This window comes from Myripristis murdjan, chromosome 16 (genome assembly GCF_902150065.1).
Source record: "Myripristis murdjan chromosome 16, fMyrMur1.1, whole genome shotgun sequence".
Taxonomy (NCBI): domain Eukaryota; kingdom Metazoa; phylum Chordata; class Actinopteri; order Holocentriformes; family Holocentridae; genus Myripristis; species Myripristis murdjan.
This window is the reverse complement of record NC_043995.1, coordinates 27,927,983-27,999,552: the sequence shown is the minus strand read 5'-3', so window position 1 is coordinate 27,999,552 and position 71,570 is coordinate 27,927,983. Positions and strand designations below refer to the sequence as shown.

At 43.0% G+C, this 71,570-nt stretch overlaps 3 protein-coding genes across 4 annotated transcripts; all 3 read right to left on the bottom strand.

The window, feature by feature from the left end:
• Positions 1–13,906: 13,906 nt before the first annotated feature.
• Positions 13,907–22,262, bottom strand: nr1d2a (nuclear receptor subfamily 1, group D, member 2a). The gene is made up of 8 exons (XM_030072198.1): positions 21,847–22,262; positions 18,877–19,104; positions 18,654–18,742; positions 18,390–18,534; positions 17,362–18,089; positions 16,882–17,067; positions 15,729–15,939; positions 13,907–15,336 (listed from the first exon to the last, which is right to left on the bottom strand). The coding sequence occupies exons 1-8, from the start codon at positions 21,875–21,877 to the stop codon at positions 15,137–15,139; spliced, it is 1,818 nt and encodes a 605-aa protein (XP_029928058.1). The 5' UTR covers positions 21,878–22,262; the 3' UTR covers positions 13,907–15,136.
• Positions 22,263–26,647: 4,385 nt separating this feature from the next.
• On the bottom strand, positions 26,648–41,233 carry LOC115373600 (ubiquitin-conjugating enzyme E2 E1-like). Of its 2 annotated transcripts, XM_030072090.1 has the most exons (7): positions 41,036–41,233; positions 40,138–40,168; positions 39,668–39,848; positions 38,337–38,387; positions 33,047–33,179; positions 29,018–29,165; positions 26,648–26,932 (listed from the first exon to the last, which is right to left on the bottom strand). In XM_030072090.1, exons 3-7 carry the CDS (start codon positions 39,817–39,819, stop codon positions 26,835–26,837), a joined length of 582 nt encoding a protein of 193 aa, XP_029927950.1. In that variant the 5' UTR covers positions 39,820–39,848; positions 40,138–40,168; positions 41,036–41,233; the 3' UTR covers positions 26,648–26,834. The 2 variants fall into 2 exon arrangements, with proteins under 2 accessions (XP_029927950.1, XP_029927949.1); XM_030072089.1 differs by lacking the exon at positions 40,138–40,168 and having other exon boundaries at positions 41,036–41,230.
• Positions 41,234–44,765: 3,532 nt separating this feature from the next.
• On the bottom strand, positions 44,766–70,893 carry ube2e2 (ubiquitin-conjugating enzyme E2E 2). The gene is made up of 6 exons (XM_030072088.1): positions 70,738–70,893; positions 68,968–69,151; positions 67,852–67,902; positions 53,127–53,259; positions 47,503–47,650; positions 44,766–45,605 (listed from the first exon to the last, which is right to left on the bottom strand). Exons 2-6 carry the CDS (start codon positions 69,141–69,143, stop codon positions 45,508–45,510), a joined length of 606 nt encoding a protein of 201 aa, XP_029927948.1. The 5' UTR covers positions 69,144–69,151; positions 70,738–70,893; the 3' UTR covers positions 44,766–45,507.
• Between the last annotated feature and the right edge of the window lie 677 nt (positions 70,894–71,570).

Below are 71,570 nucleotides of genomic sequence, written 5' to 3'. Positions count from 1 at the left end.
CACACACACACACACACACACATACGCACACATAAACATCAACATACGCACACATAAACATCAATATACACACGTGCTGCAGGAGTTGGGTCTGCATGGCTGGATCCTCCAAGTTCACAGCAGACTGAATTTTCAGCCTCACCAGCAGGGCCATGTGGTCACCTTTGGAGGGGCAGGTGTATTTAAAGTTACAAAGGGGGGCACATGGATCAGGATCTCCAAACACCAGCTACAGCACGACATATTGGGCTATAGCAACTGACTGAGGAAAGGCTCAGCGGGGGTACCTGTCGACTGCTGTCCGTTGCTGTTCTCCTGTGGACTGTTCTCCCCTGATGTAGCTGCTGGACCTGCTGGACCTCCTGGACCTGCTGTAGCTTCTGAACCTGCTGTAGCTCCTGAACCTGCTGGATCTCCTGAACCCGCTGTAGCTCCTGAACCTGCTGTAGCTCCTGAACCTGCAGTAGCTGCTGTAGCTGCAAGCAGATGAGAGCACACACCATCAAACACTGCAGTTCCCAGAGCAGCCCGAGGTTTATGCCTCCACAACAAGCAGCGCTGCAGAACACATTCACGTTTAAACACTTTATTGCAATGTGCTTTGTTATGTTTTCATGTCTCCTCTGTCCACATTTGATGGATACTGACAAATTTCCACTGTTGCCAAGTTGTTTTGAAGCTTTTCCCTAACTGAGACTGGGAAGATTAATAATAGCAGCCGATTTTAATAGATAAAAAAAAAAAAGGAAATTGTATTAAAATGAACAGTCTGATGTGTTTTCGCAGCATCAATTTGACAACAGTGCTGTTTCTCCTTTTCTTTGTGCTATAGAACAGATAATATTTTCCGGCAGCTGTTGAAAAGCAAACAACAGCTGACATAAGAAAATAAATTTGTAATGTTTGGCAAGCCTTGTGCCGACTCGTGTTAGCCAACAAAAGGTGGCCCAAAGGAGAACACCTGGATTCAGTTTCAAATGTAAGATTCAGGTGAAGGATTTAGTGGAAAAATCTTTTTTCTTTTTTATCCGGGAGGAACACCAGGCCAGGGCCGCAGTCCTGTGGGGTGAACTGATGACAGCCGATGACAGTGTTTTGTTGATAATGTAATAATTATTTGGGCAAACTCTAAGGGCAGACTACACAGTTTGAAACAGAAGGGCACCTCACTTTGTTTCGTCATATTAAGGATGAGGCTGAGGAAGGAAAAAAACCCTCAGGTTAATGCCAAGACTAATAATCCATGGAATTAGTGCTCTTACATTTTGGGTTATGATGGGATGAAAGAGTTGTCCTGAACTCCTCAGGCATTTCTAAGTTATATTGTTTGGAGAACTGAATGAAACAGGGGCACAGTAGGAGTCCATTTCTCTCTCTCATGGTACAATCTACACAAATTGACATCCTCAGGCTGATTATTTGACCTCAGGGTAATTATGTGAACCTTTTTCAGAGCCAAAAAGGCGCATAAATGTCCCCAAGCAATAAAAGGTACATATATGCACCGTTTCCTCTAAATGTTTAGGTGCAATATCAGCAGACAGCATTTGTCAGGCCTAATCCAGTGAACTAATACACAAATAAATAATTAAATATCTTAATAAATACCTACATAAATAAATAAATCAAAATAAATAAATCAAAATTTCATGCAGCAGACACCTTGCCTCACCACATTTGCCTCTTACCACAACCTGTGACAATATTACAAGCTTCCAAAATGAGAAGCTGCATGATGCCACAGGTACATCACTCACGGTGAGACCTGAACTTCACGTTCAACAGAGACAAGTTCTTGGAAGGTGGTGATTTCTGCTCCAGCTGAGCTCACCTCCTCCCCCTGCCGTCATGCTTCCTCCTTGTGAGTGGACCGTCTCTGTTGAGCTTGGAGTCACAGACTTCATATCTGATGAATAAGAAAAATATTTAAGAATCTATCCTCTTAGTATCTGTGATCCTACAAATGCTACTACTACTACTACTGCTACTATCAGTAATACTGTCATCATCATCACAATGAATTTCCCTCAGGGGACAATAAAGTACAACTTATCTTATCTTATCTTATCTTATCTTATCTTATCTTATTGTATTCTAGACCATAAATGTATGATACAACTGAGCTGCATTCTCAATCATGTTTTGGAGGAAACATTTTCTTTGTCACAGATTATGTTTGTTTCTGAAATATCACAAATATATCTCTAATCAACATATCTCGTATACAATGTTTTAGCCAGTTTCATCACTTCAGCCATCAAATCTCCTTGGTTAAGGTTAGGAAGGGGTCATGGATTAGGTTATTCATGTTAGTTGTGGTTATGCTGTGTTGACTGACCCATCCACTACCCCACCCAGATAAATATATATATATATACTTTTTTCAGTCATTGCCAATGAATATATTTATCCTGCCTATAAAATGAAAAGGTCCTTCTGTGAAGCAGGCAAGAAAACTGAAACATCTGAACTACCAGCGAGACCTCTGGCTCTCTCTCTCTGGGTGACGCTGGTTGGAAATCCAAAGGTGACATCGCCGATTTGGACCCATTTTGGATTTACACCAAATGAAAACAGAGAAGCAATCAAGTGTCAATCTGCTACAAGGTACCAGCAAAACAGCTGAGCACAACAAATCTGAGAAACCACGCCAACCAGGAGTCTTCACCCAGCAGCCTGCGCTTAACAGGACAGATGGAAAAGTTTGGAGAGAATCTTTCTGAGGGATATTATTCCCTCAGAAACACTAACCAGTAACTATCACCCCCACCACCCCAGTCCATAAGCGCTGATTAGAATGACTGACATAAGAATATCAGGATTGCCACAGTGTTAATTTGTCTATTTATATCAATTTTGCATTTGATTTGGATTGCATTATTCATTAAATCGTCTGCAGTTCTTGCAGCCCAAGACTCCTGGAGACCCCTAGTGGTCGGAGGCCCCTGGTCACCAGCTCCTTTGACGGATTATTGATTATTGATGGTCTTTGGGCTTAGCATTCAGCTGGATTAATGCACCTTCTATTCTGATGAGTGTGAAAGAATAGTCTTGCCAAAGTCATTTCTCACTTCTGCTTATGTTTTTGACTAAAACTCACACTTCTTGTTGACTGTTACCTTCTTGGCAGAAAAAAGGGTACTTCAGGGTGCAGTCCTCATCGACCCAGTCTCCCTGTCGCACGAGCACAGCGGCACATGACTCTTTTCCAGACTTGTTGTCAGGTTGCCCACTTCTCCATTTTCTGAAACTGTATGATTTCCCACTCGTCCAGTACCACGCGTTTTGTCTGTAGAGGGCGATCCATGCTTCAGTTCCTGGTGGCAGAGCGTTTCTGATTCTAGAGTTTTCACCGTCATTTCTAGACTTGGCCAGATATGACATGTGGTGGTCACAGTATTGTTTGGCATCTGCCCACTTCAGCAGCAAAGTTTTGTAGATAAACTTATAAGCTGATCCTATTGAAGAAGGGTGGGGAAAAATGAGGTGCAGGAAAAGGAGAAATAGTTATATGAATATTTTATTTTATTATGTTTCTTCTTTAATTTATCTTTAATCATCTTAAGACATAGTGTCCCTTTTACAAGTGGCAATAAACAGAAATGAAATGGAAATGAAAAATGACATTATTTCCTTTTTTGCTCATTCATAGCATACACCTATCAAAAATCTTAAGCGATGATCATCATCATGTGCCAGGTGGCATAAATAAAAACTCCACCCAGTAAAACATCACACATTTTTGAACAGTCCTGCCCTCCAATCACTTTCTCTCCTAAACTGATTGTTGTTTACAGTTTCCCTGTCTTCAGTAGATCCAGAATTTTACAGGAAAAAAGTAAAGTTATGGAAGCGAGAAGCCATTTTACATTTTATAAACAGCATATAAAGTTAATTACATGAGGAGATAAAATGCAGACAACCAGCAACCAGTATACAATCTAAAAACATGAATCAAATTGTAAAAAAAAAAAAAAAAAAAAAAAAAAAAAAAGCGATTATTTCTGAGCATTTGCATTCCTTATGAGATTTTTTTTTATGTCAGGTGTTAGTGTGCACACTCACCATCATAGCAAACGAAATGTTTCTTCTCCAAGCAGTTGGCGTCGCTCCAGGTGCCGTCAGTGCCGTTCATAGTCACACAAAACTCGCTGGCGTTTTTGTTGTCTGGCTCTCCGTCTTTCCACTTGAACCAGACTGCCTTGCCGCTCCTAACCCAGTACCAGCTGTCAGTCCTGTCGTACAGGCCGATCCAGGCCTTGTTTCTGTAGTTGTAAGTATGAGCCTTGCTCAATGCCATGCTGTTTTCCATGTTTTCTACATGGGCCAGTTGTGTATACCTCCTAGTGCAGTAACTTAAAGCTTCATCCCAGTCCATCGCCTTATCGACAAAACGATACGCGTACGAGGCAGAATAGGAGGGGATGCAGAGACCTGAGGGGGGAATGGATTTGCTGAGATATGGGGTTAGATCAGAGCCTATAGAGAGAGACACCTCTCACTGCAGTGACACAACCAAAAACATTACATTTCATAATTCTGGGGCTCAGTGGACAGTTTAAGCACTGATTAAAGGCAGAATGAGTGGGATGTGTTGGTTGTGGTTTGCAAACACAACATTCAAAGTTGGCCCCTCCTCCTTGGCTAAACTAACAGAATGAAGTGACCACCCAAAATGTAAAACATACTGTCACCTTCACAGCAACACACACACACACACACACACACACACACACACACACACACACACACACACACACACACACACACTGCTAATGGTTCAGAGGTGATGACTGAGAGGAATTATTTTTGTATGAGTCTATACATTGTTTTTCAGGAAAATCCAACTCATTCTGCCTTTAATAGTGCCGATAATAAAATCTTTATTTTAATAGCAGTTTTCAAAACATCATGAAATTTTAATGAGGACATTTCAAATGGAGAGACAATATCGGCCACTGGTGACTGCTGCACTTATATTTCAATATTGTTGTTGTTTGCCATTTGAGGGTGCACCAAAAAACTGCAAAATGTCGACTGAAGTGAAAACCCTCAGAAGCTGACAAAAACCATGGAGTAAGCCCATAATTCGATGGTTCATTTGGCATGTAATATATCACACACTTAATCCATATATTTTCCAATCTAAATGGTCCTCACTTCAACCGACTGTTGGCAGTTTTAGTGTTTTAGTGTAGTGTTGCTTTTTATTTCTTATTCTAATAAAGAAATTTATGGTCATTTATTTGTTGAATGAGATTCCTGATCTTCAGGTGTTTGTAACATGTTTCAGAAAAAAGGAAACCCTTCTGTTTGAAGGTAAAAAAAGAAGAAAGAAATGGCTGACTGAGAATTGATTCATCTCATGATCACGTCTTACCTGAGAGGAGGAGGATCACAAACACAGACTCATCCATTCCTGCGTAGCTTAACTGTGGAGGAGACAGACAAGGAGCAGAAAAGAGTATTTATAGTGAGATTCTTCACATAAGTTAATATCAAAAACTTTTGCAGTGACTGAAATACAGTGCATTTAGTCATACTGGTTTTTATAGTGTGAGCAGTTGATTGTCTCTAAATGTTTGACTCAATAAAACAGAATGTTCATTTCTATACAGATGCAGAGAAAACTCTTACCAAACTCTCAAGAAGTCGTCAGTATCCGGCTCGTGTATACCGTTCCCTCTTCTGTGGTGTTTGGCTGCTTCTTGATAATTCCAAGGTGTCTTAACAGAGGCGACATGCAAAGCGATATGATTTGCAATTGTCTAATTTTCCTTTTAGACAGTCACGGTCTCGGAAATGCCCGAGGAAGGAGGAAGGAATGAATAAATTGTGACTCTCCCTTGCTGGCTAAAACACAACCACCAGTGAATCTGCTGCAGAGAGTTCAGTGAAGTGAAATATTAATCAGTGACTGTCACAGACATTTGCCCAGTTCAGTGGACTGCACAGACGATTTACACTCAATTTGAACAAAAAACAGACAGTACGCTGGAAAAAAAAAATCATCTTAACAGCTACGTCAGTTTCATTTTCAGTGTTGAAATCATTTTTTTTTCTCTAGATAAGTGAAACAAGTAAACATACTGTCCCCCATCAATGGTGCTAACCCCCCCACCTTTAAATTTGAGGATCTACTTTTTGGCAGAGCATTAAAAACCGTAATCACAACTTTGTTTCTGCATTTTATTTGAGATTAATAAAACATGTTGTTGCTACAGAACATAAGGAAGAGCTATTGTATTTTTTTTTAATATTCTATTCTAACAACACAAATTGTATCTGCGTAGGCCAAAGCCTTTTTTGAAGTGAGTTTTGCTCAGAAAACCTTTCAAAATAAAAGCCTACCCCTAGGTGGGTTTCAGAAGTGGGACACACACAAACGGATGGGTGAACAGGTGTTATTAATGCTGCTGTCTGGATGGCAGAGAAGCAGGTTAACACAACAGGGTCACCAGAGTGAATGAATATGGGACTGTAATGGGACTGCCAAAGTGCTCTTGAGCAAGGCACTGAACCCCCACACACTTCATGTGTGTCTCAAAGTGAGTGTGAAGCGGTGTGTTGCTGAAAAAGAGCACAAATGCTGTCAGTCTGTTCAGAGCAAATGAAGTTTAACACAGCGCCAAATGCGTAGAGTGAGTAAAAATCAACTTGACATGTAATTCTACTTCTAATTAGCACATTTACAACTCAACGCGCCACTAGTTCCTTTCACCGTGCCTTTTCCCCGCCGTGACTTTGTTATATCATCACATTTACAGCACGATGTCAGAGCCGGAGGTTGACTTTGTGGTTTCACTTGGATTTGATTGTCAGATAAATTTGAATAGCTTTGAATATGACTGAGCTGAGTTGTCTTGTTTGAGGTTGGCAGCTGATGTTTTTGTCCTTCAGTGTTCAAGTTCAAGACTTTATGATTATCCCTGGTGCGAAAACTGACATGGAGCAAACACACACATACATAATCAGAGGTTGTTATGTTTATGACATGTGGGGAAAATGATATACTCTGTCTGATTCACTCTGTGTGCTTTTTTTTATTAATCAGAGAAAACCCTAAACCTGTCATCTTGTTGAAACAGTAGAGAAGTTTAAATATTTAGGAAACTTTATTTGATGGCACTCTGAATTTTACAGCCAACACAGAATACTTAGAGTACCAAGAAAAAGAATAGACGATAATAATCACAATGCACAAATAATGTAAAACCAACCCTAAAGTTAATAACACAAAGACCTCATGATAAACAATACACATACAAATTAAATAACTAAATAGGGAACATGAGCCCAACAACAATGAACTGGGCTAAGTGAGTGTCCGAAAACCCAAAATATTTTTGTAGTGACTGTTTACTGGCTGCTGTAGTCTGAAGAGCAGTTTACTACTTTTCATCTGCAATAAACACTGGAATTAAATCAGTTATCATTTATTTTTCATCAAAAACATCAAAAGAAACATTTAATGAAGGAAGAAATAAGATGCAACTACTAACTGACTTGAATTTATTTAAGTTCAAGTTTATTTCTTGGCAATATTAAGTGTCAAATGGCTTAGGGTTAGGCTGGAGGAGGTTTGCCAGTTGGAGAAAGTGAACTGGCTGGTGGAGGTTTGCCGGCTGGAGGAGACAGGCCGGGTGGAGGAGGTTTGCCGGCTGGTGAAGATTTGCTGGCTGGAGGAGGTAGGCTGGGTGGAGCAAGTGTGCCGGCTGGTGGAAATTTCCTGGTTGGAGGAGGTTTACTGGTTGGAGAAACTTTGTCGGCTGGTGGAGGTCTGCCAGCTGGAGGAGATTCAGATTCAGATATTTTAATGTAATTCAAACATGTAAAAAAAAAAAAAAAACATGGAGAACTAAAAGTGTCTCCCAGGACCAGTGAATAATAGATAGAGGTATACCAGCTAGAGATTTGTTGGCTGGTGGAGGTTTGCCGGTTGGAGGAGATTTGTTGGCTGGTGGAGTTTTGCCGGTTGGTGGAGGTTTGCAGGCTGGAGGTTTGCCGGCTGGTGGAGTTTTGCCGGCTGGTGGAGTTTTGCTGGCTGGTGGAGATTCAGATTCAGATTCAGAATTTTTAATGTCATGCAAACATGTTAAAAAAGACATGGAAGAACTAAAAGTGTCTCCCAGGGCCAGTGAATAATAGATAGAGGAATACCAGCTCGAGATTTTGTTGGCTGGTGGAGGTTTGCTGGCTGGTGGAGCTGTGCTGACTAGAGGTTTGTCGGCTGTGAAGTTTTGCCGGCTGGTGGAGGTTTGTTTGCCGGCTGGTGGAGGTTTGCTGGCTAGAGGTCTGCCGGCTGGTGGAGATTCAGATTCAGATTCAGATATTTTAATGTCATTCAAACATGTTAAAAAAACACGGAAGAACTAAAAATGTCTCCCAGGACCAGTGAATAATAGATAAAGGTATACCAGCTAGAGCTTTGTCGGCTGGTGGAGTTTTACCGGCTGGTGGAGGTTTGTTTGCTGGCTGGTGGTGGTTTGCAGGCTGGAGGTTTGTCGGCTGGTGGAGTTTTGCCGGCTGGTGGAGGTTTGCCGGCTGGTGGAGGTTTGCTGGCTAGAGGTTTGCCGGCTGGTGGAGGTCTGCCGGCTGGTGGAGATTCAGATTCAGATTCCGATATTTTAATGTCATTCAAACATGTTAAAAAAAACATGGAAGAACTAAAAGTGTCTCCCAAGACCAGTGAATAGTAATAGATAAAGAGAACTACTAGAGGTTAGTTGGCTGGTGGAGGTTTGCTGGTTGGAGGAGTTTTTGCCGGCTGGTGGAGGTTTGCCAGCTGGTGGAGGTTTGCTGGCTATAGGTTTGTCGGCTGGTGGTGGTTTGCAGGCTGGAGGTTTGTTGGCTGGTGGAGGTTTGCCGGTTGGAGGACATTTGCCGGCTGGTGGAGGTTTGCCGGGTGGTGGAGTTTTGCCGGCTGGTGGAGGTTTGCCAGCTGGTGGAGGTTTGCCAGCTGATGGAGGTTTGCTGGCTAGAGGTTTGTCGGCTGGTAAAGGTTTGCTGGTTGGAGGAGATTTGCCAGCTGGTGGAGATTCAGATTCAGATATTTTAATGTCATTCAAACATGTTAAAAAAACGTGGAAGAACTAAAAGTGTCTCCCAGGACCAGTGAACAATAATTGTAGGAGGTTTACCATTTGGAGGAGGTTTCTCGGCTGGTGGAGTTTGGCCGGCTGGTGGAGGTTTGTCGGCTGGTGGAGGTTTGCTGGCTCGAGGTCTGCCGGCTGGTGGAGATTCAGATTCAGATTCAGATATTTTAATGTCATTCAAACATGTTAAAAAAAACGTGGAAGAACTAAAAGTGTCTCCCAGGGCCAGTGAATTATAGACAGAGGTATACCAGCTAGAGGTTTGTCGGCTGGTGGAGGTTTGCCGGGTGGAGCAGTTTTTGCCGGCTGGGGGAGGTTGGTCGGCTGGTGGAGGTTTGCCGGTTGGAGGACATTTGCCGGCTGGTGGAGTTTTGCCGGTTGGTGGAGTTTTGCTGGCTGGTGGAGTTTTGCCGACTGGTAGAGGTTTGCCGGTTGGAGGAGATTTGCCGGCTGATGGAGGTTTCCTGGCCAGAGGTTTGTTGGCTGGTGGAGATCTGCCGGCTGGTGGAGGTCTGCCAGCTGGTGGAGATTCAGATTCAGATTTTTTAATGTCATTCAAATCATTTGAAGAACTCAAAGCGTCTCCCAGGACCAGTGAACATTAATTGTAGGAGGTTTACCATTTGGAGGAGGTTTCTCGGCTGGTGGAGTTTTGCCAGCTGGTGGAGTTTGGCCGGCTGGTGGAGGTTTGTCGGCTGGTGGAGGTTTGCTGGCTCGAGGTCTGCCGGCTGGTGGAGATTCAGATTCAGATTCAGATATTTTAATGTCATTCAAACATGTTAAAAAAAAACATGGAAGAACTAAAAGTGTCTCCCAGGACCAGTGAATAATAGATAGAGGTATACCTACTAGACGTTTGCCGGCTGGTGGAGGTTTGCAGGCTGGAGGTTTGTCGGCTGGTGGAGGTTTGCCGTTTGAAGGAGATTTGTCGGCTGGTGGAGTTTTGCCGGCTGATGGAGATTTGCAGGCTGGTGGAGGTTTGCAGGCTGGAGGTTTGTCGGCTGGTGGAGGTTTGCCGTTTGGAGGAGATTTGTCGGCTGGTGGAGTTTTGCCGGTTGGAGGAGATTTGCTGGCTGGTGGAGTTTTGCCGGCTGGTGGAGTTTTGCCAGCTGGTGGAGGTTTGCTGGCTAGAGGTTTGTCGGCTGGTGGAGTTTTGCCGTTTGGAGGAGATTTGTCGGCTGGTGGAGTTTTGTCGGCTGGTGGTGGTTTGCCGTTTGGAGGAGATTTGTCGGCTGGTGGAGTTTTGTCGGCTGGTGGTGGTTTGCCGTTTGGAGGAGATTTGTCGGCTGGTGGAGTTTTGCCGGCTGGTGGAGTTTTGTCGGCTGGTGGAGGTTTGCCAGTTGGAGGAGGTTGGATGGTTAGAGGAGGTTGGCTGCAATAGGTTGGCTGGCTAGAGGAAGTGTGTTGGTTGGAGAAGGTGTGCAGGTTGGAGGATGTTTTCTGATTGGATGATTGGAGGATGTTTTCTGATTGGATGATTGGAGGATGTTTGCTGATTGGATGATTGGAGGATGTTTGCTGATTGCAGGATGTTTTCTGATTGGATGATTGGAAGATGTTTGCTGATTGGATGATTGGAGGATGTTTGCTGATTGGATGATTGGAGGATGTTTGCTGATTGGATGATCGGACGATGTTTGCTGATTGGATAATTGGAGGATGTTTGCTGATTGGATGATTGGAGGATGTTTGCTGATTGGAGGATGTTTTTTGATTGGAGGATGTTTGCTGATTGGAGGATATTTTCTGGTTGGAGGAAGCATGCAGGTTGGAGGATGTTTGCTGATTGGAGGATGTTTTCTGGTTGGAAGATGTTTGCTGATTGGAGGATGTTTTCTGGTTGGAAGATGTTTATTGGCTGCTGGCAGTGATGTCTTTCCTTCCAAAGCAGCCGGGCCCTGCACACTTAATTATCCTCACTCAGCTCCTTCTCAGCACTCCTCTTCTTCTTCCTCCTGAAAATATTGAGGCTGAAGACACGTCTCCATCCTTTGCGCTTCTGACACAGAAAGAGAGAAATTCATTTAGTATGAAACTCTGCAGCACTTTGTTTTTACAAACCAGAAAAATAAATACAGTAAAAAATAAATGTGCATATGGTACCTTGCTGACTGCAGCGTGGTCTTCTGTCTGGCTGCATGGGTCAGCCTCTGCGCTCTCAGCTGCTATCTGCTGCTCAGCCTCTGTCTCACTGGAAGCTGCTGCCAGGCTTTGGGAGGACAGAGTGGCGATGGTGGCGGCCATCTCTGCCCTCTCCTTTGCGGCAGACTCTGCGTTCTGACAGAGGGAGCTGATCTCTGCCAGTTGAGCAGTGCAGGTTTCCTCAGTCTGTTTCAGCTTTTCCTGCAGCTTCTCCCTCTCTTCCTTCCAGGACTCATGCTCCTCTGCAATCTGAGCCTCCAGCTGCAGCTTCTGCTCGGCCCAGTTCTTTTGCTGATCCCTGAGACAGTCGATGGATTCAGAGAGTTGGCTGAGGACCTTCTTGTTGTCCTCACACGTCTCAATTGCCCTGTCCTCTGCCTGCTTCAGCATCCTCTGGAACTCCTCCTGCTGAGAGGCAGACTGGGCCTGCAGAGCTGCAATGCTGGAGGACATCTTTTCAATCTCTGTGTTCAGAGACTCAATAGTGTTTTTGTTGTCATTAAGCTCTTTTTTGAGCTCTTCTTTTTCCTGCAGGGCCTGTTTTGTTCTCTGGCGCTCCTCCTCAATGCTCTGGTGAAGCTGGTTGACTTCCTTGGTCTTGTCATTGAAGATGGTGGATCCCCAGTCAACTGCCTTCTTCATTTGCTCCTCCAGGTCTTCCCTCTCTCTCTTCCATCTCTCCTCGTCCATTCTGGAGGCCTTTTGTATGCTCTCCATCTCGCTGAGAGTTTTGCGGAGGACCTGCAGCTTTCTGTCCTTCTCCTTGACCTGTGAGGACCACCAGGCCTCATCTCTCCTTTTCCTCTCCTCTGCATCTCTGAGTCTATATCGCAGAGAGAAAATCTCCTGCTCTTTGGCCCGGAGCAGAGCCTGCATCCTGGCTGAGGAGATCGTATTCCACGAGGAAAGTAACAAACAAGAAATATCAAACAAAGTAGTTTAACAAAGTTGCTTGCAATTGTCACAGAAAGCTTCAAGTTGCTGCTCACTGCTCAAACGTGCACACAAAATGAGACATCTAGAGACCTGCAGCATAATACACGGAGAGACAGTCTTTGTGACGTCACAAGCACATTCCGCTGTGAGAGTTCTGTGAAACCTGTTGCTTTGTGTGATTCTGTCTCTGACTGACTTCCCAATGGCTAACTCCTTCACTCATTCAATATTCACTATTTTTGTTTTGTGTTTTGTTTGTCATGGAGTTAAACGCTGTATATAGACAACAACAGAACAGAGTTTCAGACACTACCTGAAAACCAGAAAATGTGGCAGATATTTGTGTGACACACTCAGGCATCTCAAAAATGAAGCACTCTTGTTGACAGCTTGTTGACATGTACTTATTGATTTAGTGAAATAAATTACCTATGAATTAGTGAAAACATGATTGTGTGCAAGTGTGGTTTTGTCACATAAGTATTCATCATGTGAATCAATCAGTCAGCTAATAGAACGAATGAGGCTGCTGGTTGTAACCTTCCTTCTTTCCTTCTTTCACGAAAACTCACTGTGGGCAGCTGACATGTTACTGAAATAAAGCCCTGCCTGGGAAAAAGACAAAATTTATTAAGTAATTACTAAATTTATTTACTTAAAAACAAACAACCATTTAACTGTGCAACAACTTATTCCTGTAGGACTTGACAACAATGCACCGGGACTATGCACCGTCCGGCTGGTTGTTTTTTTCATGTGCTGCAAACATCAGAGTTCAAACTGATGGAGCTAATTTCCACTCACTTAGATTTATGCAATATTCACATTAATTGTCAAGCTTTCAGTGTAGCAGACTTTTCAAACCAGAAGCTTAACGAATAATGAGAATATTGTATAGATGAACTAGATGCGCAGAATTTGCTCTAAGTTGCCATCAAAGTTAAACTTTAGTAAACTCAAGATGTTCCCACAGTGTGGCTGGACCTGTGTAGAAGGAGTTAAATGTTTCATTTTTGGAGTCACACTCTGCAGAAGTAGTGTTGTCGCTGCAGATTTGCTTTGCAGGAGGAGCCCTTTGGCTTTATTGCACTTTAAACTCTGAAACACTTGTCTTTTATTAAGGACCTCTTCTACAGAAGACTTTCACACAGCAGCATATGGCTTTTTTTGCAAAAATAGGAAGAAAAGGATGATAAATGACATTTGATCTACCATTTGTGTGGAAATTAAGACCATAAAATCAAATTTAAGACTATTTAATATCTTATAAGGCCTAATACTTATCAAATGGAACTGAAGACCTATGAAGACTTTTAAGGACCTACTGACAACCTGTATATAATTTTCCACAATGCAGCCCTCAAGCTGGATTACGCTCAAGATGACTCAACAACTCAGTAAAATAATAAAATGAGATACTGGTGCAGCCCAGAGCCTCAAGCAGACTTTTATGAGAATAAAGCTTGTGTGATGTTGAAATGAAGTGCAAAGTGCTTTGGAGGAACAAAATTAATTTGTAATGCATTCTGCAATAAGAGAGGCATTCTGCAGCTTGTCATGAAATTTAATGAAGACTGTATCCAAGATATTGAACAGTGAGCCCCACCTTGTGGAGAGACACAGTCACTGCAACTGTGAAGACTCATTTTGCCAGAGGATCTAAATGCTTCAAGGAAGAAAAAAAAAAAAAAAAAAACACACTCATGGCAATAAAAACACAAAAACAACACAGATAATATTTCACTTGTATTTATTCATACTATAACATATTTATATTTCTATGTTCATGAGAGATATACATAGTTATTTACATATTGCATGTTGCCAGTAGAATAAACAGATTTCAAAAAAAAAAAAAAAAAACAGGGTGAGAAACAGAAGCTGTGGATTCAGTGCTGTGCTGAAAGCCCAGGAAGTTGGATTAAAACAAAAAAAACAAACAAAAAGTTGTGTCATAAAATCTGTAAAGTGGGAGCGTGGGGGAGAAAAACACATAATTGTGATTGCATTTACATGTAGCCTATACATGATGTGTCACAGTTTGCATGGCTTTTGAGAGTTACTAGGTTGGCGGCAGCTCCGGAGGAAACGCGTGCAAATGTAGTGTTGCTGTGTGAGGTGTTTACCGGCCTGGTGGGACCCCGAGGCAGCGCATAGGCAGTTGACAGGGACTTGCACACATTTAGGGAAAAAAAAAAAAGACAAAAACAGAACACTATACACACAAACGACAGTCGAAACAACATTAAACCAACACTTTCCCGAGGCAGAGGGGAGAGGATCCAGGTACACTTGTTCGCTTAAGGATAGCCATGCATTAGCAGCAGTCGTCACACATTCCTCTCGATACATTTTCTAATAGCTTGCCTGTCTCGCTGACACGCATCAGTCAGAACACCGGACCAAATAAACATGCGGTATATATGGTATACATATACGGTTTGTCACATTCACCCCGCTCACGAGCGAATACACTTTGGAATTAAATGGCTTTTGGAAGAAAAAAAAGCTAAACATCGTGTGACTAATTGGTTTCTGCTCTATGTCATCTCATAATGCCGGACAGGTACTCGTCTTGCTCTCGAACATAGGAAGGTTCCTCTAAACTCTGCAAAAACTAAAAACCTCTGACACACGCTGCTGCGCCGGCGTGCGTCTGTGTGCAACAAGCTTAAGCTGTCTATCTCTTCTATAAATACAGTACATATTTCTCATAGTCGTCATATTCTTCTCTCTTCAGACCCTCTTTTGGTCTATTTAACAAAAATAGAATAAAAAATAACTTTTAGTACATTCTAGAAAGAAAAACACGCAACTGGGTTGGTCGAATGCAGAGGGTGAGGGGAGTCAGAGGCAGGTCCTGTGATGGAGGAAGGGGGGGAGTGATGTTCATGTCAAAGTCAAAGAGGGAGGAGGGGGTTTTGGGGGGGTGTCCAGGGCAGACGTGTACCCTCGGGAAGCTTTTAAGGGTGCACTTTGAAGGAGAGCAGCTCCTCCGAGTGCAGGTTGTTGAGCGAACGCAGCTCTGGAAGCTTGAGCAGCAGCTTGGTGAAGGTGGTGGCTGCCTCGTCGCCGTGGTTCTGCATCACCAGGTTGCGCAGCGCCCGGATCAGATTGTCCTGCAGGGCCTCCACGGAGTTCAGGTCCTGGATCCCCGAGCGATCTGAGTCCAGAACAGAGGAACGTAATGGGCGTTCATTATTGAAAAACGTCGCCAACACTGTTTTGCTTTGACTGGCTCATGTTTAGAGAGCATATACGGTGGCCAGCAAGGACAAAATCTGAGAATAGGGCATAAGATTTTCTTATCAAATAAATTTTCTGGCCTTTAGCACTTGGCAGGTGTTAATTCTCAATCCTGTACTAATAATATTAATAAATTTCCCCACCGTCGTGAAATTTCCCCACCGTGGGACTAATAAAGGAATATCTTATCTCTTAACAGCAGTAATACTAGTAGGAGCAGAGGTAATAAGAGTAATCGTAGGGCTATATTTCAATGACACTGTTCTTTCCAAAGTGCTGAGACGTATGAAGACGTCTTTCTGTCCTTACCGGCTGAGACGAGCACCACGGCGGTGAAGAGGCTCATCTCGTCCTGGTCGAGCCGCAGCGCCGCCAGCTTCTCGCTGAACTCGCACATGGAGGTGAGCAGCTCGCCGGCGCCGAGCGACCGCAGCGTCTCCAGGCTGTAGCGCTTGCCGCTCAGGAAGGTCACCGTCCGCTCGGCCATGTTGAACAGAGAGGCGAACCGGACCATCAGCACCTGGGAGCGAGGAGGGGAAATGATTAGCTTCATGGTTTGATGCAAAGCTAAGAACATAAGATCAGCATCAAGTGGGATATGAACTCTAGTCACGAAAAGCCAAAACAACAACATGAGGTCACTAAAACAAACTAAAACAACCAAGACTACCATTAAAATCAACATGGAAGGAGCTTTTATCGCCTGTCACGCCTTATTACTCCAACTTAGATGCTCATAATTATTTTTCTAAAGGGATCAATAAAGAGCTGGCAGCACAAAGGATGTCAAGAAAATGTCAGGCACCAAATACAACCAGGATTTACACCAAGATTCTGAGGATATTGTAGCAATCTCTCATGTCCCCTGCTCACTAGTGACGTTATTAATAGTAATGGCACACCAAAGAATATGCATTTATATATAATCTGTCACAAGGACACAATTCAGATTTGTCTCTGCTGCTTTCTGAATGTGACAGGTGGTATCAATTCTGAGAAGCTTCAATCTTAATTATCTAGGACAAATTGATATCAAAGTGGACGGTACATACAGGCGGTGACTCAGCAGACAGACATGTGTTGCCCAATTCCAACAGTACAAAGAAATCAAGGTCTTGAATTTGCGCAAGCAGAAGCACGCCCAAAATTTTAGTGCGTCGTAAACTGAATAGTCCAATTTGAAAAGGAGCAGCTCCAACGTGTGTGTCTCCATCCGCGTAAGACTCACGTAATTTTGCACAGTCTGAATTGGGCCCATGGAGAATTTGCCTCTTTGATTTCCATTCAAACTGTTATCAGAGCAAATATTAGCCGGTACACACAGCCGAGCGTTCAGCTCGACTGGGGCAGCCACAGAGGCTGCTGTGTTCAGTTCGTTTATCTGAAAAGGACGCCTTGTTTGACTTCAAAGTCAGCACAAAATAACAAGGTATGTTTAGCTTTTGCCTGTTTGCCTTTTTACCTCGAAAGTTCCAGCTTTCAGCAGGCTGACTTGGTCGTGCTCGGAGAGGCTGCGGAAGCCCGGGATCCTCTTGGCGAAGTCGACCACCTCCCGCACGGCGGGGGTGAAGCTCATGGAGAACTCCTCCCAGATCTCCTGGCTGGGCTTGTGGGGGTCCACGTACGGGGAGGCGTTCATGGGACACACCTGGACAAACAAAGACACAGCAGGGCCGTCAGGGACAGTGAGAGAGCCTCCTCAGTGGAGTGAGACAATATGACTACAGCTGAAACAATGAGCTGATGAATTCATTAGTCCATCGACAGAATGAATAGATAATTTGATAACTGAGTAAAAGTTTAGTTATTTATCCAATAAAAATAAACACTTGCTGTTCATTTCAAAGATGGAAAACATACCAGTTTAAGAAATTAAATGTCCTCGTCTTTAGTAACATATTGGTTTGTAATAGTTACATGTACCTGTTCAGTGAACACTCACCAGGTGTGCTCTGTTGTCCATGCAGTTGGTTGGTCCACTGTAACCACTAGAGGCAGGTTGTGTGCTGTATTCATGCTGCCTTTGTGGCAGGCTGTGGTTGTCTTCTGATGGTTCACAGCTAGGGGCGCTGTTCAGCTGCTGCTGAGGCTGCTGGTACGCTTCCCTCTCCACCCTGTAGGCGGCGTTGGTGACGAGTTGGCTGCTGCTGCAGGAGCCGTGCTGGAAGCCCCCCACCACCACGTTGTTGTTCCAGCAGTTCCAGCTCTCCTGCTGATCCTCCATGCGGCTTTCGCTCCCCGTCTCCAGGGCGACGGGGACCGGCGAGGGCGAACCCTGGCCCTGTCTCGGCGACCTCTGCTGGCCGTACGTGAAGGCGTCTCGGTGCTGCCTGCTCACTGCGACGACAGCCTCGTCCTCGCCGCTGTCTGACGCGCAGGAAGAAGCAGGGCTGGAGTTTGTGTCCATTGAAACCACAGACTCGGAGTCCTGCGGGCACTGTGGCGAGGAAGGGCTGGAGGAGGACGGCGACGCGGAGGCAGAGGAGGAGGAAGACGAGGGTGAGGGGCTGCCGTCGTTGGGCAGGGCCTCCATCGGGAGCGGTGGGCTCTGGTGGCCGTGCAGCATGCTGTGCAGCTGGCTGTTGTTGCTCATCATGTTGTTCATGGCGTTCTGCATCTCCAGCAGCATCCTCTGCTTTTCCCTCTTTGGGATGCGGCCAAATCTTACAGCTGAAAGCAAGTGGACACAATGTTAAAATCAATCAACAGTAAAAACTGCTTAAATATTTCTCCCTATGATGTTCATAGATGATAGAGAAGAGCAAGGTGACTTTATAAGTTTAATTATACCCATCCCATCCATCATAGTGACATTTTGGAGAAACGTCTGCAGAAAATGGTCAAATCTTTTAACAAAAGTGGCCATAAATCTCCAGAAGAAATTGTTTGCTTATTCCTGCTCAGCTGTAGACTTTTCCTGACTATTTTCCTGTATATCTGTGTGCTAATTTACTATTTGTGTCCACTCACCATCTCTGGACATGCCGACGGCCAGACACTTCCTGAAGCGGCACTGCTGGCAGCGGTTCCTGTTGATCCTCATGATGGTGCAGTTCTCCATCTTCAGACACTTCTTGTATTGGATGTTCTGCTGGATGCTTCTCCTGAAGAAGCCCTGAAGAAGCACATCAGAAACAGCATGAGCGGCAGCCAGATGATGAAGTGATGCAGGGTTAGGACGTGAATGAAATGAGCTGAGAGGTGACGTGGCATTTCAGGGTGGACTGAGCTCACCTTGCAGCCCTCGCAGGCGTGGACGCCGTAGTGAAACCCTGAGGCCACGTCGCCGCACACCTTGCACAACAGCACCATGCCGTTGATTTCTGTAAAAACAAGGTCAACCGCTGAGTCATGCTGCCAAGATTGCGGTTACATATGAGAAGTTATTAGCATATCCATCGGCGTCATCTGCATATTCTGATGACACCGATAGGAGTTCACAGGTAGTTCTGCTTACTGGTGATGCTGCTCTTGGCAGATGAGGAGGAGCGCCCGCTCTTCTCCATGCCGTGGCTTCGCGGCTTGGCCGGCGGTGCGATGTCCACCACCATTCCTACGGCCCGGCTGGGCAAAGAGGGGCGAGGCAGAGTCGGGGAAGTGGACATGTAGCTGCTGCCGGGGCTGCTGCTCATACAGGACTCCGGGCTGGAGGCAGAGCCAGAGGAGATGTAGGCTATGACTCCTCCTGCAGAAAGGGAGACACAGAGATAGGCTTCTGTCACTTTGATTCAATTCACTTCAATGTCAAGCTTTCATGGCACAGCACAGAGAATTCACCACACTGTCAGCAGAAATTTTAACCGTATCCAGAACATAGTAATTAACTATATAAAATGGTTTTCATTCAGTGACTGTGCTTGCTTCATTACTGGTTGCTTATCATGTTGGCAATCTGGGGAATTTCAGTTTATTATACTATCACAACTTTGGATATGAATGGTCCTTTAAATACCTAAAATGCAGCTGATTAAACAGTGAAGCTGGGCGAAAGCGCAATTCGGCATTTTTCTCAGCACAAACAACGCCTAGTTTTAAAAGACAGTAAAACACAAATAACCGACCCCCACTGTTTTATCATTGAATGACTGATTATAGTAATGACTCATTTAACCCTACTCTACATCAGGCTGGCCAAAATTAGTGCATGCCAGTGATGGAAACAGAACAACAGTTAAAGTTTAAACCAGTATAAAAATAAAAAAGTAACTTCATATGCCAGAAAAAAAAAAGAAAAAAAAAGAAAAACATTTGGCAGCACATTGAGGAACGTGTGTCCTTGACACGCCTTTACAGCAAAGGAGCACTATCTGTGTGTGTTGTTGTGCTTCCCTGGTTGGTTTATTCATTGCTGTGATTGACCTGCTTTATCACCTCTAGTGCTTGCTGGTTGGATAACACTGTTACATAACATCCCCGGGTTTCTATGCTTAGGGAGTGTGCTCTGCAGACTGACTGTACAGCCAAACACAGTCCCAGACGGGGTCATTTCAAGCACTACAGCAGCGTAAAGTTGTAGAGAGAGAGAGAGAAAAAAAAAACATCCAGCATTTGATTATGTAATGTTGTGTTTTCCATGTTTTACTAACAGGAATTCAGTTAAAACCCTTGCTGATCCTGGACCGGAGGTGTAAGATACAACAACAACAACATTGTGCAAATGAGGCATAACTGTTTGAAAAAAAAAAAAAAAAGTATATATCAGAATAAGATACAACATGCACAGTGATAAAACATGTCTGAGGACTGTCATATTATCAGAGTGCTGTTATGCACCATCTCGCCTGCTGAGCAACAAGCTGTTGAATAACTCTTGCCAGCAGATCTCGCCTAATTAAATATATATATATGCTCATTAATATTGATGTGATTTCGCTACCAGTCAGCTAAAAGTCCTGAGACACCGGGGACTGTGAGGACATAAAATTACGGCAAAAATGACACTTAGCCTCGCCTTTATTGTGAAACACAACAGCAGGAGAGAAGAAGATGCAGAGAATAATTTAAAGTTCGACGAGGTCTTTAATAGACACCCAAGAGCTCAAATGGACCGAGAGTAGATTAGAGATTAGAGTAGCAGCCTTGTGGCCTAAAGGTCGTCGGTTTGAGCCTCTGGGAAACCGGATGAGTAACCCGTCCTGCCTAAATGGTCAAAGGTGCCCTTGGGCAAGGCAGACTGCCCTCCGCTGCTCCAGTGACTCTCAGGTGTGAGTGCACAGGGCTGAATGAATGTGGAGCAGGGCGGTGATGGAAAAAAAAAATGCCAGGCATACTTGATGAAAAGAGGTTAGAAACCAGACATGGTGTAAGTCCCTATAGGAATATTAACACTGTTTGATATACATATTAGTGTTTTTCCCTACATTTACTGTAACGCTGCTAAATTTAGCTTTCATTTATAAGCATAGCAGATGATTACCTAACCCAAACCATGACTGTTCTCTTTCACGATCCACCCACACGTGGACCTGTCATGTATTTCTGTGAAAGGGAAGAAGAGGGGAGGGGAAAGAAATCTAGGTCACCCGCTACTGTCTCTCCTCGTCTCACGTGGACCTTGCAGTCTAGCCTCGCGTTGGGAGTTCTCCGCAAAAGATTATGCAACACGGGTTGCGTCACGGGTTCGCCTCGGCCAATCGCAGCGCAGTCCCATGAAAGCGTGTACGCACGGCAGGAGCGGCCTCGGCCAATCAGAGGAGAGTTCCCTCGAAACCTGTACACAGAGGCACATGGCTAGGCTACGCTGTCCATGTGAGCACGGTCGGGGAAGTGGAACACTGTTGTTGTGTCAAGTGGAAATGTAGCGCCGCGCTGACACTCCTAACCCCGTTTAACAAGAAGGCCACCAGCCTATAATTAACATTTTCTCTTTAACTGTGCTGTAAACGCCGTGCAAGTGTGCGTTTAAACACATTCTCAAAAATAAAGCTTTGCAAACTTTATCATTTGCAGGCGCTTGAACTGATAAGGCGTTACTCACAGCATCATCATCATAAAAAAAAAAAAAAAAATCATCTTCTCATTACAGCTTTCATTCATGCGCTTAGGAAATCTTTTATTATCACTATCATTTGCACGAGTAAATTATTTACCATGATATGTGTGAAATCATGGAATGCAGATTAGCGTCATCCCCATAAAGGTGGCTTAACTCCATAAGACAAACTAATTTGTAGCTTTACCCTCCATTGGCTGCCTGTTTAAGCACAATTAGAAGGAATACACATTAAAAACTTGCACTCCATGTTCGAGTTGTGAATGAATGAGACATTGGTAGAGGGCACAGGCGTCCCCCCCATCGGTTATGAAATGTGAAACTATCACTGCAACAAAGTTACCGAGGCGCTGCACGGTGCACGAAGCGAAACACTGTAACAATGTCCTTATCGCTTTTCCTCTCTTTGCAACATGTAGCAAAATCATGTCTTACCAGGCTTGGCTGTTCCGACGTCTTCAGGCATCTCGGATCCGGAAATCTTCACCAGAGCTCAAAAAGCAACTTGTGCTGGACTTGAGATGGGGCTGGCTGTCACGACTCCGCCAGCTTCACGGCGACAACGATCGGCGTCTCAACTTGGGCGATTCGGTCTGTTGCAAGAAGCGCTGACGCTCACACTGGCATTTTCTGTCACGGAGTAAATTCACAAGTCCAAGCTCGGAGGGTCATCAGAGAGCAAATCCAGCGTTTAGGTGAAATGCCGGTGGAGGAGTTTTTTTTTTCTTGTGGTAGCGAAGCTGCAAGTGTGGAAAAACAGAGATCACCAAATCTTTTCAGCACAAGTATGCACGACTGAGGTGGAGTAACTCCCCCTTGTTGTGTGTGACTCCGGGTTAGTCAAGAGAACTAAATGTTCTCAATAGTGGGCTGCCCATGTGACCCATTTGTCGGCCCCGCCCCTCGGCCCGGCCGCTCGAGCCACTTTAACCCAGTGACACACTTTCAGGACACCGGGGGGCGGAGCCAAACGCGGTGTGAACGTAACCCGGGTACACAAGTCACGTTGCAGCAGCGCACAGCGGCGGGCCAATAGGAGCACGCCTGGCTACATAACCAGGGGTTCCCAAAGCCTTTTCAAACATGAAACAGCAGCTGAGATGCAGGCGAGGTACAAGTCCTGCCCCATGCAAGAACATCTGAGGGTTTTTTTTTCCTCCCTTTTTTTTTTGTTGCTAGGATCTGCCTTTTGTTGTTGTTGTGGTGCAGAATTATACAACTGTTTTGCACAGAGGAGTCATTGTCCTCAGTGTAAGTGTCCCCATGCATTCTCTGAAATAAACCTAAAATTAAACTGCTCTTCCTCCTGCAAGTCCCTTAAGGACTTTTTTGTTTGTTTGTTTGAGTCAGATGCGATCAGAACTGCGTTATTGTTTGTGCTGAAACTGGGGTGATTGTTCTTCCTGTGTCGACTCCTGCAGAGAGAAGCTATCTGTCATTCTGTCAGCGACACACTTTAAAGCCTAAAGGACCCCAGGAAGTCCTCAAACCCCATTTGTAGCACCAATGAACTGCATTATATATATATCAAAAAGGTTATTTGGAAGTGCTGCGTTGTGGCATTACTATGTTTAGTGTCTTCAGCAGCTAATAACAGAGCTGGTTAGGGCAGGAGACCCTGACCTTTGCACTCATTCGTTTCAGCTGTTTGCAGTTAACTCAGGAGGCGAAGCCAAGCGGCTCACACCACTCAGCTGAATGCCAAAACATTTAAAAGGCTGCTGTAAATGTAAGTGATAAACGGCAAATGATTAGGCAGGGTTTATACCTGCTGACAGCCCATAGATGATGTTTTAACATGTGATTCATTGCATGTGTATTGTCACTTGTGTTGCAACATCAGGTAGCATTTATTTTGTTTTCCACAGTGGATATAATGGGGTTTTGGAAAGGAAAGGCTCGATCAGGTTGCAGAGAGCTTGTCTATTTTACACTTGGGCATAGAAACTGTGTCATTATAGGATTTAATATTTGGCTGGCCCCGTTCAGATTTCTGTGAAATAGGTTTAGTCACTGCAGGAAATGTGATGATCAACAGATGTGACTCAATTTTGACAAACTGTCACTGCAGAAACAGAACTGAAACTCCTCAGATTTTTTTTTTTAAACGAGTCTACACCCCATTTGTTGCAGCAAGGCAAAAATAAGTTTACACCCTGCAAATGCAACACCTTCACGTTTGGTTGCTGAGATTATTTAACTACTTAGACCTATTTAATGTGTGGATAGTTTGAATAATTTCCATCTGTTATGCGGAAAAGCTGTTTTCTTTTCCCCAAGTCTTCTAAAATGATGTGAGAAACCCCAATGTAGTAAAAATGAAAATTTTAATGTAATTCCTCTTAGGTTTATGAATATTAAAATCTTGCTGGTTAATATATTGAGTATCAATTTGTGAGATTTTTTTTTTTTTTAAATCTTGCAGTGTGCATGTATTTTTTAGTTAAACACACAATTCTATTTGAAAAATTATTCAAAGGGAGAATGTAATTAATTACATTTTTGCACATAACGGTCGACTACAAAGTACTATTTTTTCAGCTCCACTTTAAGTGACATGAACTGGCCCATTGTAAATTGTTGAGCCATTGTTGAGCAGATGAAGAGTAATCTGGCTTTATTTTGTTTGTGCACCTTCCAAATCTCTGAGTTTTCTGATCAAAAGAGAATCTAATTTAAAATAATCTAATTTGAGCTCTGCTTCAGAGAAACCGAACTGAAATGCCTGAGATTTTTGCAGAGTCTACACCCGACTTGTGGCAGCAAGGCAAAAATAAGTTTACACCCTGCAAATGTAACATCTTTATGTTTGATTGCTGAGATTATTTAGCTACTTAGACCCATTTCATGGCATAAATATTTTCCAGATTTAAGGTGAGGGAGTGGACATGGACGTTTTTTTTTCCCCTTTCCTTTTTTTTAAACTTTAAACTTGACTGAGCATGCTTTCATACACTGCCAAACAGATTGGGTTACGCACACAGCAGGGAGGCTCACAGTACAACCACAGTCTGTAACTGAGCTGCTTTTACCGGAACAACCAAGTTATAACGCCTTGCTCAAGGGCAGCTCCACCTGAGCGGCTGAGAGGATTCGGCTTCATCTTCCAGGGTCACATTTCCTAATATCTGGTCTGAGATTCGTACCGCCAACCTTCCAGTCACAAGCTTGCTACTCTAACCTCTGCATTGTGAGGTGCTTTGACTGAAATTACTGTGAAATCAACATATCAATAATATGTATAATTTGCACCAAAACAGTCATCCTTACTAATTTAGCCTCAGGCTTTCACTGAGAGGTATTTTACTTTGCTTTCATCTAGGAAAGTTGTTTTTTTTTTCCCTGTTTAACCCACGTTTGTTAAGCAGTTATAATCACTTTACACCCACTTTTTCTGTATTGTCTTTTTTTCCTGTCCCATGCAAAATGCAGTGCAGTTTGCAAAATGTGCTGTGCAAATACAATTTGACACGTCCCTGCAGGCCCGGATGATTTTATCACCTCTAAACACTTGAGCACTGATAGCATTATTCTGTATTTTTAAGTGTATTTGCGAACATGCAGGATCTGACGTCGGCCAACTGTGCCTTGTCTTATTTGAAGTGAAGCCCTGTGAGGAACGCGAGCTCGAGCACTGGAGGAAGAGTGTGAGAAATGTTAATTTCCAAGTGGGCGCCTCCCACCTCTCTGATGTACATATTTAACCTCACTTGACACATTTCTGGAGAATGTCTGGCACAACAGCTGTAGTATTTATTTTGTAACCAACGTTCACCATTTTCCAAAAGTGTCTCTGCTTCGTTCAGTTAAAACTCAGCAGTAAACACCCCGACCGGCGAGCTGACACAGGAAACAATAGCGGGTTCTTGTTTTTTTATGCTCCAGTGAGGAGCGAGTGGACTCGATTATAGAGTGTTTTTCCACAACAGAAAGCCAAGGCGCTGTTGTGTTCCCGGATTTAAAAAAAGATTTTATGGCATTGGCTGCCTTACATTTCGGCACGGCTGTAACTACTTCCCGGAGAATAGCGCTCTCAATGAGACACGTTTGGCTTTGGAAAGGAAAAAAAAAAATAAAAAATTCCAGCACCTTCATTCAAGAGCTTGTACTCACTATCTGACTGGGAGTGATTCAGCAAACACAGTGACCCAGTTGATCACAAGTAATAGTGCCAATTTGTTAGTACTGGAATCGGTAGTGATGCTGTGACATGGTTTACTTATCACTTCTGAAATGTTTCTCTATCAGTCGTGTTTGTTCAGGAGGCTGAAGAAAGGCAAGAGAGGAGGGATTTTGCAACCAGCGCAACTAACATTTGTTTGGCATGTATCTCGTGCCAAATGGTTGGCTGGCTCTAATATTCCTCTGACGCAAAGTGCACTTAGAGATTGCTTGAACAAGGCAAGTATCAGAAGAGGTGGCATTTGCAGCTAGAGTTTGACAATCAGGATATTCAGTGGGGGAACAGGAAAATAAAAACTGGAAAAACTGATTATGTCCCCCCCTTGGTCTTCTAAAATTCTGTGAGAAGCCAAAATGCAGTCAACATGGGATTTTTAATATAATTCTTCTTGGTTTTCTGATACTAAAAATGCTGCTAGTTGGTACATTGAGTCATCAATTTCTTCAAAAAAGTCTGGTAGTGTTTGTGAACATTTAAGATCAAAGAACAACTTTATTTGAAGAATTAAGCAAGAGAGCAAATAATCAATTATTTACTCGCATCACTGTAACAGCTCTCATCTCATTAATCTCACCCAATAACAAAGTACTAATTTTACAGTTTTCTATTAAGTGACTGAAACTGGCCCATTGTAAATTGCTGAGCCATTCACAGTGAACGGGTGAGTCAGCAGATGAAGAGCAATCTGCCTTTACTTTGTATTTCTGAGTTTTCCAATTAAAATAATCTAATTTGAACATTGCTCTTGTTCTAAAGTTACAGTTCATGGAAAAGATCACATGTAACACTCATTTACAACCCAATGTCCCCTCATGGATCACTAAATTATTTCTGATTGTAATTCTGTTTTGAAACACAACAGTGACTGTTAGTGACTGCATTTTGAATTACAAACTTCTTTGCTTCTACTTAAGTACATTTTTGCACCAGAACTTTTACTCGAGTTAAAAAACAACAGAATAACAATACCGCTGCTCTTGTTGGGCACTGCCCCGTCTTTCCACTGCTGAAATTGAGCACTCGTTTCCTTAAAAAGAAGAAAGCCAACACCACTTCCTTTTCATTGTTTTTCTTTATTACCATATTTGCGGAGATAACTTAATCAGGAAGCAAAAAATATACCAGACAATAAAGTACTAAAAATCTGAGATAGAAATAACCCCCAAACACAAACCACCCGGACCCCTCCCCCCAGCCTCGTCCCGCCCCCCCGACACACACACTGGCCTCCTGTGCGGGCTTATGTGGCGTATCGCTTCGTCCACTGTTTGGCTGTTCGGTCATGTTCCGCTCTGTTAGTCGTGTACTGGGTGGCGATGCTTCCAACAAGGGGATCGGCTGAGCAGAAACAGAGGTTGAGATTTAGTTTATCTGCACGTTAAAATGATGAAACACTGACAAAACACAGTGAAAAACACGTTCTGTGCCGGAGAGGAAGAATTCACAAATGGACCTACAAGCATGTGTCACTGCCAAAAGTGTTCAAAAATGAGCATACGACTGACAATATTATACTTTATTCACCAGGTGTGTTCATTTTGCTTTACTTTTATTAAGATTTGGCTCAAGAGACTGAAATGACTATCAACTTACCTCATAATCTGTCTAGTAAGGATTTTATTAAGTCATATTTTCACACAATAGTAAATGCTCTTTGCCTTTCCATCAGATTATTTTCCTCTGAGTTCACCCAAAAAATATTCAACTAGTAGAAAATCTGAGATCATATTGAGACTGCAATCCAATTTCAAAAGCTTATGTCTTTTGATAAATCTACGAAAGATATTCATCACTTTAAAAAAAAAAAAAATTTCACTTCATCAGGGGCGGAAAATGATTTTTTAGAAATGTGTATGCACCACAGTTGCTGGTGACCTCCAGCCTGTTTCACTCATATCAGACCATCGTATTGACAGAACGGAAACGAGCCTCCAGAGTTACCTGTCAAGGTGCAGGCAGGATCGACAACTTTTTACTAAACACAAGTAAAATTTACCAGCATGCCTCTGGCACTCATGTCCTGCAGCAATATTCAGTACAAGTTGGAAATTTGCTCTAAATCTAAATAGCCGTGTTTCCATCAAGGTATTTTTATGCACATTTGGAAGTATCACATTAGAAAAGGCTGATGAAACAGCAAAACTCAATTCAGTTCGAATTCGCAAAAAAAGTTTTTACACTCGCTTGGGCTGGTTTTGCCTTTTTTTTTTTTTTTTTTTTTTTTTGAAAACAAGTTAATGCACTGGAAACACTTAATTTGCATGAAGATGATGTACTGGGAAGTGACTCCTCTGTCAGAAAACGAACAGGACAGCGGAGGAGACATGACGCTGCTCTGTGAAACGCTGAACTGTGAACTGGTGAGCGTTGTGGATCACCTGACAGAGAAAATCTCCCCTCCAGCAGTCATCACTAACCTAGCAATTTACCACAGTACTACCAAAGAAACACAACAATTGAAATGGTAATATGGACCACCGATTTGTAACACCAACATCATTTAACTGTGCGCCCTGCAGCAGTGAGGCAGGGATTTGGGGCGTCTAAATAAACCTGAACCTGAACTTGGACGCGTTCTGTGACAGGAGGACAGCAGGACACAGCGTTCCCATGTGGTTGATGGCGGCTGATCATAACAACATGAAGCACAGCTTCTCCTGTGTCTTTTTGGCTGCACATGATCAGTCATGTTTCCTGAAGGTTATAATAACTACTCTTTCCATAGTGAGCAGGTCATCCAACCAATCCAGTTCTCGAAACGTGCCTAAAATATGAAAAACATTTTGGCTTCAAACCAATCGAGTATAAAAGTCTCCCATGGAATCTGATCTTCTGAGGTCAGATTGAAATCGCATTCATAGGACGCGTGAAATGTGATTACACTCACGTGTGTCTGAAAAATGCAGCTCAGCCTGACCTCTGAGATAGTGATTTCTAGTGTTTTTTTCCTTCATGTATTTTCTGCCACAAACTGAGACAACAGCACAGAAAAACAAACAGCCAGCAGAGAGTAGCGGTGTGTGGACACATGAAGATGTTTCACGTCTTCTCAACAACACGACCCCTACAGGCCTCCTCTGTCACTGACACCGGTGTTTAGTGCTATAAATGCTTTCTCTGCTGTGGCATATTAGATTACAGCTTGCTGCTGCAGCCAGCCATGGACAGAAAACACGCCTTTAGTCAGCATAAGCACGTCTGGAGTGTTACTATAACAACGAGAGTCATGTCAAACTTATTATTCTCTACAGCTCAAATCCGCGCTGCTCGCTTGTAAATTATGAAACAGACAGTCGGCCTTGCACATCAGATTTGAAGAATGAATTGAATCTGTTTGCTGTCTGAACATCGATTTCATTCAGTGAAGGTGTTTGGCCTTCCCGGACTTCATCGACACGCCGGTGCGAGCGCTGTGGGTCTCACCTGGGTTACAGTCTGTGAGCAGGGAGCAGATGGACAGCAGCACCTTGGAGATGGTGAGGGCGGGGCTCCAGTTGTCCTTCAGGATGTCCAGACAGATCACACCCTGACTGTTGATGTTGCAGTGGTAGATCCTCGTACGAAACGTGACCTGAAGACACAAAGGCACCGCAGCTCAGCATCAGCGTCATCAAAAACCAAAGCATTTTCTGCCATCCCTGCATTTATGCTATTGTTACTGTCAGTCTTGTTGTAATAATTCATTCATAAATCGATCATTTATGATCCTGGGAAAAGTACTCATATCCCTCACTTAAATAACAGCAGAAATACCATAATGTAAAAACTCCATTAAACGCTGAAGTCATGAATTAAATATGTTCCAGGGGTAAAAGTTTTTTTTAGTATGACCAGTAAAAATGTACTTTAGTTATGAAATGTAGAAGTACTAATTATGAAGACTGATCTTTTTCAGAGTGTGACTTGTGTGGCTTTATCTGCTCTATATCCTGTTGGCTAATTTACACTGTGACGAGGCATTTTTGATGCTTTGCATGGAGAAGATTCTCCTGCCAAGTAACTGGTAACTCCAGCCGTCACATGAATGCAGTGCAGTAAAAAGTGCACTATTTCCCTCTGAAGTATAATGCAGGAAAAGCAGGAAGTCTCACTAAACGAAAGAACTGAAGTGGGAGAACCTTTAAACTGCTGTGCTTCAGCAAAGATGCTTACTGTTTACTTTCCACCTCTGCTAAAACATGAGGTACATTTGAATCCTCATGTTGCACTTCATGTTATTCTTATTAATGTCAACAGCACAATCAAAAACCATGATGAGTTTCCAAATCCAAATTTATTTTATTTATTTATTAAATAAAACCAAAAACCAATAACAGTGCATGTCAACTGGTGAATTTTCCTGTATTTGATTCGGTTCAGTTTAGTAAAAAGGGGTTAACAGTTGCAGGGCTGATGTATTTTTAGAATCTGTGTCAGTTTTGGTTTAGGGCTGTAAGTCAGTGTTGCAGTGGGCCGGGATCTATCAAAGCTTCAGATGGCGCTGCACGAAACACTAAATCTGGGAGACGAAAGCCCTCTGGTGGCGGCAAAGAGGCACTTTCTTTAAACTGCCAGGAAATAATCTTGAGTAACATGACAGGAGGACCACTTCCTTCAAGGCAGCTGTTACTTTTGCTTTCACAGAATTCGACACCAAACCACCAATTCCTCATTTGTTGGAGGGCTGCACCGTATTGGAGGGAACTGGCATTGCGATATCTTTATTTTTCTGCAATTCTGGAATTATATACTGCGATGCTGAATGACCTGGATGACTGAAAATCTCCTCAGATATATATTGCGATATAAAAAAAAAATACAGGAAATTTCACCAGATACAGGCAGTGTGTTATTCATGTTCAGATAAATAATTAAAAATCATGTTTTTCATCATTTGGCTACTTTATAAGTCTATCCTCTTCTAAATTAACCTCCTCCAACACGGCATGGACAAGCAGAGAGGGAACAGAGAGAGGTGTTTAGGAAAATCAACATATTTCTTAATACATTTTCCAAACGGGCTTATGTGTCTCAGCTGTGTCATTTACATGTAATCAGCCATTTCTAACCAAGTTCAGATGTGTGCTTAATCTGTGTGGTGGAAGATAAACACATACTGTGCATGCCAAACAGTGGTAGACTTCCCGGCACAGCTGAGGATGGTAAAAACTCAAACAACAGATTTATCTATATGCCGACAAAATGTAAGTTCAGATCTGTATACTGCACGTTTGGTGTATGTGTGATGTTAATTTTCAAACTTTGTTTATCCAAGAACTCTTAAATCAGACTGAATTATGATCCATCACATGGACTTCTCGTGTAAACTAGTCAAGGAAAATGAGAACCCTCAAGCTGTTCTTTTGTATTAAGCAGCAAAAAAACAACAACAAAAAAACGCTGTAGCACAAAGACTTTGAGTTAATTTGCCTTACTTGACCTCACACATCCTGCATTGTGACTAATACGCACGTGCTCATCACGATGACAACGCTGAAACAATATACATCACGCAGCTCTAATTCAATGCAATTTCTACCGGTCAGCATACACACACTGCACTCAAACTCTGACACTGCTCAGAAAAATGTGAGCTGTAAAAAAAAAAAAAACCCTTTAAACCACATCTGTTGCTGACTTGTTGTCAGCAGTCAGATAAGCTTCTAACAGTTTGACAAGTGTGGATACGCCTACATAAATTACACTTTCACTTATCCAGGGCTTTAATTTCCAAAGACAGAGCACTTACATGGGTATTAATCCTGATACAAGAGCTAACTTGAATATAATTTTAAGAATCTTAGTATGCCTGTCTTACAAAGCAAACCAGCGTGCAGGTGTTACTGAGCGAACAGTTCATATTATTGTCATTATTCTTGCAAATGTTCATTTCCACACAGATCCACCCCCAAAAAAGTAGAATTTCTTTCAGGGTTTCAAGTTGTGTGGCATTAGAGAGCTCAAAAACAGTCTCATTTTAACAGCTCCTATCAGTCCATTTGCTTTATTTTCTAATCAGAGCAACAGCACTTAGAAATTCTGGTTTTATTGTTTATGTTGGTTGTTTTGTGGTAAGATGTCTCCATGAGCCCCCTGGGTATTTTTTTTTTTTTTCCAATCTCGACAGAGCAAATTTTGATACGAGTATAATTATTTACTTCTCCCCGAGCTTTTTCCAATCTGTAATACCACTGTCTTTTTAATGAGTTCATTTCTGTTTTATCCTGGTGCAAATAAAACTTTACTGGGAAAAAAAAAATCCCCAACAAAACAACAGACACTGCTTTTTAAATCGGTATCTGTTTTCACTGGCACCATAATAGCAATATCTGTCACACTGCAGAGCGTAATTGGTCCAAATATTCCTGTGGGGATAGAAAAATTAATCACTACCCATGTTTTTTTTTTTTTTTCTTTTGCAGAGGCTAAAGGAAGAGCTTTTAACTTCAAATGTGGATGCATGAGGAACCAACAGGACAAAAGCAACAGCAAAAAAAACAAGGAGAATTTAATCCCTGAAAGAGAAAACAAACATTAACAGTACTGAATTATTAGAAAAACAACCTTGACACATCATATTGATTAAACCACACTAATTCAGCATTTGTTAGGCAGCGCTGCGTGGCATAGTATAAATACCCAGCAGGGCATTTGTGAACTAGTGTTGCACAGAGGACTGGAGCAGCAAACATACTCCTCGGGATCGATTTGAGAACGAGAACTTGTGCTTTTCCGGGAGAATTTTATACTGTTTACTACATTTGGCATGAGAGAGATCCACACAAGGGAATGTGAATCTTTTTCAAACAGGGTAGGTTTGCCTTGCACCTGAAAACCGTGTTTTGATCTGAGACTATCGTGAAATGTAAGAGCAGAGTAAGAGTGAAGGCTCCGTTCAGTGAGAAGCAAACTCAACGTTACATCTTTAGCCTCTCTCATGTCTTTGGCATCGCTTCTGTATAAAACAAATCAGAAAGATCTTTATTGCCAAGTTTTCACAAACAAGGAATTTGACATGGAGTTAAGGTGCTTCGCATAAATAAATAACACACAATAAAAAGGAGTTCAGATTAACTTGAACCATTAGTTGGTGCTTAAATGTTTTCAGTGTTCAAAGTCTTCTTAAAGACTCCACATCGGTGCAAAGCAACCGCCTTGACGAATCAGAGGTTACGTCACCGACTTAGTGCACGCCAAAAGTTTCTGCCCACATAAAAGGCTTTAGTAAGTTGGAGTCTGGGTTGGTAAGAATGAATGGGGTGTGTGCAGTTTCCTGTCAGGTTACATGGGTAAGTTTTGGGTAAGTTCAATTTTCTCCCCTGCTTATCTCCTGCTTCCATTTGAAGCCGCCAATGTGTGAATTTGCCTGGTGCTGCTTTAAAGTTTTTGATTATTTTGCTATTAACTGAAGCCCTGATGAAGATCAATTTAGGGGATCAACCTTTGAGTGACATGGAGTTTTAATCTCAGTACCTTGGGGGGCTTGAAGGGGTAGTCGGGTGTGAAGGCGATGTCCAGGAAGAAGACCCCTCCCTCGTACACGGAGCCCGGTGGTCCAAGGATGGTCGACCTCCACTCATAGATGTTGTCTCCTTTAGGACCAGCACTGCAGGAGAGGAGCAAAAAACACACTTAGGGCTGCACGGCTGACTGGAGTAAATGTTGGCATTGCAGCAGCAGGTACTTCAGAGGTGCAGACTGCAATTTATTAAATGGGATGAAAAGAGATTATCAGCTGCCTAAACATTTTTCTCTGGTGTCGTGCTGTGAGGAACTCCTGGTGAACTAACAGGTTTCTAACTCTGTGACAAATACCTGACGTCGATCCCGTGTCCTGAATGATACTTTTTTCAATACCAGTTTTATAAAATGTCATTATAAAAACAGTTTTATAAAATCTCTGGGTGTAACTTAGAGTTTCTCCTGTATGCCTCTGCAACATGTAAATTTGGACAGCCAATCACCAGCATCATTATTATCTTGGCACAAGCATGTCACATGCTTATTGGCTCGCTGACGCTGTGGGATTTTCTCCTTAGGTAATGAAATTTGGTAGTGAATTTCATTTGGTACCAAATTTCAGGACCATGGCATCTTTTGATAGTCGATGGCAGTGAAGCAATTCAGACAGCACCACAAAACCATCCAAGTTTAGCACCCAGCCCCAGACAAATCTGAAATTCGCTGACATTTTCCATGACTAAAACATTGAATTACTATGACTTCTAGAGTTAACGTGAGGATTTTTTTTTCCTTGACCAAAATTCAGATTCAGTGGTTTTGCTGAAGTTTATTATTCCATTTTTTGTTCTGTGAGGGAAGTGAACATCACATGAACAAAATGAAAAATAAATATCTAGTGGTGAATGAGTTACTGTTTTGTTTTGTTTTGTTTTTGTTTTAAAATGAGGCCGACAAAATTCCCTGCTATTCCACGACTTATCCCAATAATTAAATTTCGTGACCCGTGGGAAACCTGTGCAAAGCATATCAGCTGTAGGGATGAAAGCGCTTTCTTGAAGCAAATTCTATGCATTTGTATTTCAAGTGCTTAAAAAAATACAAAGAAACCTGTACACATGCGCTGCGACTCTTATTTCTAAAGCACTATTCAGCAGAAGAATCAAGGTTTTCTGTCTCTCAGTGAGCTCAATTAAATAAATAAATAAAAAAAACAGCAACTTTGAACATAAAAAGGATTGCACAGCGCAAGGCGAGCAGAGCTTTCTCATGTGCAGGGGGAAAAAAAGAAAGAAAGAAAAGAAACAGAAGTTGAAGAAGAAGTAAGAGGATTCCCACAGAGTGAATCTTGTTCCCAGTATTTTTAAAGTCTACTCCTCGTGCAAACTGCATGTTCATGAGACAATACATGTTAATAGACAAAAACTGTCGATAAAGATTACACGCTGCTGCTTCAAACAGACCCAAAGGGAGCCTTGTCAATGAATTAATCAATATGGTGTGTAGTCTACAGTGTGAAATATGTGTATTCATCCTTTCTCCATTCAAGCGTACACTGCCTGAAGAAAACGCACACTGAGCTGAAGCGCTGCACAAGTGAAACTTACTGGCAGCAAAGCCTGGGTATGTGGGCATTATATTTGCAATGTTCAGCAGACTTATGCAAAAAAAATGACTGTGTGCTGGCCTCCATTCAACCTCTGGCTGGCATGCACCATTAAATTTCGACTTTTGGACCAAAATTCCCTTTTTTTTTTGCCTCTCTCCAAGATTATGGAAGCGCCCGGACTCAAGTAAAAAGCAACTTGACTAACCCTAACCCAGCATTTGGAAATAAAATACAGATATTAATGAATTAGAAACAAGGGGGAAATGGCTGTTTAGTGTCCATAAAGTCAAAGAAGTGATGCAGTCTGATGTGGCCATTTGATTTAATTTAGACATACAAAAAAAAAAAAAACACTTGGGAAATCTTAAAAGAAATGACTGCTTTTGCATATTAGACATGATGGAGACAGTTTCAGTGGATTTCCCCTTTAAATGCTGAGTGAGGAAAGCTGCCCTCCCTCTGTGAATCATTCAAAAGATGCCTCCATTCAAAGCAAATCCCCGATGATACGTCTGCACATCATGATCCGAATCGATTTTCCTCAAAGTGGCCCAGCCTTAATTCCTCGTACATGCTGAACATGTGGTCTTAACCCCCCTGGGGCTCATGACTACAAGACATAACAGTATTGATCCGAAGCTCCCGGGGGCGGGGGGGAGATGCGGTGCCACGCTGTGCTTTTTGATCAACGCAGACATGGACGTCTGGCAGTGTGTCAGCACAACGCCCAGGCATATCTGAAGTCAGAATAATCCACTGAGAGCATCGAGTTTGGAATAACCGACTGAAGTGGAAACACAAAAAATGAAATTCTCTGACTTCCATGTACCTTTTTTTTTTTTGTGCATGATCAATTTAAAAAGTGAAACAAGTCAAAATATTATACAGCACTCGTTTTTGCTGGAAACTCCTCACAGCATCCCTCTTTCCCTTGTTTTTTCTCCAAACAAGTCACTCTACCCCACAAGGCAAGTGTACATAAATGAGAAAAGACGTGGCAGAATTTAAGGGATGACAAGCCTTTTCTTTCTGAGGCAGACTGCCGCTCAGTCTCCATTCCCATTACTCTCTTTGCCTTTGATCATCTCGTTTTATCATTATTTAAACACAGGGATTCACCAATCCAATATCCAGGATGGTGATCAGTTACAATCGTGGAAATTTCTGAGGTATTCGCCCCTGGTTGTTTGATCAGTCACTAATGCGTTTGCCTATTTAAATTCCCCCTCTGCAATCCATTTAAGCAAATATACACAAATAAGCGTCCTGTGCCACATACAGCAGTGTGGCGCATCGTCTTCAAGCGGCCGAGCAGCAGCCACGTTTTCAAGTCTGGAATTACTTTGAAATGAAGGCCAAAAGCAGTCGAATAGCTAATTGCAATGTTGGTCATGCAAAAACTTTTGAGGAGTGGCAGCAGCATAGCTAATTACAACATGACTCCGGGCGTTTAAAGAAATACCGTTCAAGAGGAGTACAGTGAACTTGCATGGATATCAGCTGAGCAGAAGACTGTGTCTAACAAGTTTGCTGCTGGTTTATCAGTTCAGCGCTCAATATTAAATCATTTGGATCAGCAACAAAGCAGAAAGAAATTAGATCAATGCATTTCTACTAGCATCTCATGATATGATTGGACAGATAGGACTTTATGAAATTCAGAAAATTCAAAAGGAAAAACAATTCACTCCCTCTCCAAGAAATGTGAGTAAAAAAAAAATTGCATCCACGACAGCGGTCGCTAAAAATTCAGCCCTTCCACTTTAAAAATAAGTTAAAGGTTGAATTTATTTTCAGATTTTGAACACTGAAGTTATTAAATTAGGTACATTATTATATTCCAGGGTGCTCAATTCAATATCCGCCTCACTCCATCATTTATTTAGGCAGGCTATATTTTTAGCGGTGTGCCCCATTCTTCTAATTAGGCAGTGCATAATGAATTGGTATAAATGACACAGGCCTGTTGTTGCCACCATATTGCAGCATCATTCATTCTCAAAACTTTCAGTCATTTATCAATCAACACAAAACCGAGGCCATTAGCCTAATCAAAAGCCTCATCACGCTCGAGTCATGGCACAGTCGGCCACAAAAGCAGGCAGCAACCTTCAAGGGTGATTCTCTTTTTCTCTCAAATTCTGACTTGTCATCAAATGCTTCACTGAAAACCATCCAAAATTATAAGGCACTTAATTTCAGCATGCCCTACAATTCCTCTCCAGTGTTGCTGCCATTTTTGTTTGATGCCTTTTGCAGAAAAAAAAAAAAACTAGAGAAAGTGCTGACGGGCCAGGTTAAGTTGCCAAACTATTATTTTATTTCAACGACAAAGTCCAAAAAAGGAAGCAACAGTAACTAAAAAAATCAAAACAGTAAAGGTCATGGTTCTGAGCCATATTGTACTTTTTTCAGACTACAGAAAGTACGGTATTTAATTTAAAACTGCAAATATTGACACTAATATCAGCACTTCAACTTTTGAATACTTCAAAATTAAACTTTCTCCTGACTGAAGCATATTATGCGATATAATTAAACATGCCATTTGCTTTCCTCACCGAGTCCCACTGTAACATGTCTGGTAAACAGTGGGGCCACCTCGGATCTCATTATGAATATTCATGAATTAAAACACATTTTGATATCCTCAGATAAAACTGGAACAATGTCTGGCTCTCTTGAAAAATGAATAATCTGTGTCAAGCGCTGGGGACTAACTTGTTTTTGTTTACGGCTCAAAGCAGTGGCTTAACTCCAAAATTCAGCGGCCTGTTTCGCTCTGACCAGGCCACCGACCAAGCTGTGGTTTCCAGTTAAGGTGGGTGGTAGTATCAACAAAATAAAATTCACTAATATTTGTCTGGTGCTAGTTTCCATTCAGAATTTGTCTTCTGTCAGCCTTAGAAGTCAATGTTTTACACTTGAAAAAACAACAACAACAACAACTGAAAAAGTCCGAAGAAAAGCAGCAACAGTAATGGTGCAAAAATCAAAATAGAAACCTTGTGGTTTTTGGCCGCTACTGTTTACAGCAGTTTCGCCCCCTTTCAGGTTGCAGCAAATACCCCGTTCGTCTTCATTCTTGGTCTTGCCTGTGGCTTTAGGCTCTTCCTTTTCAGGTCTCGTGATCGATGGGGGAGAGATTCCTCTTTTCTCTTCTCCCCGTCCACAGGGAGGTCAAAGGTCAGAGTAAGCTACAGAGCAGCCGCCCGCAGGCTGGCGGGGATTTACTGTCTTGCTCAAGGGCCCCTCAGCAGGGTGGATGATTGCTGTGACGGGGGGCCTGATTATCGAGCCCCAGATGGTCTCAATGATCACTAGACTACCATAAGGCTAGCTGTAGGAGGGTCAGCCATATGAAAGTCCTCAGGTTGGAGACTAACTGTGTTTTCTCTATGCTGCAGTTGTGCCTGCAGGTGATTTTACTTTTACTTCGACAACCTCACCCATTTTAGCCAGCGAGGGATTTAATGCATTCCTAATGTTTTTCCTTTAAATTTAAAGAAAAAAAAAAACCTGTGCTGCATCTCAAACGCCACATTTTCTCAGGCAGTGATGGTGGATATCTAGCTGTGGTGCACCAGCGCTGAATGAAAACATGAAACACCGCAGTTTTGTCAATAAACCTGACAGTACATGAATACACCGGTGTGCGAGATCCTGTGGACTTTGATCAGGACTGAAACCCACCTGCAGTTTGGCGGAGGGTCCAGTGTGATATCAGCCAGCTCTTTCTGAATCCTGCATACGGAGAGATTAAAAAAATCGGTCACTGGTGGAGCATGAGCACATCATTCTATAAAAAGATGGTCAACAATAAAAAGCAACAAAGCCCGAAGAAGATGCTTTTCGCCCACAAACAGAAGAGGCATAAATTAAAAGCAAGGCTTGATCCTTAGAGCCTCTTTAAGTGCTACATGCCATCAATATTCATATTCAGTACATTCCAGTAGATGCTTATTAAGTTTAATTTGCTTGAGTCATTTCCTACATTTTCCAAAATGCCTTGTGACAACCCTCTGAGAGCACACCTCAACCTGTTGCATCCAGCTGTTGGTTTTTAAGCGTCGCTGGAGCGAGCAAAGGCGCTGTTTGTGGTGACAGTGAGAGCGAGAGTTCTTGCAGTCAGGAAAAGAGTGAGAGCTGCAGTCATTACTCAAAACGCAACACATCTTGCGGTTGAGTCTAGAAAGAAGCCCCTGCTCTTTGATCGCGACTCGCTGTCAGCCAAACCTGACATTTACTGCTGCTCCTTTTAATAACAGAGATATCTCCTGGTTGTAACTTTTTAATCCCCAGCAAAACGAGTCAAAGTGAGTCAGGAGGAATCAACATGCACAGAAACTCTCATAGGTTCATGATTTCTACACCCAATGATGATGATGAGTAGTATTTTAATGAAAAATTGCGCATTTTAGCTTACCATCCCTTTAACATTAAGTAGTGAGGAACACTTTGTTTTTTTTTACTGGTGTTTTTGTGTTTAAGACCAATGTGATAGCTTGCCAAGCACAACAAATCATACCAATAAGCTTGGTTATATTGGTTAAATAGGCTTGGTTGCTTTTTTGCAAAACCCTTCTAATTAAGCTTTTTTTTTTTTGTTCGTTTGTTTTTTCAACAACAAATCAATTTTACTCTGTTGCTAATTAAGGTGTTAGATAAAGTTATTTAGATTTGCTCATAACAATTTAAACATTTCAATAGTTATCGTTATAGTTATTGCTCTAGGTGTAAATGGGCCTGTTTCATGGGGTGGATTTTCCTTTTAAGTGGACTAAAATGAAGCTCATTTTATTACCAGGTGCGTCTCTGTCAAAGTCAAATCCCAAAATGATTACCTTATTTTGGACCAGAGAGCAATTTAACTGAAGCACAATTTGGAGATGAAGGGCAAAAGTTGATTGATAGTGAGGTTTTACGTGAGGCACCTCAGGGTGTAATAACAGACTCATCACTTTCCAACCAGATGCCTTTCATTATGATGATGATTTTTTTTTGTTTTTTTTTTTCTTGGCTACCTTTTGGCGCTGGTGGAAAGCAGCTTGGAGGTCTTGCTCATGCTGGCTTTGCTCTCGCGTTTCTTGCAAGGCGTGTCCCTCTGTCTGTTCTGGCTAGAGGAGGAGGGAGATGAGGAAGAGCTGGTGCTGGCACGGGAATCCTCATCCGACATACCGGTCTGGATTGGAGAAGTGCAGGAACCTGATGCAGGGGAAAGCGTAAAGTGAGACACAACACGCTCCTGCACAGGCAGAGCAGGTTTATAGGAGCTCTAACCGAGGTGGATGCTAATTTGTTTTTTTTTTCCAGTGGCTGCCTCCAGTAGCTGATGGGCTCCAAATGTCACCAGCCACCTTCCCTATTTATAACCACCCATTTGCATGCTTAAGAAAAGCAATTGCTGGTTACCTGCCAAAGGGGCCACTAGAACAGACAGACCCTGCAGCCACAGGCAAAATTAAACAATATTTGACTGCTGGTGAATTCCTACCTTGGACTTTAAACTTCTTGAAATGACATACCTGCATTAAACACAACGTTATTAGGTGGTTATTAAGCCACAGAGCTTTGAGATAATTCAACTTGAGCATACCTGCAAGACCTGTAATGTGTGTTTACATCAATTCAAGAGGCGATTAACCCAAGCCCTGTGTGTGTGTGTGTGTGTGTGTGTGTGTGGGAGGGGGTGTGGGGGTGCAAACAAAGCTAACGCTAGCGTTTCCGTGATGATGGACGCACTGCCATTAGCTGACATGCTAGCTCAACCGACTGGCTTTTCTCCCTCTGTTTCCCTAATTTACGCCGTTTTACACATCGTTAACCTCACTTACAATGTGCACCTCATGCGTAAATGTCTGCATTGTGTTGCCGAGGTGGTGTTTTGCCCTGCCATCTAGTGCTAAACCTGCTAGCGTTAGCCCCAAACTCCAAATGGTAATGAACACTCGGGCCTCGACTTCAGGGCCGGTGCAGACTACTCCCTGGAGCGGAACGAGAGGAGGAGGGGGGGAATCTGCTCGCCAAGCGTCCCTTTAAAGCACATCGACACACACACTTACAGTTTCGGGTGCGGTTCGTGCAGATTTCACACGAACGGCAATGCATTTTTGTAAAGTCGACCGAGAAATGGTGTCATTTAAGGACCGGGAAGGGAGACAGCGAACGCGCAGCAGACAACTATTGAGATCCAGCACGTAGCCGGAGCCTTTTCCGAGCGAATCAACTAACCGCGACCGTGTTGTTTGTTTGCTCGTCTTTCAGCCCGTGTGTAACCAGCAAATATCCGCCGACTTCACCTGGAAATACACACAGGCTTGAGACCGAGTCGTGCTCTTTGATCGGCCGGGTGATTATCCAACAAATACGTGATTTGGTCGGTCAAAACTTACCCTCTATTGTGTCTGGACCTCCGCCACCGTCTCGGCTGCTGACTGCCTCTCGCCTTGACGCCTTCTGCGGAACGGAAGTCACCGCGGCTGCAGCGGACTGAAGGCACCGGTCCTCTCCAATCTGGACAGCCTCAAGTTACACTTTATATTTGCATTTGAGGGGCTTAGATGACCGTCAGCGAGCCACTAGCTGCAGATTCAGCCTTTTTTGCTCAAGGGCACTACAGTCAGGACACGTGGTTTTAGTGCGCTGTGGCTGAGTTACGGGACTGTGCGCTGATTATAATCTCAGGTGAGATGACAAGTGTCTGGTGGTGATCGATAATTTCACAATTCCTAAAGATTAACTTCGGCTGATGATGTTTATTAGGATGCAATGCAATGACAGAAAGTCATAACTCTGAACCTCGGTCGGAGCGTGTGTTCCTCAGGTTAGGTTATTTTCCACTGCTGTTTAACTGTTATTACTTCTGTTGAAATTGTTCATATTCCTATCTTTTTATAATCCTTGTTCATAGTGTCTATATTGCTTACTGCTATTTATCATGTGTATACTGTATATTTCTTCTAAATTTGCACATTGACCTACCTCTATGCACATTTTATACACCCATGCACACGGTTTTTTCTGTTTTTTTTTTTTTGTTGCACATTGCTTTTTGCACACTGGGTTGTACTTAGGTTATTCTGTTGTACTCAGATCTTATTCTGTTATACTTAGATCTTATTCTTTATTTCTATTTTTTTATTTACTTAATTTGTAATCTGTGGATATCTACCTACCTACCTACCTACATCGAAGGGGATACCCTGGAAAGTTTTCATTTTTTTTTTTTCTATTCATGGTAGGCCTGCATGATATGGACACAATTTCATAACTCGATATGTATGCCAACTATAGTGATACGATATGCAATGTGACTATAGGTTCACACTTGCTTGACATTTTAAGTGTAGCAACAGATAAAATTAAGAACTCATCAAAACAGCATAATAACACCAAATGGACATTAAAAAAAATGCAGTTACTTAAGGTATTTTATTGATCAGAGCAGGCCAATCACTGTCATAGGCAACCCCTAACCCTAAATTTGATATCGTCCATATCGTTGCCTTTTGATAAATTAATTTCTTGCATGTTCATATCAGGATAACGATATAGTAATGATATATCTTTCAGCCCTAATTTATGGGCACTAGTTTATAAAGTAAGTCAAAGTCCATCTAAATTCATTTGCAAAAAAAAAAAAAAAAAACTCACACTGGCACACAGATGGGTGACAAATTAAATGGAAAATCAACATAAGGTGTCTTATTAAGGTGCTGAGCCATGAGAACAGCTTCAAAGTCTCTGGAAGTCTCCTAATAGGATGGAGCTCCACTCTTCCAGAAGAGATTTCCTCATTTGGTGTTTTGATGATGGTGGTGAGATGATGGGAGCGCTGTCTGACACATCGCTCCAGAATCTCCCAGAGCTGCTCATCTGGGTTGAGATGTGGTGAGTGTGTAGGCCACAGCGTCAGGATTTACATCATTTTCATCCTCATCAAACCGTTCAGTGAGCCCTCGTGCCCTGTGGATGGGAGCACTGTCATCCCATAAGGGTGTAAATGTTTCATCACAGGGTATAGATGATCACTCTGAATAACTTTTTATTGATTTGCAGTTAGAGGGAAAGCTCACTGCAATTGAATTTCAAACTGGGCTGAAATAATTGCACTGGAGCTCAGGACCAGTGTTTTCTGCACATTGTGGAAGATAATTACATCCATCTTGACATTTAACCACACTGCATTAATCATTACATGTTGTCAGTCCTCAGTGAAGTCTGCAAATGTTAGATGCACAAACACAACACAATGAGCTGACTCCTGTGGGTATAAAATAAATACCAGAGTCTTTCCATATCATATACCTTTCAATCTGTGAGGATGTCTTTTAGATTAACCGCCTAATATTTTGACACTTTAAGATAATGATACTAACCTCACCCGAGACTGTAATGAGTAATGTAATCTTAATAACCCTGAAATATACAGATAAATTTAAGGGGGAAAAAAGCAGCATTAAGTGTGTGTGCAAGGTGCTGGGCCACTGCAACACTACAAGTCTCTGGAATTCAACTGCAGGGATGAAGCACCAATTGTCCTAAATATACTGTACATAGAGAGGGATATTATATAGCAGGGCTGCAGTGCATAAAGCCTTCATTACAAAGACAGATGCACCTCTGAGAGTTCATCCTTCACCACATTCTGGACAAGCGTCAAGCATTCAGGCCTGTGGCGTCCACCGAGAGGACGCTGCAGGCCTGAATGCTGGACCCCCACAGTGAGGGGGTCCACTGTTTTTTGTTATGCATTTTCCTAGCATGTTTTGGCTCCACTTGTCCCCTGAGAGGCAGAGCCGTCCCAAGCCTTTATGGGGCCCTGAGCAAAATTTGATTTGGGGCCCCCCACTACCCTGGCACTGCCAATACTATTGACTATCATCAGTGCTTGATTATTCACATGCCGACTGGAAATGTAACACACCCTTTATCAGTGTGATCAGTTGTAGCTGTGTTGCTTACCTGGTAACAATGGGTTCCTAAGGTTGTCTAGTTTTATATGACACCAGTTTCTCCATTCCAGCTTTGAAACTGAACCTGGTCTAGCCTCTGAAAGACAGTATGTTGGCAGGGGCCACGGGTGGCGGTTGCAAGGTTGGGGGCCCTCTGGTGGCCACGGGGGCCCTAAGCAGGCACTTGGCTGGCTTGTGCGTTGGGCAGGCCCGGGGTAGCGTGGTTTCTTTTCTGCAGCTGTTGATGGTGGAACAGGATGATGAAGCCCAGTCCTTCACTAGACCTGTGCCATACACAGCATGGTAATATTTTCCTAATTTTGTCCAGTTTTGCAACACCCACCAGCAATGGAGACATGGAAATTTTGGCCAATCTATCAACCAGTTACATGCTTAATTAAAAACTGGTTGTATGTGATGTAGATTGGAATTCTTAGTCTGGTGTTAGTCACATGTACACAATGCTGATACTTTTATTTTAGGTACAATAATCTTTGTGAATAGCATGAAGCTGGGCCGTGTAATTCTCATTGCACTGGACCTTTAAGATATGCCAAACAGATTCTGGCTGCTCCAGCTTGACCTTTGCTCTCTGATGGACGGCTTATGGCTGAGCAAAAACCTCAGCCAACTTGCCATGGCACTCGATAACTTAATTTCTTGACACTGTAAACGTGACATGAAATCAGGATTTGAATCTTTGTTAGTTTCACTGTTATGACTAAAAAACAATCACCACCTAATGGAGGAAATCCCAGATCTGGATCGCTGCCAGAACTGAACAAACTGTTTCTTGGCTCAAGGCCTACCTGCCCATCACATATCATGGAAATCCATTAAGTGTTTGAGATATCCTGCTGACAGACAGGCAAACAAACGGATGAAAACATAACCTCTTTCACAGAGGTAATAAAACTACAGGATCAAGGCGAGGACAAGATATGGCAGTGCCACAACGTGCTGTAGCCAGCTGACACCTATATCTGATAAGAGTTTTATCTGTCTCAATTAAGCTCATAAACTATTAAGTTTTATGATCAGTGTGTGTGTGAGAGATTAAAGGAGTCCTCTGGTGAGAGTGGGGTGGATTAAGTGGAAAATCACCGAATTTGTGTAAATGGTTGAGGCTGCAGGCTGTAGTGAAACACAAAACGCAGAGAGACAGGCAGAGCATTCTCACAAGCCAACCACAGTGTGTTTTATTGGGTGCTTCAGTAATACAAGTGCACAACAAACCACTCTGCAATTGCAGAGGTGGCGGGTAGCCAGTAAATATACAAGTCCTGCCTCTTTCACAGGCAGACCTATACTTTTGTGGTCTGCCTCAAAAGCCTTTGAAAAAATACATACAGTACAAACAAAACCAGAGGGAGCTGAAAAGCATGAAGGATCCACTGATGCAAATCTTCCTCCTGTTCCATGCAGATAGCATACTGATGACAATTACAAAGAAAAAAAAAACACACACACAAGGGGAAAAAAGAGTCAAAGCATATATTCTGCATGTATGTTCCAGGTGCCACTAAGAAAACGAGATTACATATTGTATAGCTGAAGGACAATGCGTATGATAATTATAATATTCTTTTTTTTTTTTCTCAATACAATACTTCCAACATTCAGATATTGGAAAATAAAAATCCCAATCTACTCTTTGTATAAAAAAGAAGCTTTCAAGTCAACAAGGAACAAAGGACATTTTTTTCTATTATTATTATCATTATTTTTTTACACAGAAAAGGTAGATAAAAGGTTAGGGAGGAGAAGAAGAGGAGGAGGAGGAGGGGCAGGTATATCGTTGCACTTAGTGAGTGTGCTTTGACAGACTAAGGGTGAGAGAGAGGTAGAGAGGTAAAGTGGGGGGGTGGGGGGGTTGGGGTGGTAAAGGAGGGTGGTTAACGGCTGGGAGTCTATGTAGCGTATCTCTTCGTCCACTGCTTGGCTATTCTGTCATGCTCTGTTCTGTTGGTCAGGTATTGTGTGGCGATGCTTCCCACCAGAGGGTCAGCTGTAAAGACACACAAACGCTGTGTAAGTCACCGGCTGATGGATCATCGGGTGTAAAAAGTGTCAAAAATGATGCCCCCCGCCCCACCGATGGACCCTTACACTCCTACACTGCTCGCTGCAGAGGGTTTACACACACTGGCTGCTTGATACACTGCCTTATACACTGTGTGAAGCACAACGTGGGCTCGCTCCTGATTGGCTAGCGATGCACATGCAAATTTTGAGTGGGTTCATCTGCACATGGGGTATGTGAAATTTAAAAAATATCACTCATGCATAATTCCTAAAACAATTACCCTATGTCATAATAAGTTCAATAAAAAAAAAATGTAAATGTAAGTTTGATCAACCAAATTTCATAGTCAGTATTGCTTCCGGGTTTTCCCGAAGGTGTCAAATGTGTGTGTTTGTGTTTTGAATCTGCTGCTGTCGTCGCTGAGCAATCGAGGGTGTTTGTTTACTGTGACCGGGAAGCGAAGACAACAATCAAGCAAATGGGTTTGTGGTTGAAACGTAGCAGCGATACAGCTGAAAGAGTGAAAAAGAAAGCAAAAACAGAACCAACAAAATACCTGATGAAAATAACTGAAATATCTAATATGTGATGGCGCTGTGTTGTGTCTCTTTAAATAGGCCTTTTTTTCTAAAAATATTTCAAAGGGGGTACATTATTGAAAAATATTTGAGGAGCACTGCAGCAGAGGATACAATATCATAACCTTCATTTTCCGCTGTTGAATCTCAGTTCAGATCTGTGGCTTTTTGGTGTTAAGAGCCAGACTTGGGTTGTGCACATGGTTAAAGCAAATATCTTTGTTACAGTAAAGTGCACTTAAGTTAAATTAGGACTTAAGAACCAATAGTCAATTAATTTAACCATCATTTATAGCAGGTAAAAAAGACTACAGGAATTGACAGTCGATAAACGATTTTATACCCTCCATCTCCAGCCGCTAGAGCCCTTGACAGCCTGAAGGACACCCGTGGCATTAATTTTATTACGGCCACATTCAGTGCACTTGATAATGACACTGCTCCAAATGCAGTGGTATCGGTGATCATTGTTATTCAAATTAAAAACACAGACGATCCCCGGGGAGCAGCGGAGAGAATCTCTAGATTGAGGCAGACGAGTCAGCGAGACAGGGACTGACTGTAAAACCACCAGCGCTGCATGCCAATTTCCCAGACTTGGCTCCAATTCATCACACCGAACTTAAAAGAGCCGTAAGTGAGATTTTTACTGTACTACAGCATAAAATGACCATAATATATCTGCAAGGGCACACAGGGTTATTGATCAATAGCAATGACTCAACAATTACTCCTCTAGGTGCTGAGATGTCTGCCGTTAAAACTCACGTTCCCGCCTGCTCTCGCTACACTTTCCACCACTCAAACTGAATGACAAGAAGTGATACAGCCCCTGTATTTAGCAGGGTGATATACTGTTGTTGGATCTCTGCTCTAATTAGCCAGCTTCCTCATCTTCATTGTGAGTATATGATGACTATGTCACCAATTAATTTAGAAAAAAAAATAGTTTATTAAATACTCCTTTAATGGGAAGCCTTTAATATGAAACATAATTTTCATGTCAGCTGGTTTACTCCAAGTTCTTTCATTTTCACTTCAAGTTAAATCAAAACATTAAAAAGAGATCCGCGCCACAGACCAGTCATTCTCAGTTATTTCTTACATGGGCCGAGGCGAGCTCTTCATGTTTCTCTTTCTATTTCCTCTGACCGAGAGGGGAGACCCACTTCCTGAGCTGACTGAATTGAGAGTGGCGTGACCGCAGCGCCGACTTACTCCGCTTGACAATCCACCGGTCTCATCCCGAATGCCATCCGACAAACGTCAGACGGTCATAGAGCGCGATGCTGACATCTTACCTGGGTTACAGTCTGTGAGCAGGGAGCAGATGGACAGCAGCACCTTGGAGATGGTGAGGGCGGGGCTCCAGTTGTCCTTCAGGATGTCCAGACAGATCACACCCTGACTGTTGATGTTGCAGTGGTAGATCCTCGTACGAAACGTGACCTGAAGACACAAAGGCACCGCAGCTCAGCATCAGTGTCACAGTCTCTTCACTCCCCAAAACTGAAATAGCTAAAATCATTTTGATGGGACCCACGGTGCAGAGACACACAGGCTAGTACCAAATCCAGGCACTTCAGATGTAATGTTTACAGTTCTTATTATTTTTTTCAGCATTTTAACAGCAAATACTAAAAAAAAAAACAGTGACCTAAAAAACTCAAAGATTATTCACCTGACCATAGAAAACAATAATAACTTCTCAAATTATCACCAACTCACTGCACCAAAAGTTCAAATTCATCCAATCACTGTGATACACAATTACGTTCTATAAACCAGTGATAAAAACAAATGCTAATTAAAATCCATAATGAAATGAAATCTGAAACAAATGAGAAAATAAATGTTATTCGAAGCTCTATCGTGCTTTGTATTATTCAGTTCAATCCGATTAGCATCAGTTTTATAATTTAAGGTGGTTTTGCACACAACAGATATTCATATATATGGGAATCAAAACTATCAATAGTGTCTGGGTATAATCTTCGTCTGAGTTTCCAGAGCTGCACAGAACATCATTAATCAAAAATACAACAAAATATACACCTTCATTAATCAAAAATACAACCTGTCCTAGACTAAGTCAGTATTTTCTGTTTACATTTCATATTCATTGCCAACTTGCAATGTAAGATCCCTCTGTGAGCATTAATGCAGCATTAACAACTGCACGTTCTGCCTTGTATGTACTGTTAAAATGAGTAAGAAGCAACATTAGCGTGTGTGAGTATTGTTGCTTCTTCGATTGAAGTTCACACAAATAATGTTGAAAAGTGACTGAGGGCATAAAACACTGGCACCTAATGGTTTTATATCTCCTGCCTTCCTGCTACGAAAACAACATTTTTTTTTTTCCATATTGTACAACAAGAGCACATTCATATTCCGGATGTGTTGGCTGCAAAGTTTCACAGAAGCTACATCATGTGTATATTTAGTGAAATATTCAAGACACCATGGTTTTACAGCTGCAGCATCACATTACATACAAAATACCTAGATATCTTATCCATTATTTCCCTGTAATTTAGCAGCACGTTTCTAAATAAAGCTCTGAAAGTGGAAACAGTTTAAGCAGTACACTTAATGCATCCCTGAGCTTCTCCACTGGAACACCTGGGGGGGTTAACTGCCTTGCTCAAGAGCACTTTGACAAATTTTAGGTGAGGTAGGTGATGAAAAATGGCATTCTCTTTTCTTATGAAGCCGCTCCATTTACCTCCAACAGGAGACCGACTTCGCTGATGAGGTGATGCTGCCGTGAGTCAATTTCCTGGCAGGGTAAGTGGCTATAGTAATTTGTATAGACCTGCTTGTGTTACAGTGAAATAAAGCCCATGTGGGTGTAAAAGCTTAATCATAGCTGTGAGTCTAACAATGCAAAGTCAACTGCCCGTTCATTAGCAGTGTAGCAGCTCCAGCGAGTAAAACAGGCACGGCAGACGTGCAGACAAATAAAAGTAGACACACAGGCATCGCTACAGGGCGACGCCTGTAAAAACACCAGTGAAGTCCTGTTGCATAATGGAAAAGCCTTTCACTCCCACCTGTCTCCCATCTCCCAGCGTCCTGCCACCGTGCGAAGCAGCGAGTGTGTTGAAATCCCCGGCTACATTTTAAACGCCTCATCAGCTTATGTCAGCTACACGTCAAAAGACATCTGAATTTTAACACGAACCAAATTTTCATGCTGCGCACATATGGCCGACTCTTACGCATTACACACTCTTACACAGAGCAAGAGCACATTATACAGAGCATTACATGGACTCCTTACACATTACACACTATCTGCAACAGGAATACGAGCAGAGACAGCGTGATTAAAAGCCAGTAAACACTTGTGTGACACATGTTGCCTAATATTTCTATCATCCAGGGAGGTGGAACAGGCTTCTACTGTTGTTTTGCAATGAGAAACTGTTGCTATATAACCTTTTTCCACCAAGATCCAATGAAATCAGTGAATGATATTAGAAATTCAATAATTAATCTGTTCTTAAGGGTTATAATATGACATGGGGTGTATAAATCTAAGGCACAGTTCAGTGTTAAAGGTTCGGTTGAGACCCACACTCCAACCTGTTGTTCCTTCCACTTTGTAAAACAAATCATCAGCATTTTTAGCATCGTTTCCATCCGTTGGACTGGCGATAAAGGCATATGATTTAGTTATATTTACATTTCAGGCACTCAGCCGATGCTCTTTCCCCAAGCAACTTACAGCGAGCACAACAATGATCACAAAATGAGCTTTTCTCTCCTACATTATGAACAGGACAAACAGCCGATGATAAGGAATGCGAGAGTCAGAGCCACACTGCGCTATGAATGGGGAAAAAAATAAAATAAAATAATGACCTTGAATGTTCACGCGAGACAGACAAGCAGCAGAGAAGAACTATTAAAGCGAGAGGTAGAAACTATCTTTTTACAGTTTCGCAGAAGAGCATATTAGCAGACGATGAGGGCGATATGGCATAGATGGGTGTGATTCAGCGATGAGAGCGCGGCATTAAGTGTGTCTGAGGGAGATGAGTTTTAAGCTCACAATGGAAGATAAAGTGCAAGTGTGCTGCTGGGAATCTGCTGTGTACGTACAGTAATAGACTGCCAGGCAGGGGAGCTTGTGATAACCAGGAGCCGGTGGTGAGATGTGGAAGAGTGTTTGAAAAGCCGCTGTAGGCGCCTCACTTCCCTTTTTTCCCCCCAACCTCCGCATTTACACCGATACATCAGCATCAGTAACAGTGTAATGGGCGCGCTTGATTGCTCCACTGAGGCCAATTTAACACAATCTGTCAACTTTGCTATGTGTGTTTAGCCACAGATATCCCTTTCTAGGATTACTGTAATAACCGAAAGATCTGTTTTTAATTGCTGACTGATGGACTGAAAATATTATTCAGCCTTTCAGTGGATCCTAAACGCATGTCTCTCATCATGAAAGCAGCACCCTCTGTTGGTGTTTTTCACGACCAACAGAGGGCAGCATGGTGTAAATTCAAGCAACCACAAAACAATAACCTGTTTGTTATTACTTGTAACATGGAGCCGCATTAATAAGTAACAATCCACTGTAAATTAATGAGTAATAGTCACAGACACCAAACCGGCGCAGTGCATCCCACTGTCACAGATTCTGACAGCACCCTGCAATATTTATACCCTGTGTTTACCTGGATTTTTTTTTTTTTTTTTTTTTTTTCTCAGAGAAATTGAACAAAGTGTCAGTCATCCCCCAGCAAAAACAACCAACCCACTGTCAGGCTTGTGCCTCAACTTGGATGTGAGCTTGACATCTGTTTGGTCCTGACACTCGACACCGCTATTTGCCCCGCTCCAATCACCAACATCTGGCCCGCCTGACCCTGACCCTCCAGAGGAAACTTCTAATGAGCCTTGGCATTCCCAAAATCGCACAGGACAGGACGCTATAAATAACCCCCTCTCCTGCCCCCCCGCCCCCCGTCTGCCAGCAGTGCTCCTCTGCTGGCCCCCGATCGCTGAACCCCCACCTTCATCAGTGAAACACATCCACCTGGCGAGAGGGGCTCCGCTCTGTTCACGGTGTCGAGGTTTTAAACAGCGAGCGGGTGAAATCTTAGGGTACGAGTGCTTTCAGGACTGAGATTCACTGGAGTGCTTCTATTGTGAGGGCGAGTATGGGTGTGTGTGTGTGTGAGGGGTTGGCTGCAGATCACAGTATGTGTATGTATGTGTGTGTGTGTGTGTGTGTGTTAGAGAGGTGGGGAGAAGGGGAGGAGGGAGGGGGGGGCGGCGGAAACACTCAAGCCCTCTGGCTACAGAAAGCCGAGCCGGAGCCTGTGGATTTGTTTGAGTCTGCTGTCAAACACAGAGCTGGTGGTTACACAGCACAAAGAGTGAGAAACAGGGGGAGAAGAGAGCGAACGAGTGAGGACGAGAAAGAAAGAAAGAGAGAGAGAGAGGGAGGGAGAGAGAGAAGGCCAAGTGAGAGGGTAATCGGGTGCACTGTGGACCCAGGGGAGATTGGCCGTCACATATTTTGCGTGTTCAATAATGACATCCACTCAACATCCCTAAAACGCTCTGCAGAAAACACCAAATAAAAAAAAAAAAGAAAAAGAAAAAAGAAAGAAAAAGAAAAGGAGGAGTGCCTGAAAAGCTGAGCGTTGAACTGAACTGGTGAGGATTTGGCAGGAGCCAGATTTCTCTAATAGCTGCTCAAATCACAAGAGTTCTTCCCAAACAAAAAGTGCAGGGAGCAAAAGTGCTCACCAAGCCGTACAGCAGCTGTGTCAAAACTGCAAGAGAGAAAAACGACCACGCTACCGGATTTGATACGAGCTGTAACACCAGTTTTATCATGTTTACCTCCTGAACCGGTGTTTTATTTCACACTGCTTCTTCTTGTTATATTTCTGTTGACTTGCAGAAAAGTCACACTTTAAAACTTTGCCAGATTTTTTTTTTTTTTTTTCCCCCATGGAATCATGCTTCAGCTGATTTTAGATAACGTGATGCCCAGTTCTGGTGACTTTTTGTAGTGTGACACCTCCTTTAATATAACTAAATATAAATTACAACAGAGTTTAATACAGTAATTATTGCATTTGAACAATTTGAGGTTATGTATCTTGTTAATTTTAAGCTTTTATATAGTTTAATGTTTATTTATTCATTTTTTTGTTAGTCGTTATTGTACACTGGTGTTGTTGAAGAAGCAATTAAGTGATATGAAGCGTTCCTGCTCAATGTTTCTTTTGTTTTATCAGTTTTTAGATAGATAGATAGATAGATAGATAGATAGATATACTTTATTGATCCCAACCAGGGAAATTCTGGTGTTCTAGCAGCAACAGTAGAAACATATAATAAAGTTAAATAAAATAGAATAAAAGCTAAATATATACAATAAAGACTATAAAGGCGAAAACTAAAAATATACAATAAGGGCTATGGACATTCTCATTCATCCAGGTCATCGTTCTCTTTGGGCAAATTGAGTCGTAGGCAACTGGACTTGTATTTGTCTTATTATGTCGTATTTCCTAAGACAAATACAAGTCCATTTGCCTACGATTCAATTTGCCCAAAGAGATCAGTTTTTGTTCGTTTTCTTGAAGATTCTGGTTGACGTTCAAAATGATGCATCCTCAAAGCAGCTCGATCGTGACTAAAAGTGCATTGCAGAATATTACTCACAACAATCGTGTCAAATGACCTATGATCTAAGGCGATGAAAATGTGTGGTCATGCTGTATGTGCATCAGTACAGGACCTAGTTTTCCAGACTTTTTTTCCAGCTCTTGAAATGATCACATGCCTTTCCCAAACTTTTCCAGACTTTCCCAAACTTTGCGCATGAACCCTGGATACCCGGTCAGGTATGCGAGCATCCAGCTGTATCAACACCAGAGTCTCGGCTGCTGACCTTGGGGGGTTTGAAGGGGTAGTCGGGCGTGAAGGCGATGTCCAGGAAGAAGACCCCTCCCTCGTACACGGAGCCCGGCGGTCCCAGGATGGTCGACCTCCACTCGTAGATGTTGTCTCCTTTGGGGCCGGCGCTGGAAAAAATTGAAACAGAGGAAGTGTTAATATGTTAATCAGCGCGGTGCGTTGGAATTGACAGCCTGGTGTTAAAAACTGCCAGCGGGCGGACAGAGATTTGAGGGGGGGGGGGGGGGGGGGGGGGGGGGGGGGGAGAGAACTGCTGAGGCGGTAAATGCTGAGTTCTGACAAGTTAATGATGGAGATTTTGCAAACGCTCAAGCCGTGGAGGTTTCACAGATTTTGGCCCAGGCTGTTTTAGTGGGATATTTGGCTTATCTTTCAAAAGGTTTATATTAGATTACCGGCTATTGGGAGTTAGGCTATGTTGCTGAGGCAATTTTGACACACTGACACACACACACACACACTTTCTGAAAACCAGCGAGAAGCTAAATGAAAACCAACATGCAGTAAAACAGAATTATACAAGGAAGTCCATTACATGACAAGAAAACACTTTAAAAGGGTGCATTTATAGGGCATCCACTGCAGAATCATTTAATATCTGAGACCTATTTTTTTTCTTTTTTTTTTTTTACTAGATGAGTAGTTATGTTGAATGGAGGCTGAAGGTCACATCTGTTGTATAGGCCTGGTAATTAATGCCATTTCCATATTAAGGGCTCCCTCCCCCTACTGTTGTTTGTGGTAAGACCCTGAGCTGGCGGTGTGCCAGGAGGAGACCGGGACAATGTCCAGATCACAAAGCCCAGGACAATGAACAATCCCTCCGATTTCGTGTAATTACTAGGCATAATCTTTAACGCCAACCCTATCCGGCTGGCGTTCAGGAGCAAACGTGTGTGTGTGGACTTGCCCCGACTGTGCTTTTCCTTGAGGCTGTGGTATATCGCTGCTATACTTTCATTTCTACACATAAACCAATAAGCTGACACCGACACGCTCTGAAAGCGGCGATACAGCAAACCGTAACACGACCTAAAACAACAAACGGTTAAACGGCGTGTGGCTCCGAGCATGCCCTTGACAACGTATCATTTCCCCATAAATAGAAATTAGACATTAGATGTTTCCTTCCTCCAGTGTCAACATGCAAATTTCCACTAATCTCCTTTGCCACTCTTTCACACTGCCCCTCTCCTAAGCCTTCTTTAATTAGCTAATTATGATCACCTCTTCTCTCGGGAATTACTTAAGGAAATACTCTGTCGATAAGAAATCCGCAAATCTGGACCTGTGTTGTGTCAAGCACAAAGAAAAAATGTGCCAGATTTTTTTTTTTTTTTTTTTTTTTTTGTAAGAGTGAAAAAAATGACAAAGGCAAAGCATGTGGAGGCGCCATGCTGGACGCTGTTAGCACATAGGAAGGGGACAGATGTTAGCCATTTGTTTCTGCAATGACCCTAATGAATGTTGAGATTAATTGTTCGGTTTGCGAGGTAAACGCCGCGCTCCTTTTCAGCACAATAACCGCCAGCATACACACGGAGATGTGCGCAAAAGACACAAATAATCAGCCGATGTGTTTGCGGGTGCTTGTTTAAAGCGGTTTGTTCAAACTCTGGAGCATTAACTGCTTTAGTTCGGTTTGTATTGGCAGACGGGAACAATGCCGTTCAAAACCCAGGTGGCACCAAATAACCAAAACCAAGACACCAGAAAACATGGGTTTTATGTTCTCTTCCTAGACCATAATCTGAACCAACTGCAGGAAACGGCCCCAAACGTGCAATTTAAAGCATACAGGGAGACGGATGTTGACATCTGATAGCCAGCAGTTACTCATGCTCGGGGAGGCCAGCATAACAAAAAGAAATGATGTCCAACCACAGCATGGACTGACTCTCACACGCCGCTGTGTCTGCATGTGTTCTTGACAGGTGATGAACACCAGAGAAGGTAAATTACAGCAAAAACACAAGTCCATCATACTTAGCCCGAGTCAAAGGACTGGGAACGGATTTGTTTTCGACTCCCACCTGCCACCAAAACCCGACTTTGTGCGGTGATGAACTATGAGCCTCCTCGTGTGAATGCATGGCCCTGTCTCCACCTGGCATTAACATGTGTGCTGGGTGATCCGATCGCAGGTGGACAGCTGTTCACACCTGGCGTTAGATCTCCACATGCGTCCTGAGCAACCAGTTGTGATCCGTTCTCTATATATGCAAATAAATGCAAAGCAAACATCATTTCCGTTTGTAAGGTTCAAATGTGTTGTGCTTTTTGCAATCAAGCCATCAAGGTAACAACAGGCGTGGAACAAAATGAGACTTGCTCGCTCGAGCCTGATTTAAATCAATTCATAATTAGTTAGGCTACTTATGACATCTGTGAGTTATTAGTGTCATTTCCTACCAAAGTATGTTGTTATACAAAATTTAAAGTGCTCTTTAAGAAATGCAGTAAATCATCCGATAGCCCAAATGCATTCCTTTTCTTTCATTTCCATTCCACTTTGTTGTGAAGCACAAAAAGTTTTTATAAAGTGCTGTCTGTAAGCCTTCAGACCCCTGACCTGTTATACTGTATTTAAGAAATAGTCTACTGTGTGTAAATCGTTCCTATATTATTACAATGGCATGGATGCAGCAGATGCATGTGACACACTCTGAAAACTAGAGTTTGTAATCCTCAAGCCGAACGCTGTCAGACTCGACCGATCACGCCACTTCAGGCTCAGATTATTGAATCACTCCTGTGGGTTTGAGAGGGTTTGGGTCGGGACAAACATATTGCTCATGAAGCTGAACTCGAGTGTTCAGGTGAGTGGGGTCTGCTCAGAGGTGTAGATCTGACATGTGTGTCAGACATTACAAATGAGGTTAAAAAAAAAAAAGAAAGAAAAAGAAGAAAAAAGGAGGCTTGGGTGAAACGAGAGGCAGGTATACAGCCTGACAGTTCAGTTCAGAAACTTTCCTTACTGGAAAACTGACGGGTCGGGCTGGTGTTGGGATTAAAGCGTGGGATGTTGGGCTGGAGCGGTGCTTTACACAGAGGACATCAGTTGACTAGACGGTCCTTCAGTGTCACCAGAGACACACACGCACTTCACAACTATGATGTGGATAAGTGCGTCCCAGGCCACGTCCAAATGTGGCCGGAGCGATCGGATCTCAAGGCACATTGACGACATATTTACACTTGTCCTCAGAGCTGTCAACGTCCCGGGACACACGTTGATGCAGGGTGGAAACAGGGACTATGTGACTTATTTACAAACCCTGGTTTGCTTGTAACCGGGCAGCATGAACCTGAATGAACCAAATACAAAAAAAAAAAAAAAAAATCCAGCATGGTAAACTTCACCACTGTGGTTCACACCCAAACTGTCCATATATTCTCCATATTGTCTACTTTCCATGAAAAAAAAAAAAAAAAAAATCAGACAGCTTACTTACACATTGAATTATTGCTCAAGGTAATATTTCCTCGATGAAAGCTTCCTTGAATTTCTGTACTACACACAGCTCAAGGTAAGGCTCTCATTACTGTCATGCAATACAAAACCTTCCCTAACTCCGAGGTAAAAGAGACAGTAATCTGTTCCCTTTTCTAAGAATCTGCCATTGAAGCAGATGCTTGCCTCCTTCCAGGCTGATGAGTTTGTGCCAGAGATAAGATCGACACGATGAGACGATAGAGATGAGCCAGCATGGCAGAGGTCCTCACTCAGCGCCGACGCCGCTGTCGAGGATCTGACAGCCGCACAGGGGCTGTGGGTAAAGGCTAAGCCAATGGTTGAATGTGCATGCCACCGCTGGCCGTTGCCGGGAGACCTCCTCCCCCCGCCGGCTCCGGGATTCATGCGGTGCTTTGTTACAGCTGGTGGAGAGCCAGCTCATTCACGAACGGACAGTCTCTCACTCGGCCATTAGTTTGGGAGAGGTAAATGGTGTGGCGATTGCGAGAGGCTCAAATTGAATCAGGGGCAGCCGGATCAAGACTCGTGCGGAAACCAGCGCATCAGCGAGTATTTTCGCAAGATCCCATTCACCCTGCTTAAATTAATGCGCGGCTAATGGCAGGAGTTAAATGGCTTATGATTCCTTGACCCTGGTAATAACTATGTAGAAAACGGCTCTCTGCAACTGACATATTCAATTCACGGGTAATTGGGGCAGTCTCAACATTTTCATGAATCACAATTCTGCATTTGTAGCTTTAAACCGACAGGCTCATTTCTTCATGTGCCAATCCACTCACTCTTGTTAGGCATGGGTGCAAACTCATTGGCGCTTTAAAAAAAAAAAAAAAAATCTGGATCATTTAATCTAAAATGTCAAGGCACTAAAGGAGGTTGAAGAACAAACCCCGATTAATCTAACACCCAAGCCTGAAATTGCACAGCCTCAATTATCTTCAAGTTGCTCCTCCAACAAGCCTCTCTCTCTCTCCACACTGTAGCTATGGAAAAACACTCATCTCTTCAGCCCAGACAGATCTACTCAGCACAAACACATGACGTGAAACAGCGCTGGTTATGAGCTTCGTCGTAGGCTGTAATAATACCCTCTGTGTGAGTAACGCTACATCTGCAGTTATACGTTGGCGAAACGCCTTGATTCACTGACTATTTGGGTCATTTGTTTCAGGGGTCTGGGATGCATTAGTGTGCGGGTGTCCGTGAGAATCCTGCCACTGCCCCGTCCTCCGAGATTACGCTCATGTGAAAACCCACTTCGACAGCTGGAGTGCATCCTCCGCAGCGGAGCACCAAAATAAAACGTTTTACCACCGATTCGCACTGTTTTTGTGTTTCAACTGTGAGGTTTGCGCGTCCCTTCTGAACCCACTAACATTCCTGCTAACTGCTCATCTTTTTAGGATATTTCTCCTCCTTTTTTTTTTTTTTTTATTATAATCAACAGTTCAAATGCAATAAATCAGCCTGAGAAAGCAGCACCCACCTCAGCTTGTGTAGTCACCATGTTTCACAAGTTTAAAACAAACAAACAAAAAAAAAACAACAGTCTTTTACGGTACCTGGCTGTGAAGGAGAAGGTAATTGCATCTCACATTGTTCTTGCTATGCGCCTCACTTGAACAAAGGGCTGTCAATGCACAGAGGAGGACAAAGATCAGATGCCTTTGAAAGCAAGGGAAGTCACCGAAACAGTCTTCCACAGCGCGAGCATTTAGAGAAAAGTTTCTTCATGGGGGGGAAAAAAAGGAGAAATGTAGCACAGGTCTACTTCTTCATTCATCCCCCACCATCTCAATTCTCTGCTTCACAAGGACGATCCAAGCTGCGTCCCATAAGTAAGGAGAGCAGTAATAATTTCCATATATATTGAATGACCTTTCCTTCCTCTGGATACAGTGCAGTGCGCGAGACCAGGGTGTCCTTTGCCCCGTTTAATCATCTGTATTGCCTTATTCCCTACTCACAGCAATCTGCAGAATAGTGCCAACCTGTGATAACCTTTATCTTGCAGCATGAGAGCTGGGCTAAGCTCGGCAAAAAAAAAAAATAAATAAAAAATCGCAAACCTGTCTTGCAGTTATTGTCAGCCAGAGCCAATTCTCCCACACAGACATCAGGGCTGGGGTTAAGTTGATGAGGCAGATGTTTGTTAAGAGATCAGCTTGTGCCACTCACTCAGTCAGCTGATGATCGACAGGGAAGCCTCTGTAACGACGGCTGTAATGTAGAGCCTGACAAAATCCAACAACCGTAATCAGATCCCATTTTTTTTTTCCTTTACTAGAGTATTGCTTAACCACATCTCCTATATCTAAACTGATCAGCTGGCTAAGTGAGTTGATTTTTTTTCGGCGTTTGGCTGACACTCCCCGGAGCAAAATCGCAATCACAGTAGTAACCGGTAGAATAAGCTTCAATTTCTACAACAGAAACAACACGACAGGCGACCCCTGTTACGCAGTGCAAGGGTGAAAGCCACACTGCCTTGAAAATAGCAGGGACAAATGCTCTTGTGTGCTTAAAATAATCACGTATGATAGAAGTGAGAGCCTAACAGAAAAGGTCATTCAGGCAAATAATACACCATGAAGTCAGTCTCCTGTCCGCTGTCAGGCAAACGGCTCCGGGCAGTACACTGGTAAAGCTTCAAAGACTAATCGTGGTTCCCTGGTTTCGTGCTATGGAAGAGGGTTGTTCATGTTCACAATAGAGAGGCGAACACACACACACACAAATGCACACACCCCACTCCCCCTCCATTGGACCATCATGGGACCTTATTTCAGCAGAAAAAAAAAATGCACAGTGGTCAATGGCAAAGGACACATCATTTTTTGATCCCGTTTCAACCGTGCCATGAATGACACCCATGATGCGGATCAATTTAAAAAAACATGATTCTACAAGTCAAGTAAAGTCGCAGTATGTGTAAAACCGTGGAAGTGTAAGACGTGAAAATATGTAATTAGAAAGTCGACACACCCATAAGTCGCGTAAGTGACATCATGACTTTCTCTCTCTCTCTTAAAAAGCTACTTGACACTGACATTAACCTGTAGTTATTTTCACCTCTTTTAAAGATGTAGTTCACTGAGTGGTATCGCTGACATGATATGAACTGAAAAATATCTTATGTGTAAGTCATGGCACAATTCAAACGGGATAAGAAAAAAATCAATCTTTTTTTCTGAAATAAAAGTCCCATGGGCGACAACAGAGAGGGATGGACTTTGCCTTTCTATGTAAGCTGGACTGTTTCACACACTAAAAAAAAAAAAAAAAAAAAATTCAAACAAATGGAATGGTAAATGGAAATACTGCTCATGTCTGTGGGGTTTCAGATTGTCAAAAAATCTACTAATAGCAGAAGCTGTCATTGGTAAGCCATTCATTAAAAAACAAAACATGCAGAGGATACAGAGCGAAGTCCGTCTTTTTATAATCCTCCTACTTCGATTCTTTAAAATATACAGTTCACAGCGTATGAGAAGTTCTGCTCGTGTTGGTGGTGAGGGATCTGTGAAATTTCCTGACAGCGTTATCTCACAGATCCACCTTTGACATGAGCTGCTGCACTCAAAAGAAATGCCGACACATAAAGGCAGCGAGGGAATAAAAATGTTCTTCCTCATCTTTTTTAGTGTGCGGGTGAAGAAAATTCACACCCCATCAAAGAGATGTCAATTTACTCCCCCTGCAGCTGATCCTCATATTGATTTCTCCTCATGGGGTTGTGTTTGAGCGAATTTGATTCCACTAACAAACAACACAAAGATGCAACGACGGGAAATGTCTCCCAGAATGACACAAATTTGTTTGGCAGCCTCATATATATATACATATATTTATAACGACTAACAGTCTTTGTGTTTGCGCCCTTGTCTGCATAAATGCCTGTGTAACTGCGGTTCAGTGTATTTACTGGCAGATTAGGAGTTCATATACAAAACATAAAAGTGCAGAGAACAACAGAAGACGCTTTAGATTCCCACCAAGCGAATGTAAATGTGCACGGTGAAAGCACCTGAGCGACGCCACCAAGCGGGAAAAAAAAAAAAAAAACGCCTCGTCCAAAAGCAGTCAGTCTGACAGGGGAGCCGTGTAGTATGGCTGCAGGTAAAAAGCTGTCAGAGCCGACCACTGCAGTAAGAGGCTGATAAATAAAGCAGGAAAGTAAACCCGTAATTGAATGTGAATCAGTATGTTTTGGAGCTCGTGAATACCGCCATGCGCAAATAAAGCCATTATCTGCATTATTCGCTATTTCAGTTCATTCCCCCCAGGCACTTTTTTTCCTAATGGCATAGTCATTCAGTTAAGATCTTCCATTCAATCGGCGTGGCTGCTGTGGTTATCAGAACAGGAACTTTAATGAAGCAATCTTCTTTCCCCCTGACCGTGAAAGAGCCCCAAGACCAATTACTGTGTAGCTCAACAGCCGAGGTGACACCTCCTTCCCCCAGTCTCTTGTCTTTATTGTCTCAAATGACATGGTTTGTTTTTTAATCAAGCCTTTTATTGTTCATCTGTACAATGAATACCGCAATTACTGACCGGACGGTTTATCCAGCAACAACCCCTTTGCGAGGGAAACGTCTGAATATATGTGTATGCATGATTTCCAAGTCGAAGGGAATGGTGCAATTTTATTCCCACGAGAAGGCAATTTCACATGCTGTGTTCAATCAATCTAAACAGCAGTTGGTATTGAGCGGAGGAACAATGTATTTGGAGAGAGCGGTTTGAAAAACTGGCCTTTCTTGCGGGAAGTTTTTCCTCACCGGGGTTTAGACTCATGTTTACAATGCTGTAAATAAAGCAGGGGATCTGTTTATTATCCTCGCCCCTCTTTTCTAATTCTGCGAGATGCTTCTGAGGTACAGAGATTTTGGTGGGGTAAGCATTTTTTCCCCTTTCTGCATCTGAGCTGCTGCCTGCAGCCAGCTTCGTGTGCAGTGCAAATGTTTGCCTCTGGCTACAAATGAATAATGTAGAGCATATATCATTACCATAATACACAGGCTTTGCATACATGAGCGGCACAACATCATGACTCATAAAAATATCACTTAGCCCACAGAGCATCGCTGTGTACCAAGGGTGAAGGATGACACAACAAACAATAAAGAAGCTTAAGTTCAGGCGATAAAGACCTCTTACCCTAAAAATAGGGCTGCATAGTTTGGCAAAGAATGAAAAACATCCTTTCTTTTTTTTTTTTTTTTTTTTTTTTGGCTGAACGCTGACTGAGACATGATTTGCGATAAATATGGACAGTAGCTTTTTCTGCATAATTTCCTTCGGTGCATAACAACATGTGTGGCTTAATTATTAACATTTGGTCGCCTGAATAAAAGAAAGGGGAAATTTGCACTGACAAGCAACTTGATTTGTGAGCCAGGGATTCCTGCAGCAGCACAAAAACACCGTCTCATGAAAGGAAGCTTCCTAAACAGTTTTGCCCTCCAAGACAAAACTGCAGCTTCTTGCAATTTGGAAATTGAATTAATTGATATTGCAATTTTAATATTTTTAATTTCGTATCCCTGCTGCAAAGTCTATTCAGCCATGATTAGAAAATGTCTTCTCAGCCCCCTGCCACCTCTACAAAAGCACTCCAGGCAGCCATTTGGCCTCGTGGCCAAGGGAATGGACTTATTACCAAAAGGTCAATGATCAGAATGAGCTGAGCTGCCAGATCCGCGGCAGAGCCTGATACTCCATTTGTCTATTCCCTTAACACCGCACCACCCCGAGGTCTACAGGTAGAGAAATGTAGCGGGATTTTTAGTCTCGCAGTTAAGCCAATCAGTACAGAGGAAAATGTGTTCCTTCAGGATGTTTTCCAATGGTTATTATTCATTTCACAATTTATAACAGCACGCTAACAGTGTTAACATTTCATCCTCCCCAGACAGCAAATATGTCATTAGGAGGTTTTAAATCTTTCTGGCAGGTCCTATTATTTGTAACTTTGAAGGGAAACCCATTAGGTTTTGTGATAGTATCCAAGTCAAAGTGGTAATGGGATCTCGGAGCAATTGTTTACTTGTGAGTTATTTCTTCGCTTGCCAAAGATTCTTCTGTTTGCTATTGTGTCAGCCGCAGATTACCATTCTGTCATTCTCAATGACCTATACTGCTTCTGTGAAACTGGTTGTGTAATGGCAACACTTCACCACAAAATGTCCACACACCGTGCTTCATGCTCGGCTTCCCCTCCAGCCCATTTATAACATCCCGGACAAATGTTTGCCAGAAAAGTACCTCGCAAATGAGGACATTGAGAATTCAGTGACACACATGAATCAAGACAGGCGGTGTTCGCTGTCAAACAAGTGCCGCAGTGGAGAGCAGTAAGCATAAATTAAACACAAGCCCATGTCTGAAGGTCTGAGGCAGAGCATATGTTACCTTCATTCAATGTGAGCCAGTTCATTCCTTTTCTGCTCAAAACTTTGCTCGGGAAGAAGAGTGATGAGGGCGGACTGGGGCGCTTGGAAGAGAAAATGACTCATCTCAGCAGGTGTTTCATAGGTATACAACAGGAACGCTGGCCATACCAAACCAGAGGAGCTGTTCTGCGCTGTTTCGTTGTACGTAGGATCCTGTTTACGCTTTGCCCTAACATTTTATGCATGCACTAAATTATTGCTCGAGCTGTTTATATGCTTCCTGCACTAGCATCACCAAGAAAAAAAACACACTATACATTTATTCTGTTCGGTGAACGAAGCAATTCTTATTCTGAAGATGTGCACGCACGCAGCTTCTCAAATTTTGCAATCTATGGACGAAGCCATCACTGAAAGGTCAGGAACATGCCGGCGTTTAGTCAGACACGGACAGCTGGCGATATTCATCGGAACGTATGAAGGCACTGATTATAGAACAAGACACTGATTGTGGCTAATTTATCCACCGTCAAATATAGCTGTCATCTGAATGGGTTCGCCTGTTTTATTCACTTCAAACTGACATCCCGTCGCTGAGATCCTACCAGGGATAATTCACTTGAAGTTGCCATGCAGGAGACAGTGATCAACTCGAATACCCAGGAGGCATCTCTGGAGCTCATCCCCCCTTCCTTCGATGCCCGTCCCTCCGCCCTCTCATGAATATTGATAACCCTCCCTGCTGTGCTTAATGGTAACACTGTGAAAAATGATGCTGGGTGTGTCACTAGCACAGAATCCCCCAAGGGCGCAGCGCAACACTAATATGCAGCCGTCACATGCATGAAGACGATCCCATCAGCGAGAAGACAATTAGAGGTCAAAACCCACACTGACAGGAGGGCTAGTGTCTCGGTGAGACTTGACAATGGCGGAGATAACATATTCATGCCGAGGCCGCGAGCCAGCCGACACGTGACGGAGTGACCAGCTGGGTGTTTTGTGGAGAAGCCGTTCCTTGCAGCCAACGTGATGTCATCAAGGGGTGACAGCTCTGTTTTGGGCGTCTTCGAGGGTGTTACATCACACCGGTCGGACAGCGGGGCCAGAGGACGGCTCTGTGTGCCAGAGGCCAGCCGTGTTTTACAGCCTTTTTAGAGAAAAAAAAAACCACCACCCATTTATGTTACATTTAAGGTAATTAGGTGAAGATGTTATCCAGACGGCTATCGTGTAGCAAAAGAAAAGGCTTTAAGGAAAAATACAAGCCCAGAAACTCTTACACTGTTAGACCTCATCAATCTGAGCTGTTCAGAGCATTATACTGTGACGAAGTGTTGTAATTTACTTTTTTGGTGTACCCACTTTCCCTCAACCTGCCTCTTCTATTTCTACTTTAGTTTTCCTATGTTTCCCAGAATGACTTTTTACAGCCTGCAGGGAACGGGCATGAACTTGTTTTTTTTTTTTTTTTCCTTCCTGCTATCAAACTCAATTGTAGCTGCGCTGAAAATGTCTACCTTTGCCCAGTTATCTAGGGGAATAAAAAAACACACCAAACAACACAACGGACAGTGTGTTGCCAACAGCTGTTTTTAACAGTGTTAAAGTGTTTTGGGGTGAATTTATCCTTTAAATCCCCACATCAATTGATCGCCAATATCACAAGCAAGCAACAGCCATGCACCCTGACTACAAATGCAGCCCAAAAGAAAAAGAAAAAGAAAAAAAAAAAACACCCTGTGCTTCAAGAATGACAATGCATGATGGAGAGAAGAGATAAGGAAGGAAATAAAAACTGAGAGAGAAGGCAGGATGCAGTCTTTTCATTCCAGGAACATCAGGGCTACCAGAGGAGGAAGATATAGGCGAGATGGGATGTGATTCAGTAAGGGGAGAGCAGGATGTTCCCACTCAATTTAAAAATGTTTACATGTTAAACAGATAAAATGTTAACAGACACATGGATATTATAAATACCTCAGGCAGAGCTGACTCTTGTATGTCAGGTCTCAAGAATGCACCGGGAAAGATTTCTAGGTGACTGGGAGAGCACCCAAGTGGATTTTAAGGGGATTAGGGTGCATTTTTGGCAACAATACTATAGAAAAAAAAAACTTATTTCAATCCAGCCGCCCATTCATTGTCTAAAGAGCAATGCCACACTTTATGGGTCTAGCTGATACCATAAATTTGAGTCTTTCTGGCTTTTGAGAGAATTATTTTCCACCAATATTGATTGGCCTGTCGTGGATCATAAGAATTGTTAAATTGAGTCATGCTCCTCTTTTCAAGTGCCTCTAATCAAAGAGTTCGGCTCAGAGGGAACACCGCAGTATTCGTGCCTAAACTGCAACTTTCAAGCAGGAAAAAAATACTATTCCTTTCAAATACTGCTTCATCTGCATCGATGGGTGTAAAATACAAGCTGCCTGTGCAATATACTTGAAATGCATGACAGTGAGAATAATTGCCATGTCAAATACTCTTGGGCTTCCACATGTCTCTATTCATTTGATGCATGACAATGCCAAGGTGACAGGCGAGCTGTCACAATACTGTGAGTGAGATAAAGCTAGGAAAAAAAATCTATACACTTGCTGCTCGTGTTGGTAAGTAGTGACACAGCACAGAACTGCACCAGTTCTCTTCACGGTTGCGAGGGGACTGATTTTCAAACAACTATCAGCATTAATGTTGCAGCCGCTTTAAAGTCTCAGAAGATCTGAAAGCCAGAAAACATTATTAATTATACACAGGAATTAATATAAATATAGCTTGCGCTGCTAAACGGAGGTGAGGGTAAATTCAGAGAGCTGGCTTGGATGTGAGAGGAAAAAGGAGTGGTTGTTTTATTGGGGTTATCAAGTGGGCACCTCCCGTCACAGCTGTTTCACTGAATTCACAACAAGATACAAAACACTTCCAGGAGGTTCAGCAGTAAATTCTGGTGTCTGGAAACCACCATTAAACGCACTCGGTCTCAGCGCTGATCTGCAACCGGGGCTAGAAAACACACAAAACGGTACTCTGCACCTCCCAGTGAAATGCAGCGTGATCCAATCCACAGCCCTGTAGCTGATGCTGAGGAGATTGTAGGTGATATGAAGGAGACTGCAGATCTTAACTAAGCGATAAGGCTGGCAAATTCTGTCTGAGCTGGACAAAGCGGCGAGGGAGTCTAGGGGCTCCTCACCGCGAGACAGATGAGACATAATACATCAGCTGGCCTGCAGCGCTGGGTGGTGAACGTACCGAAGTGAATCTCTTTAACACAACTCACTGTCCGCCTCCTGAAGGGGGCCAACAGGCTGTGACTCCATTTGTGGCGCGGGAACAAAATGAATAACCTTTCAGGCTCACCTGGCCCGGAGTGAGCAGCGCCGGCATACAAATGACGACACTGGCTTGGCCGTGTGCGCTCATTCATGCAAATATGTAAATGCTGCTTCGCTCATTCACTCCAGAAATTTGTTTTCTGATGGCTCTGACTCCCCCTCCCCCACCCATCATTGTAGCAGAGCAGTAATCTATCTGGGTGTATCACACAAACCACGTTATTAGATTTCTGTATCAATTTGAGTATACAGAAAGGAGAACACACAGAAAGGATTATCTTGAAGAAGCTTAATTGTTTCCCAGGCAACTAGTTCCCCACTAAGACGATGACTGTGAAATTTCTGCTAGCGATTATTTTACTTTCAAATGACTTACTCGTGTCCTCCAGCTAAATCCTTCATGCAAGCCAACCTAGTTTTCTGAGGGGGGCTTTTGAGATATATTATTTAGAGTCCTCGAGGAAAACAATATCTCATTTAGCCTCCAGTGCAATAACAAAACTAGGTTGTGAATTGGAATGAAAAGGTTAGCTAAATGTTTATCGTTAATGACGGTGGGTTTCAGATGAGACCCAGCAGGGGTGATTAATTCATGCAATAAACAAGGCTGTCTAGGGTGTAGTAATTCCACATTACCAGATGAGTCATACAAAGCCGTTTTCCTTAATCACTCTAAACAGGTGCCTATAAAACGAAACCCGGCCAATTCCAAAATGGTCGAAAAACGTCAAGAAAATCTCATGCAGCACATCTTCAAGTAGCCCTAATGGAGCTGGAACTGGCCTCCATTTTCTGTCCTAATTTAAGGCAGACTGCTGATTCGAAGGGCAATTAACGTGCTGTAATAAACAGTGGCATAATCAATGGCAATGTCACTTTGTGTTATTTAAGTTAATAAAGGCAGGCTTCTGCACTTCATCCCACAGGGATGCCTTTTGTCATGTCAGGAGTGACTGATGCACGTGGTCTGCCACTTGCTACCGACCACATCTCTTCCTCAAAGGGCTGCGAGCCGCAGCACTGGCACACAATAACCATTGTCTGTGGTAAATCCCTAGCAGAGCGAGGGGGAACCACATGAGAATCGAAACATGTTTTAAAGTCACACCGCCGCTCATTTTCCTCCCTTTCAGTGCGCTCTCAACTAGAATAACGTAATCCAAAATGCTGCTTTTTCATGCGAGGCAGCAGTATGTGTTATGAGGCATTTTTTCAAACGAGAACAAAAACACTAGAATGGACTAGAGTCACTCTAATCCACCTGAGATTACCATTTCAAACAAAACACACTGAACAGCGTTATGACAGTGTGGCAACAGAGACAAAAAGCATGTGCATTACAGCGTGGCCTTTCATTTTTTTTTGAAGCAAGAAATCTTGACAGCTACATGTTTCTCATATCTACGCTTATTAAAGCTTGAGCATCTGCACATAAAAGCTCATGTGCCATTAAAGAAACCCTTTAGAAAGATAAGATCTCCTTACCTGCAGTTTGGAGGTGGATCTAGTGTTATTTCTGCAAGCTCTTTCTGAATCCTGGAAAACAAAGAGGTTAATGCTTTAATCTCTGTTGGCACGGCAAATTTCCAAAAAGATGAAAGCTCAATGAAGGATCATGTTAGCCGTCCAAGAGGTCAATGTTTCAAGCTTTCACAGCGAAGAAGCAGGCTGGCTTTTGTTTTACTGACGCAGTCTCAGACAGGGTCCCAGCTGCTGTGGACCTCTCGCGTGTGCTTCCAAACATTGCCATGCAGGTTGTAAATGTGGACGTCACGATCAACATGGTCCACAGAAAACAAATAAATATAGAAATTATGAAAAGACAGGGGCCTCTGTTTATGAATGCAGGGTAAATAGATCATACACGTGTCTGTCTTGGTGTTTTCAATTTGCTGTGTCTTTAGCGGTGGAGTCACATCATTGCCTGCGTGGGATAAATACAATTCTACTGGATTCAAAGGAAGATCAAGCAGCGGGAAGAAAACAAACACGACCGCACCGACAATTTATGGCAAATAAGCATGTAAAGTGATGATTCAGTCTCTGAAGGGCAACTGAGTCCAAGTGCTGCCTCTGTACTAAATGTTAACATAAGCTCAGGAGTTGAGACGACAGTGAAGCGAGTGGAGCTCACAGCCCTGGCCGGTCTGAAGACCCCACAGCGGCTGCTTTAAGTGGAGAACACACACAATGGGAGATGTTCGTAACATCATTCGGCGTTATAAAAAGATTCTGGCCTCAGCCAACCCCTCGCTCAACTGGTTGCATAATTCTGTCATCGCCTGCCTTTCTGAGAGTAAGTGCTAAGACTGGTGGAGGTAAGTGGCGGCGGCGTTGGTGGTGTAGGAAGAGATAAGAGTGGCGCAGAGCTCGAGGCAAACCCATTCAAACAAACGGGACGAAATGGCAATAGTTCTTTCAAATGACAGCGATGACACTCGGGTGCCTAGCTGCACAAGTTGCCTCCTTTATGTGAGTTTAGTGTCACACTGAATAGCAAGGATGTTTGGACTGACAGTGCCAGCGGGACTTTTGCCTTTTATATAACTTCACACCCCCGGGGCACAAAGGGAGAGGCCCTTTCACAAACATTTTTTTTACCTCTTGGCACTGGTTGAGAGTTTAGCAGCGGTTTTACTCGAAATCTTGGTCTCCTTCTTTTTGGGCTGTGCTTGCTCCCGCTCCTGTTCAGGTGGTACCGATTCCCTTTGTTCAATATCTGAGCTTCCCCCGCTGGTGCTGGGGCTGTCATCCGGTCTCTGCACTTCGCTGGACATCCTGGGCCCTAAAAAACACACAGACGCCGGGTAACCTCTCACCACGGAGAAGCGAGCATCCCCAATAAAACGCATCAAATCCTAACTTTTAATTGACCGACTGGACATGCTTGAAGTCTACAGCAGAACAGGCTGCTTACTACCAGACGAGCTGAGTGTGAGCTGAAGGCGGACATTTACAGCAGCCTACAGAGTTGTGAATTAAAGATGTCGGGCCCTTGTGAAACAAAAATATAACAAGCCATTTCCTTTAATGATCTGAAGGCAGGGGTGATAAATTAGAGCCTAGGTGTTTGGCAGACTTTGGCATCTAAGTGGCTTTACTGGCCTTTATACTGCAAATACAATAGACTCTATAGCCTATTGCTGCCCAGTGTCCATATTTCTGCCAAAAAATAGATAAGTCTGGATAATAATCTTGTTTTGAGGGGAGGTTTTATGACACTCACACCTAATATTTAGGTTAAATAACCCTCAACAAACCCACAGACGGGGGTTTAAAGAAAGAAGTATATAAAGGTTTCATCTGTGACAGATCAAAAGAGACACTTGAGACATGATAATAAAAAAAGAGAGAGAGAGAGAGATCATGGAAGCGTCACTCATCTGTGAATAAAACCTCTGCCCTGGTTTGTTTATGTCAAACGCGCTTTGCGGACGACGGGAACGCAGCTAAAATAAATACACTGAGTAAAGGAAACAAAACAAAACACACACACTTGCACACGCACACACACACACACACACACACACACACACACAAGTGACACCGATTGGGGAAGCGGTTAATCAAAACGATGAAGTGAGAAGTGGAGAACAAGCCCGCCTTTCCCGGGGGCGTTTCATGATAGGGACATCAGCGGTAAAAATGTAGCCAGCCCGGTTATCTGATAGATAACGATACAGGCGATCGATGATGTGGAGATCACAGTGTGGCAATAAATAAATAAATAAATAAATAAATAAATAAAATCGCCGAAGACGAGTTGAGGTGGTTTATTTACTGAATCAGACATCACTTCGCGGCTTGGTCAAACGGGATAGGAATAGGTCAGCGGTGCTAAGGACGAAAAAAACACAATAGGGTCGAGAAATGGGGGCATTTGAAACCGTGCATTGATAATAACATCATTAGGAGGCTAACCCGTTACAACGCGGGGGAAAAGTAGGACCCGGCTGTGGTGCGTAACATTACCGCTGTGGGGGTATTTAAAAAAAAAAAAAGAAGAAGAATAGACAGAATAGGCCTCGGCGTTTTAAACTCAAGGAAAATACGCATAGAAGGCGTTTCTGCCGGACTCATCCGAAACAGCCGACGAGGGCTGATGGAGGACGGTCGACGGCAGGGCCGGACGCGCGGCGGCCAAATGTGCGAAAAGCCTCGCCGTTTTGGTGGAGTGTCCACATTGTGCGGTTGAGAGCAGTGACCCTGCCTCGGCACAAAGGGAGGCTCGTCCCACACATCCCCCCCCTCTTCCTCCTCCTCCTCCTCCTCTTCCTCCTCCTTCACTGGAAAACGACACTTTCACGGGACATTTCCTCACTTTTTTCGCCTTATCTACGAGTGACGGTTGAGTGCGTGCGTCGATATTACCTGGCGGCTGGCCGTCGATGCTGTATTCCGCGTGTTGTAATCCCAGGGCACACAAAAAAAGTATATCCTCACACGGCCGTCTGCTCGCTCCCGTGTCCTTGCTATTTAACTGGAGGTAGCAGCAGCAGAAAAGCGATTACAGAAAACTGAGGCAGCCCCGGACCGCCTCCACGCGCGCTCCCTGCCTGCGCGCACTACTCGTGCATGCGGGCTGCATTGGTGGGAAAAGTAGCCTGCACGAGGCCCCATACAGTATGTCAATAATCACCTTAAACACATACATGCAAAAATGCAATTATTTTTAATTCGACTATTACATCGCTGGTTATTCTTCCATACACGTGCAGGGGCGTAGCGAGGAGGCATGGCGTCCGTGCAAAGGCTCCATCAAATTTCCTCTCTTCCCTCCGCCACAATTATCAGCCGTTTGAAGGGGCACCTATACAGGAATATTTATGTATTTATGCATTTATTGTTACCCATGTCACACTTTTTGCAATGCACCTTTTTTGTGAGATTATATTTGGTTAGCCCTTGCAGAAAGCTTTTTTTTTTTTTTTTTTTTTTTTTTGATTTTGGGGTGCACATGTTCAAGTTGCCTGTGAAGTCATGCACAACAAACAAGTGAAATACCATGAGTCTTAATCTTTTTGTACAATGATGAAGGAACTGTGAATGAGAAACCTTATTCTTCGGGGACGTGGAGCGTGAACACCGAGGTGCACAGGCCGCCACGTCTCTGGCTCCATAAATCTCAACCGCGCAGGAAGTGTTAACCAACCGTACGCTGGCCTTCACACGGGACATTTGACATCCTTAAAATTCACAGGCAT

Coding starts and splice junctions, on each gene's coding strand:
- nr1d2a (XM_030072198.1), bottom strand. CDS start 21,877: ATGCCTGAAGACGTCGGAACAGCCAAGCCTG. Junction 18,535..18,653: donor ACGCCTGCGAGGGCTGCAAG/GTGAGCTCAGTC, acceptor GTGCTTCTTCAG/GGCTTCTTCAGGAGAAGCAT. Junction 15,940..16,881: donor TGAAAGCTGGAACTTTCGAG/GTAAAAAGGCAA, acceptor CCTCGCTCCCAG/GTGCTGATGGTCCGGTTCGC.
- LOC115373600 (XM_030072090.1), bottom strand. CDS start 39,819: ATGTCGGATGAGGATTCCCGTGCCAGCACCAGCTCTTCCTCATCTCCC. Junction 33,180..38,336: donor GACCCTCCGCCAAACTGCAG/GTGGGTTTCAGT, acceptor CCTCTCCTGCAG/TGCTGGTCCTAAAGGAGACA. Junction 26,933..29,017: donor GCTCACAGACTGTAACCCAG/GTGAGACCCACA, acceptor GTTTCTGCTCAG/CCGATCCCCTTGTTGGAAGC.
- ube2e2 (XM_030072088.1), bottom strand. CDS start 69,143: ATGTCCAGCGAAGTGCAGAGACCGGATGACAGCCCCAGCACCAGCGGG. Junction 67,903..68,967: donor CTCTCAACCAGTGCCAAGAG/GTAAAAAAAATG, acceptor TTTGTTTTCCAG/GATTCAGAAAGAGCTTGCAG. Junction 47,651..53,126: donor ACCCCTTCAAACCCCCCAAG/GTCAGCAGCCGA, acceptor TTGTGTCTTCAG/GTCACGTTTCGTACGAGGAT.